This window comes from Pinus tabuliformis, chromosome 8, assembly GCF_031772625.1.
Source record: "Pinus tabuliformis cultivar Carrire ecotype Pingquan chromosome 8, CPIR1, whole genome shotgun sequence".
Lineage (NCBI taxonomy): Eukaryota > Viridiplantae > Streptophyta > Pinopsida > Pinales > Pinaceae > Pinus > Pinus tabuliformis.
Genome location: NC_142294.1, coordinates 1,839,022,269 through 1,839,094,357, shown reverse-complemented (window position 1 = coordinate 1,839,094,357; position 72,089 = coordinate 1,839,022,269). Strand labels below are relative to the sequence as shown.

General features: G+C 37.9%; 1 protein-coding gene and 1 long non-coding RNA gene across 2 annotated transcripts in view; one reads left to right on the top strand and one right to left on the bottom strand.

Moving 5' to 3' along the window:
• The first annotated feature begins 14,084 nt into the window (after positions 1–14,084).
• On the top strand, positions 14,085–47,165 carry LOC149243623 (uncharacterized). Its single transcript, XM_089371264.1, has 5 exons — positions 14,085–14,182; positions 14,266–14,470; positions 14,593–14,799; positions 43,689–45,612; positions 45,892–47,165. The coding sequence occupies exons 1-5, from the start codon at positions 14,085–14,087 to the stop codon at positions 47,163–47,165; spliced, it is 3,708 nt and encodes a 1,235-aa protein (XP_089227390.1).
• A 24,589-nt stretch (positions 47,166–71,754) lies between these two features.
• The window catches only part of LOC149243622 (uncharacterized), a 528-nt gene continuing 193 nt past the window's right edge, over positions 71,755–72,089 (bottom strand). Inside the window, exons 1-2 of the long non-coding RNA XR_016245795.1 lie at positions 72,053–72,089; positions 71,755–71,932 (exon numbers count right to left, since the gene is read on the bottom strand). The exon at positions 72,053–72,089 is cut by the window's right edge and continues 193 nt beyond it. This is a non-coding gene — a long non-coding RNA (uncharacterized LOC149243622). The remainder of the gene's footprint in view (positions 71,933–72,052) is intronic.

The window sequence follows — 72,089 nt, the reverse complement described above, 5'->3', positions numbered from 1 at the left end:
TATTTGTTCAAAAACGTATTTAAGACTACCATTATCTATTTTTACCATGAAGTTTCTTCCCATTATGTAAGGTCGCCATTGCTTTAGTGCATGTAGTATTACCAACATTTCCTTCTCATAAATAGGTTTGTGTAAATACTTTCATTTTATTAGTTGAATTTCAAAAGAAATGGGTCTTCCTTATTTCATTAAGACAATGCCAACTCCATTTCCTGAGGCATCACATTCCATAATAAAGGTTTTTTTTTAAGTCTAGCATTGCTAAGACCGGTGTTTGGCACATTGCATCTTTAAGATGTTAAAAGGCCTTAGTTTCTTTTGGAGTCCAATAAAATGCATCTTTCTTCAGTAATGTTGTTATAGGTGTTTTTGTTCTCCCATAATTCTTAACAAACTTTTGATAATACCTTGTCAACCCAAGAAATCTTCGAAGATGCTTTATAGTTGTGGGGATTTTCCATTCCTTAATGGCTTTAATATTGTTACGGTATACCCTAACACCCTCATAAGATACAATATGACCCAAATATTCCACCTCCTATAATCAAAAGAAACATTTGGAGGTTTTTTGCATATAATTGTTTCTCCTTCAATAGTTTGAGCACCTTGTCAACATTTTGAACATGATCCTTCCAAGACTTGTTGTATATTAGTATATCATCAAAAAATTCTAACATAAATTTTCTGAGGGTTTCAAAATGGAATTAATCAAACCTTGAAATGTGGAAGGTGCATTAGTAAGACCAAAAGTCATGACCAAAAATTCATAATGACCCTCATGAGTTCTAAATGTTGTTTTTGTAATGTCTTTAGTCTTCATTCTAATTTGATGATATCCTGAATGAAGATCCAACTTGGTTAATAAAATTTATCCATGTAATTCATCCACCAATTCATCAATGACGGGAATGGTAAATTTATCTATAATAGTGATCTTGTTGAGATCCCTATAATCCAAAAACATATTCCATGATCCATCTTTCTTGTGCACCAATACTACTAGAGAAGAGAAATAACTTTGACTAGTTTGAATTATACCATCTTCTAGCATTTTTATAACCATACATTCAATTTCACTCTTTTGGGCAGAGGGATATCTGTAAGGACTGATGTTTAGAGGAACACTTCCTGGAATCAAATGAATATAATGACGATGGTCAATAATAGGTGAGAGGCCTTTGTGAGTCTCAAATACCTTGGAATGATCATCCAATACTTTTTGGAGATCTGAAGAAATAGATGATTTCGATGTTTGAACTTGTAGAGAGAATAATTTTGCAATTACACCCCATTGTTGTTTCTTCATAATATTTGTCATGCCATTATAGTTTATTATCTTTCCTAGTTTCCCTGTGATACCCCTTAATTTAACTTCCTTTCCTTCCCAAACAAATTTCAAGAAAAGTTCTTTAAAACTAAAAGTTATCGTCCCCTAATATTATAACTATTGGGCTCTTAGTACAAGTTCAACACCAACCATTGGAATGGAAATCATTGGAATATTTGATGAGGCTCATCAATAGGTATATCATAAGGGTCATAATGCCATCCACTGGCTTTAAAACTATCTCTTTCTCACATTTATTTACAATTTTAGTTATTTCTGAATTCAAGCTTATGTGATCCATATTACATTATGAAGAGTCTTTTCAATAGAAATCACATAGGAGAAAAAAAATTCGACGCGTTTCGAACTAGCTAGTGTGGCTCAACATCAGGACTAGATGAAGATGCATATCATGTCATAGGCTTAAATAGAGGGCGATGTAGAGACCAAAATAACATATAACGACTAGTTTATGAAAATTAATATTTTAATAATGATTATTAAGATCAAATAATATTCCTATAACAACTAGTTTAAGGATAATAATATTATAATTTTCTTAAACTATTATAATATTATATAAAATTTAATTATAAATTATTATTCTTAAACTAGCCATTATATTAGCCATTATAGGAATATTATTTGATCTTAATAATAATTATTAAAATATTAATTTTTATAGACTAGCCATTATATGATATTTTGGTCTCTACATTACCCTCTATTTAAGCATGTGCCATGATCTGCATCTTCATCAGGTCCTGATGATGAACCACACTAGTTCGTTCAAAAAGTGTTGGAATAATTGTTTCCTATGTGATTTCTACCAAAAATACTCTTCTTAATTATTGTTATATGTTTCATAGTGAGAAGGGTGAAAGATGTTTTGCTCTCATGTGGCCTAATATGGTTTAAATGCAGGAATTGGAGTAATTTTGAGATAATTTCAATGTAGTAACTCGGAGTAGACAACAGGGAGAGATTATAGGAGGTTGTCCACCCCTTTAACTCCCTCAATCAGCCAAGATCACCAATTTATCTCTCATCAGATTGAGGTCATTGGTAGCCAAGTAGGAAAAGGTCATTGGTAGCCAAGCAAGTGCAGTTCAAGGAGATATAGTTCCACTTTTCTCAATTTTTGGTAGACAAATATACCTATTTTCTAGGGATTTGTTGGTAGTTACCCTTGTTTATAAATAAACATTCCAAAGAGCTCATTAGGATTTGAACTTTGTTTTAAGCTAAGAAGCTATTTAGCTCAAGAACTTGTTACTACTATTTTTGGCTTGTTAAGTGATGTATTTGACATTTCTGCAATGATAATGAGAAGTTTTCTATTGATCCATTGTTGAGTTAATTTTAGAGGGATGAGGCTCTTGGGTTTGGGCCAAACCCCAATAGCTTAGCTACCTCTTGTGTATTGGTATCCCTTTTTAGCTTAGAATGTTGGTTATTTTGGTACATTTTATTAGAATATAACTCCTCAAAAAGCCTGTGACTATTGCCTCTATCTCATATCTCTCATGGGAGCATGACTAGAGGAATCTATAATCACATCACAACAAAACTATGTTGATGATTTACTATTTCTGATTTCTTGGAAAAAGGTCTAGATTAGTTATATTGTTTTGCATATATTTGTTGTAGCTTAGAAGTTAATTCATTGCATAGATAAGAGTTGTTGGCATAATTTAGATAGTTTCTAAATTCAACTCATATTTTCCACCAGTGGTTATGATATTTTGTGAATGATTAGAGAGCATGTACATGTGATGTTGCAGGATTGTTGGATATGCAGGAAAGGGGCCTTTTCACCATCTCCATCTAGGACATCTCAACCCTCTTTTGATGAATCTTAAATATTGTTCTTGATCTCTATCTCTTAGGCCACCATGAGTAGCTCTCTTAGTCCAAAACTGACCTTCCTATCCATCTATCACAACCTTGAACCACCTTTCCATTCCTTTATCTCATTGTTCTTACCTTCCAAACCTTCTAGGAAGCCTTCCTGTAGCATTACAGGCTTTCCTATGGTGATACAGGGATCTTGTAGCGTTACAAGCTTGCCTGTGGTGATATAGGGGTCCTGTAGTAGCATCCTATAGCATGCCTGTAGCAGTCTGTTTTACCTTGTTTTTGACCTGTAATGGAAGTTTGGCTTAATTTAGAAGTAGCTTGATCCCCCAACTTGGACTCCATGATCAAAAGAAACACCTAGGCCATTCCAACCATCCATTTTCCCTTAGAACAAGAGAGAATATCATTAGTTTCTTTATCACGGATTTGGCACAAGTAGAACATTACTTTATATGCAAGTGTTAATTATATAGATGATGCATGAAATATTGAGTTATGAGTTAGTAGGATAATTTCTTGTTTACAAGTGAATTTGATAGCTAGATGGTTGATTTCAAATAGTGTAGTTTCCTTTCTGCATGTAGTATAGCTCTCGTGTTCTTTCATGAATTGATTCAGTAACATTTACAAGTTGGTAGCATATACAAGGTAAATTTGAAAAGAATTTACTTTTTCTACATTAGAGATAGCCTTTTAATTTTACTTTTAGTAGTTAATTTTCCCCTAATTAAGTAGAAGAATGGTCTTGGAGCCCTATTGATCAAATGACCTAGTTGAGGGTGGCATGAGTAGAATTCTGTCTACTGTGTATATAGCATTGTCAGCTCAAAGTTTGTACAAACCCTGGGTTGATAAATAGAGTTGAGGAGCCCCTGGGAGTTGCATCACTCTTGGTGCAATACTAGGGCTCACCACTTTTTGTCACCATCTTTGAGGAAGTTTATAGGTAGATGTTATTTCTGCCTAAGCATTGCTTTCTGTTTTGCATTCAATTTTGAAAAAATCACATAAAAGAAGAAAAAAAATATTTCATGCCTCGTAGGAATAGAGATACTCAAGGAAAATTATTACCAAACACCCCCACACCCTCAAACAGTCAACCTTCACTCTTCTTCAGTGACTGATAGCTTCCCTATTTCACTACAGAAGAGTTATAAGACCCCTTAGGTGAACAACATGAGATTTTTGAAGAACCTATTGGGGAAGAAAAAGAACCTATTTCAACTACCAAAACCATGGTTGAAAATAGGAATGAGGGGCTTTTCCATATCAGAGAGACTAATGGAGAGGCTAGAATGAAAAATATAAGCTCTATTGCCCTTCCTCACTTCCATGGCTTAATCTCTGAGGACCCTTATACTTTTATGTTTGAGTTTGTTGTTGCCTATAGGACCTATCACTATACCTTTGATGACCAGAAGATGAAGTTATTCCCATCTACCCTTAAGGATGTATACTTGCTATGGTTTATGGGTCTACTTGGGGATCACAACACTACCTGGGTTCAAATGAAAGAAGCCTTTAATAACAAATACAGGGACTATTGTAGGTCCAAAGAAATGAAAGAAGAAATATTTAGAATGACTCTTAGACCTGATGAATCCCTAGAGGACTATACGAAGATATTCCAGCTCAATTATAGGAAGGTCGGATGCACCCTTGTTCTTGAATCACTCCAGTTATTTCTTCTCTGAGGGATCAGGGAGGACATGCTACCCTCAAAATTTTGTATGGGGGATACATATCTTAATTATCCTATGAATACATCAAAATAGTGTTTAAGAACCACTCTAGGGATTCTAGGAAGAAAGTTAGGGCTAGTCAAGCTCTGGTCAGTTCCTCTCCCTCCACAACATCCATCAAGAATGAATTGGAAACATGGTGGAGGACTTTAAAAGTGAAATCTCACATACCTTTTCTTTGCAAATTGATACCATGCAGATCAAGAGGAGATAAGAGGAAGCATAGAGGGTGTTAGCTATTTTTTTCCCTAAATGAATTAGAAGGAATCCCATTAATTAATTTCCATTAAATGTCATAGAGTTCTGCATAGTCTATGAGGAAATCCATGCCATAGATAAATGTCCCTCCTTGTATAGATTAAAATTGTATACCAAGAGGTAGAAGGTGGGGCTGAGAAACTTTGTTTTATAAATCAAAGGAGGCCTCAATGACCTGAGCCATATGATGAGCCCCAAATTGGGTAACTTATTGGGTTCATTTTGCCTAATTATCCTTGTTCAAGTCCTTGTTCAATCCTCCATTTTTCATAGCTTATGCATTATTTTTTAGTATGTTTATGTCATTTGTACGAATAAGGGTGGTCACTCTTCCTAGGTGGCAAACACGTGCTTATTTCAGGTTTTTTGACACATGTTGGAGCAAAACCGAGCAATTATGGGCTAGAAGACAGCCAAGCTTGAGGTGAGGATTCATAGGGGGGTTGTTTATGACATTAAATAGCCCTTCCTCAGGATCTTCACCCCCAAAATCCAAGCTCATAGGCCACTAAAACCGGATCTTGAAGGCAGCCAAGCAGATTTTGGAAAAGGGATTGTCTGCTAACAGTTGGATAGCCAAGTCCCCTAGATTTAGGTGGCCTGCTAGGGCCGCCGTGGTGTATAAATGATAAGGCCTCAGCCTTCGTAAGGGACATTTGGAAACCATTGCATATTTTTACACTACAGTGCTGTCAGTTGTAGCTCGTTTTCTTGTAGCCATTTTGGCATAACTCTTGACTGATGGCTATTTTTTGATAATGATAAGCAGTCCTATTTCATATCAACTCTAAGTTTTCTATAGGAGTCGTAGCTCTCAGGGTTGGGCCCAACATGAGAGCCTAGGGCCTCCTTTATGTACTGTTATTTTTCCTTCAAGCATCGTTGTTTTCCATTTGTGCATTTTCAAACGTATTTCTGTTAGGCAGATTAAGTTGTGTGGATTAACTAGGTCACTGTTTATGAATAGAATGCTTCAGATTTTGAGAATAGATTGGTAGGATAATAATAGGAAAAAGGCTCCAAAATACGGTCAACAAAAACTTTTGGTTTCACCTCTCCCTTATTAGATCAGGGGCTGGAATTGAAGTAACTGTGTTGTCCCAAACAAAAACACTAGTTTTCTTTACCATGCAATCGCTAGTGTATTGTTTTCATTTGCAGAATGTGTTCAGATCAATGAAATGTTTCATTACATAGTTCATATACATGGTTCTCTTTCAAATAAAGCTGTTGTTTATTCACTTTATTGTTAGTTATATTAGATTATCTAGGACTTTGATTACTTGCAAGACTTTGTTGATTCAGTTAAATGTATACGGTGCAGAGCTTCTCTACCACTCTTTCATCCACCTAAGCTTCATCAGAGCCATCTGCTCCATTTGCTAGCTAATTTCCTCATCCCACATCTGTCCTCTTGCCCACGTAACCCTACCTTTTTGTCTAATCATTGTTTCAGCCTTCTTTGAGCCAATTTAGCCATCTACACCTTCTCACGACTCCATCCACCAGTCCCTGGGCCACTTCAGACCCCTATCCTACCTCCATATCCATTCATGCATCTTCCCTCACTCACCCATCCTCCAAAATCCAATTTTTAAACAGCATGTAGAAATTTCTGAACATCCTGTAGAAATTCCTGAACATCCTGTAGAACCCCTGCAGACTTCCTATAGAAGCTCACAAATGAGGTTTCTTGATAGCCAAACTTTGTGAAACTCTCTGGAAGGGTGTTAGGGACTCCTTAGACCCTCTCTGAACCTTCCTGACCTCTTCCAAGCATTTCTCCTCCTTGATCCACCCCTACATAGTCAAAGAACAGTGAAAGCATATGCATGATGAAACAGTGAAAGGGTTTGCTAGGGTTTGCATTTTCCTTTAGTTTTCCAATCTCTTTTCACAAATAGATTAGATTCCTTCGAGTTAGATTTCATCCAACAATTAAAAAGCTTCTTCTAAGAGCTCATAGAAGTTGGCTTAAGCTCCTAGCGGACTTGTGCCAGCTGACCAAGTGACAACTGCGGAAAGAGCTAGTACTTGTGCATACATCACCGTCGCTTCCAAGTTTGTTACGAACTACCGGGTTGACAAAAGTAAAGACGAGAGTCCCAGGAGTTGCATCATTATTGCTGCAATACTAGAGCCCACCATCTTTTTGGCGTCGTTGCCGGGGAAGCATCAGAGTATTTGTGATTACTGCTTTTCTTCTATTTCCACTACAACCTTCTACTAAGTAGTTTATTTCATTTCATTTCCGCAAAAGTAGAGTAGATATTTCCTACTTCCATAGATTAGCATTTCAATTCTGCAATTTCAATTCTGTAAGCGTAGATTAGCATTTCAATTCTGCAAGCATAGACTAGCATTTCATACCTACAATTTCATTTGAGCAAAATAGATTAGTCCTTTTCCGCTTTCATTTCAATTCCGCATTTTCATTTCAGCAAGATAGTTAGTTGCAGTTCAATCTATTTCAGTTTTTCAGGTACAAGCAGAAAAAAGAAAAAACAACCAAAAGTCCTTTCATGCCTCATAGGAACAGAGATAATACCGAAAAATTCCTACCCAACACCCCCACCACTTCACTAAGTCACCCTTCACTCTTCTTTGGTGGCAGTGATCCAGAAGAACCTATAGGTGAACCTCCTGAGATATACGAAGATCCTATAACAGAAGAAGAGCAAGAAAATATTCCTTGTGAGACTATGTCTGACAATATAAATGGTAGAGGCGATGATGAAAGAATAGAAGGTACCTTCCCCATCCGAGAGACTAACGTGGACATGAAAATGAAGAACATAAGTCCCTCAGCCTTACCTCCACTGAAGACCCTGATACCTTCCTGTTTGAGTTTGTTGTCCTTTGTTGAACTTATGACTATACAGAAGACGAGCAAAAATGAAACTTTTTCCCTCCACCCTCAAGGATGCAGCATTACGCTGGTTCATGGGGTTACCCGGAAATAGTATCACCACTTGGGCTCAGATGCAGCAAGCCTTTAACAACAAATACCGGGATTATTGTAGGTCAAAGGAAACCAAGGGGGAAATATTTCAGATGACCATGGGAAATAATGCGTCTCTAGAGGACTATGAGGAAAGATTCCAACTTAGCTATAAACGGGCCAGGTGCACACTTGACCCTGAATCTCTAAAGCTGGTTCTGCTCTGAGGAGTCCCTGGAGACCTTCTAGATACCCTTCACATGCTAGCTGGAGGAGATATTTACCAAATACCTTATGAGGATATAAAGACTGTGTTTAGAAACCACTCTATGGCAGCTCGGAAAAAAGGTAGGGGGAATCCACTTTCAGCTAGTACTACCTTCTCCAAGCATGAGTTTGCTAATCATCTAGAAGACCTCAAAAGTAAGGTGAGACAGATCATTGCCATGCAACTTGATACGTTCCGAATCCAGCAAGAGAAAGAGGAAGTTGAGAGGGCTTTGGCCATTTTCTGTCCCAGATGTATGAGCAAGCACCCTAAGAACGAGTGTCCATTACACTCAGTGGAGGTATGTTCCGTTTGTAAGGAGAACCACCCTACAAACCAATGCCCAACCTTTCCTGGATTCAAAGCCATGTACCAAGGGACTGAGGCACCCACTGAACCTCTCTACTTCCTCAACCAAAGGCGACTGCATGGACCTAGATCTTACCAACAGGGGATGCAAGGGACATCCCAATCTTATTATAGCCCCAACCAATCTGCTCACATGCCTTCTTGGGGTCCCCCTGCTCATCCTTTCTGGTCTGCACCTCCTCCGTGGTCTTATCTACCTCAATACCATTCTCAACCAACTACTCATTCATTTCACTCACATGTCTAGCCACAGCCTCAATGGAATGCACCTCAACCAGGGTGGAGGCCCAATACAACTCTCCTCCCACCATTCTGCCTCCACCACCGGCTCAACCACAACCATTACCTCCTTCTCCTCCAAGACAACCCCAGATGCCTTCCCAACCGAACCCGAACCCAAAAAACCGACAGGCCCAACAGGCATACACTCAGAAACAACATGTCCTACCTATGCTGTGGAGATCCAGGAGATCAACCTACGATTCAGAAAGACCTTTCCAGATCGCCAACCTCCTCCCTAGATGACGAGGAGGAGAAACAAGAAATTGAACCCAAAGCCATTCCACCCTTCCTTGAGCGACTAAAAGTAACCACACAACCAAACCTAGAGGAGATTGAACTTTTGGGGGAACTAAAATAGTTGTGTGTGAAAATACCCCTTCTCCAAGCCATCAAAGATGTACCGATATATAACAAATTGATTAAGGAGAAGTGTTTCAGGCACCTAGGCAGGAGAAAGAGAGATGCCTCGATGATCAATGTCATAGGACAACTGTTTGATCTAATGTTGGGGCAAGTAATCTGTCCAAAGTATTTGGACCCTGGGAGTCTTGTAGTTGATGTCCACATCAATGGCACCATTATCCCCCATACCTTAATTGATCTAGGGGCTGCCATTAATGTGATGACCAGGGACACCACGCTTAAACTCAACCTTCAAGGTTCCTTAAGGAAGACTTCGATAGTCCTGCAATTGGTAGATCGCTCCACCGTGACTCCCAAAGGAATTGTGGAGGATGTCTTGGTCTCAGTTGACTCTTGGGAGTATCCTGCAGACTTCTTAGTCCTTCAACCAAAGGAAAAGCTTACTGGATACCCCCTCATTTTGGGAAGGCCTTGGTTAGCCACTGCGGATGCTTACATCAGTTGTCGAGCTAGAAACATGACCATCAAAAATGGTCCTATGTCCAAGCAGCTAGTCCTATACCCTCCTGCCTAGCCCCTACTAGAACATGACTTACCGCTGTGGCTGGAAGAAGGAGATGAGGATGAGGTATACTCTGCACCCTTGTGCACCATAGAAACCACTAGGAGAGGTCCTCAAACCGAGGATGATTTGATTGAGACCTTGATTCGGAATCCACCTCCCAGTGCACTGTCCTTAGAGGAATTGGTGGAGGATACCCAAGCCAGCACCTTAGTGGACCTCTGTGTGACTGATCCATCCTCTCCCAGAATTAAGAATGTGGAGTTTGGCCCTGGAATAACTTTAAGGATTAGCTCCTCCCTATCTCCTTCCCAGGAGAAGGAGTTGTGTAGCTTACTGAACAAACATTTAGATGCTTTCGCTTGGAGCTATAAGGAGATGAAAGGATTCCATCCTTTGGTCTGTACCCATCACATCTACATTAAATAATATTCTAAACCAATGAGGCAATCTCAGAGGAGAATGAATCCAGCCCTTAAGGACATTGTCAAAGAAGAATTGCAAAAATTGTTGGATGCAGGATTCGTCTATCCTATCTCCAATATTGAGTGGGTCTCGCCCCTAGTGCTTGTGCCCAAGAAGAACAGGAAGTGGAGAATCTGTGTAGATTACCGAGAACTTAACAAAGCCACTAAGAATGACCATTTCACTTTGCCTTTCATAGATCAAGTGTTGGATGTACTGGCAGGGAAGAAGTTTTTCTCTTTCCTAGATGGGTTCAGCGGGTATAACTAGATCCAAATCAGCCCAGAAGACCAAGATAAAACCACCTTCACCTATCCTTGGGGTACCTTTGTCTATCGTATCCTTCCCTTTGGGCTATGCAATGCTCCTGCAACTTTCCAGACAACAGTACTGAGCATCTTCTCTGAGTTGGTCCGTGATTCGGTAGAAATCTACATGGATGACTTCACTCCTTATGGGTCCAACTTCCGAGAAGCATTGACCAATATGGGAAAAGTTTTAAGCAAGTGCATTGAGATGAACCTGTCCCTCAGCCCTGAAAAATGTGAATTCCTGATGACTGAAGGGACTGTGTTAGGTCAGACCATTTCTCGCCAAGGATTATAGGTGGATCCTAATAAAATTGCTATCATAAAAAATGTTCCACCTCAAAAGGTAAGATATGTTCGGAGTTTCTTAGGCTTAGCGGGATATTATAGAAGATTCATTAAAGACTTCAGTAAGCTATCCTCGCCATTGTTTGGCCTCTTAGGAAAAGATGTTGAGTTTAAATGGACTGACGACTGTCGGAGGGCTCTGAATAAGTTGAAGGATAAGTTAGTGTCCGCCCCACTTTTGAGAGGCCCAAACTGGGCCCTACCTTTCCACATCCACACTGATGCCTCGAACAAAGCCATAGGGGAAACCTTAGGACAAGTTGAGGAAAAAATTCCATATCCCATATACTTTGTCAGCAAAAACTTTTCCAAGGCAGAATTGAATTATACTGTAACTGAGAAGGAGTTCCTGGCCGTAGTCCATTCCCTAAACAAGTTCAGACACTACATCACTGGTTATCAAACATTTGTGCACACTGATCATGCTGCGATTAGATATTTAATGAATAATTTTGATGTCAATGCTCGTATTATTATATGGTTACTTTTGTTGCAGCAATTTGATTTGACAATTGTCGACAAGCCAGGTAAGGAAAATGTTGTTGTTGACTTCTTGTCTAGAGTGCACTTGCCTGCAGGTGAAGAAGGAACAGTGGATGACGAGATGCCAGATGAACATCTATTTGCTATCTCAGTACTCTCTCCATGGTTTGCTGATATAGCAAATTACTTCATCTCAGCACAGCTACCTCCGCATCTGTCCTCAAAAGAGAAGAGCAGAATTGTAAGGAAGAGTGCCCCGTTCACATGGATCGGGGGCAACTTGTTTAAGCTTGGTCTAGATCAGATCTTGAGACATTGTGTTAGGGAGGAGGAAGTCTTTGACATCCTCCTAACCTGTCACGATGGACCTTGTGGATGCCACTCTACAGCAAAAAGGATTGCCTTCAAAATTCTACAAGCATGCTATTATTTGCCTACTCTCCATGAGGATGTTAGAAGATATGTCAGCCAGTGTGATGGATGTCAGAGGACAGGGAAACTGACTCCAAGAGATGAAATGCCTCTCCAACCTAAAGTGACCTTTGAGCCATTTGAGAAGTGGGGCATGGATTTTGTGGGTCCTATCAACCCTCCTTCAAAGCAACGGTCTTACATCATTGTGTGCACCGACTATATGACAAAGTGGGCAGAAGCAAAGGCAATCAAAGCAGCAATAGAAGAAAAGGTGGCTGAGTTTCTGAGGGAAAATATCTTCTACAAGTTTGGCTACCCAAGAGAGTTAGTCACAGATCAAGGAAGCTAGTTCACCTCCAACCTGATTGAATATTTTCTCGCTCATCACAAGATCAAGCACAAGACTTCCACCCCCTATCACCCTCAAGCAAATGGGCAGGTGGAAGTCACTAATCGAGCATTAGAAGGGATTTTGACCAAGGTTGTGAGCAGCAGTAGAAAGGATTGGGCAGATTGCCTGGTTGAGGCCACCTGGGCCTACAACACCACTTGGAAGACCACAACCAGTTTCACACCATATGAGCTGGTCTACGGGAAGAAAGCTATGTTGTCCATAGAGTTCGAGTACAATACATTGAGGGTGGCAGCTCAGCTGGACCTAGATCTCAGCCATGCTCAACATGAGAGATTATTGTACCTGAATGGGTTAGATGAACAAAGAATGCAGGCCCTCCTCCACTCAGAAGTAGTTCAACTCCAGAGGAAGATATGGCATGACCACACCTTCATGAGAAGCAATTCCAACCGGGAGATTGGGCGCTGCTGTATGACTCAAGATACAAGGATTTCAAAGGGAAGCTGAGGACAAGATGGTAAGGACCATATATAGTGGAGAAATGTAATGACAATGGTTCCGTCCTTATCCAGACCATTGATGAAGAAGCCATCTCCATGCTCGTCAATGGGAATCGACTAAAGATCTACAGGAAACCTCTTTCGAGGCAAGAGTTCATCGAAACTGTGGAAAAACCAGTGTTGGTAATAGAGAAGGGTTCTGCCTCTGTTTTGGCCACACCCTGAGCATTATCATAAAAAAAAAAAGAAAAAAAAAACGAAAAAGAAAAAATAAAATAAAAAAGATCCTTTGGTGAAAACCTCTCTGAGGCGCCCAAGGTAGATGGTAGGGGTGGAAACCTCAATGAGGCGCCCCTGCTGTCTCTCTGAAAATGAATTTGAATAAAAAGACCCTTGGGTGAAAACCTCTATGAGGCGCCCAAGGCATATAGTAGGGGTGAAAACCTCATTGAGGCGCCCCTGCTGTCTCTTTAAAAAAAAAAAAAAAAGAGAGAGAGAAAAAGAAAAAGAGAAAGAAAAGGAAGGAATAAACAAAGAGAAAAAAAACAAGTTTAATCCCTGGAAATTGTTGCAGGTTGTAAGAACACAATGCAGAAAGGGGGCCTCCCAACACAAGGAAAAGGGTCCCTACCAAGTTACCAGGCATCCTCACATCCACTCCCTCCATGAACACTCATTTTTTTTAGGGTTCGGACACAATCTAGTCATGGTTCCACCTTCTACAGGAAGCTACAGGACTTTCTACAGGAAGTTCTGTATTTCTACCGGAAACATCCTGTAGAGCCTTTGGGCAGGCCAGAATCGATTATGGAGAGGGATTTGAAGCTTGAAGTCTGTTGAGGAGGCATGAAACCACTCTTTTCTTCCATCCTCCACTTGTTTCATCTCCTTTCACCACCATTGCCACCATCTGGTTGAATATACCTACACAGTCATACCAGAACCCTGTTTTCTCAGATAAAAAATTGTTTTTTTCAAGTGAAAAATAAAGCATGTAGAGGCCCGCACACTTTACCTGTCTCTTCAAGACCCTTCATCCGTGAACGCAACTTTGTTTGTTTCAACATGCACCCCAGGAGGAGAAACGGCTACAGGATGTCCTACAAGAATACTGTAGTAGCTGATCCGGCTGGAGCACATACCATGGAGACACCACCAGCTCACATCAAACGAATCCGGTGCATGCAGCATTCACCACCAGAGAGTCGGGTCTCAGGGTCTTGGAACTAGCATCAGCCAATGGAAGAGGAGCTCCAGCACTCGTGCACGAAGCAGCAGCAAGTAAATCCAGCATTCCTCATCCAGAAACCTGAAAAAAAATGTCCACGGTCGCACAGGTAAGTGCCTAACCTTATTCATCGAATTACATGAACTATACTCTAAAATTTGCATGACTGTGAGAATGGGTGGATTGAACAAGGTTGGTGGCCATTCAACTGGCCACCCACATCCATTCAGATGGCCTCGTAGGATCCGAATGGGCTTGGTTATTCCAAAAAGACGGGCAGTTGACATGTGGGAAGTGTCCAGTCGGGGAGAATCGGCAGTATGATAGAAATGGCAGCGGTGAATGCAGAGGGAAGGATTCGGCGGTCAAAGACACACCGAAGAATGATGGCTGTGACGTCGGCCAACGCATCGGCTTGGATAATTACCCCCGCGCCATGAATTCCGCAGCATTTCAAATTGGCCGGTCGAATAACTCACGGTAAACTGCTATCATTCACACTTGCAACTGTTTTTGCAGCTGAGTACGCATCCTCCTCCTCTGCAAGTTGTTAGCCCGAGCTTCTCGGTCTGTTCCATTGTCCTTCCGCAGCTTAGACTCATACAGAACCACCGTAACATCCTCCAGAAGCAGGGGAAAGCTTTCTACAGGAGGGTGCACTACAAGAAGCCCGCCATTACGAAGAAACTTGGACTATTCACGTCGAGGGTGGCAATTCCCAAAGAGGTAGGCCCGAACATACCTTTCCCATGCAAAATAGTTCAAAAGGTGGTGAATTCGACGTGCTGGGGTAGAGAAAAATTTAAAAGCAAGTCTGTCTGCGAATCCAAAAGCAGTTTACTTATCGTTGCATGAAATTGTCTTCGTGGTTTGTGTCCAAGATTTTCTCCATGATGTCCTGAGTTAAATTCTTCCTGTAGAGAAGTGAGACACTGTCAAGGCTAACCGGTGGAAAAACTGTGAATTTTATATGATTGTGTGTATGTGGAAACATAGCCCTGCACTTTGTTTAGAAAAATCCCGAGTCGTCCTTCTGTATATGAGCAGTCAGGTTTCAAAACAGAGGAATTGATACGAAGAGGCCTGCAAATACTGTTTTTAACGCTCTGAGAAGGAAACACACCTGGAATTCCCTTTCTACTCAAAGAGCAAGCAAAAACAAAGTCTTTTCCACCATGCCAGGAGGGTTTATCCAAAAGGAACCCTCGGACTCCAAGAAACTTCGAGAAACCCTTGAGGTGGTAGACTTATTTTCCCATGCACACTGGATGACATTCTGTGACAAACGTCAAGGTCACGATGATGAAATTACAGAAGAATTCCTAAGGTCCCTGAAGCCGAAATCAAAGACACTAGCCACTATCAACTTCAGAGGATTGACCCTAAGACTCACCCCACAGCTCATTAGCAGAGTCACTGATCTACCGATGGGGGTACCTTGGGATAAGGAGGAGAGAAAATTGGGTCAAAAGGCTAAAAAGGAGTTCTTCTTGCCAGGGGAACAATTTTCAGAGGACAAGAATGGGGTCCGAAGAAGTAGCCTACAGCCATTTTGGAGTGAAGTCAGCCTTCAATTTATGAAGTATATTACCTGTGAGGGGTGATTCAGCATCGTATATGGTTATCATTTCCGTTTGCTAACAGAACTCAGGCACCAAATGGATCTGCCCTCAGAACAAAAATTGAGCATCCCCTACTTCCTCCTGCAATCTTTGATTAAGTGTGCCACAAAGCTGAGGGAGGGGACACCAGACCAGCTGGCCCATCATGGGCTTATCAAGCTCCTCGTGGAAGATGCACTCCATACTTACACTGTCCCTCTCTCCTGGGAATTTTTTCGAAATATGTCTAAGGACGATGACATCTGAATTTTGGCCGAGGAGCTCACTTCCTCCAGTAGCGAAGAGAAGGAGCACACTAAGGCAGAAGAGGAAGCTAAAGGTCAAGAAACCCTAGGCAAACCACCAAAGAAAGAAAAAAAAGAGCCACGAGAAAAAGGCCAAGCTGTTGAGGCCAAAACAGTGGGTAGTAAAATAACACAAACACCTAGGGAGAAAAGACTGCAGAGCAGGGCAGAAAGGACCGAGAAAATCCAAGCCAGTGAAGCCACCCCTAAGGCAGCCTCAGCCAAGCTAAAGGAAAAAGTACCCTCAACCAAGCAGGCTAAAACAATGCCAACTGGTTCTACAGGAAGCTAGGAGGCCATTTCTACAGGAAGTCCAAAACCTGGTTCTACAGGAAGCCAGAAACCAACCACTATAGGCATTTCTACAGGAAGTCTGAAGAAAGGGCAACAGAAGGAGAAATCGATCGAGATTCTAGCTAGGGAGGCAGCAGCTGTGTTGGCCACCCTAAGCACCTCTCCCAAGTAGAAGGAAAAGCGAGAGAGGGAGACTCCCTTGTATTTTAAGGCAAGGAGGAGTGTGAGGATTAAGACTGGCAGACCCCAGCCTCCATCAAAAGAGCCAATCACAATTATAGATACCCCTACCACACCAAAGGAGAGGTCCCCCTCTAAGGAATCCATCACTTATGAGCAGGGAAGCCTGAAGACGTCCACCTGGAGGGAGAGAATGGAAAGGTTGGACACAAAAACCTCTCTACAGGATGCTGAAACTATTCTACAGGAAACATTGGCTAGACTGAAGGAGACCGAAGAAATGGAGGGTGAGGCAGCCAAATCACCACAGAAGGAAGAAGTGGTCGAGCACATTATGGAACCTAGCCCCCAGCCCAGCCTGGGCTCTTATTATAACTTCTTAGAGGTCGGGAAAATCATTCCTCAAAAATTCACAGTTCCACTTTTCCTAGCATTAGAGGAAGAAAGAGTACGGACCGACACTTGGATGAAGATCGCTAAATCCAAGGGGGTGGGAGACATAGGCCCTCTAGAGGAAAAGCTCAAGGAGACCCAAAGAGAGTTGGCAAGAGTACATGTGGAAAGCTCCCAACAAGCCAAGCTACGAGAAGAGAATGAGCTGCTTAGATAGTAGCTATAGCTACAAGGACAGAGGAAAGAAGAGTACACAGCAGCCAGGGGACCCCACAACATTGATATTCACCCACCAGCACCTAGCAACCAACTCTCAGGCTCTGTTAGAGTACATGGATCGGCAGGCTCAGGCCATAGCACACTTTGAGGATATGGAGCGACTATTGGGGGACAATTGTGTTCATGCTTGCACCCGTAGGTGGAACACATTTCCCCACAGCCTCAAAATCATGGAATTCCACACTCCAACTACAATGAGGGAGGCCTTGGCATGAGTGCCTCTCTACAAAAAGTCTATGCAGAACCTCCAGGCCAGCTAGATAGGCCTCAAGTTAAGTCCCCCTTTGCTTTTGGGATTGTTGGAAGGAGGCACAAAAGAAGAAGAGTATAAGCAGTGGGAAGAGGTTGTAAAGGAAGGCCAGATTCCATGATAGTGAAGAGGATACTACTTCAGAAGCCTGGGATGTGAGGGAGGCGATCAAAGAAATTAAGGACAAGGAGCTGGACTAGTTGCTCGAGGATGAGTAACCCTTTTAGCAGGGGGGTGATGATGAGCCCCAAATTGGGTAACTTATTGGGCTCATTTTGCCTAATTATCCTTGTTCAATTCCTTGTTCAATCCTCCATTTTTCATAGCTTATGCATTATTTTTGAGTATGTTTATGTCATTTGAAAGAATAAGGGTGGTCACTCTTCCTAGGTGGCTAACACGTGCTTATTTCAGGTTTTTTGACACACGTTGGAGCAAAACTAAGCAATCATGGACTAGAAGACAGCCAAGCTTGAGGTGAGGATTCATAGGGGGGTTTTCTATGACATTAAATAGTCCTTCCTCGGGATCTTCACCCCAAACTCCGAGGTCACAAGCCACCAAAACTGGATGTTGAAGGCAGCCAAGCAGATTTTGGAAAAGGGACTGTCTACTAACAGTTGGACAGCCAAGTCCCCCAGATTTAGGAGGCCTACTAGGGCCCTTGTGGTGTATAAATGGTAAGGCCTCAGCCTTCGTAAGGGACTTTTGGAAACCATTGCATATTTTTGCACTACAGTGCTGTCAGCTGTAGCTCGTTTCTTGTAGCCATTTTGGCATAACTCTTGACTGATGACTATTTTTTGATAATGATAAGCAATCCTATTTCATATCAACTCTGAGTTTTCTATAGGATTCGTATCTCTCAGGGTTGGGCCCAACCGGAGAGCCTAGGGCCTCCTTTATGTACTGTTATCTTTCTTTAATCATCGTTGTTTTCCTTTTGTGCATTTGCAAACGTATTTCTGTTAGGCAGATTAAGTTGTGTGGATTAAGTAGGTCACTGTTTATGAATAGAATGCTTCGGATTTTGAGAATAGATTGGTAGGATAATAACAAGAAAAAGGCTCCAAAATAGGGTCAACAACCACTTTTGGTTTCACCTCTCCCTTATTGGATCAGGGGCTGGAATTGAAGTAACCGTGTTGTCCCAAACAAAAACACTAGTTTGCTTTACCATGCAATCCTTAGTGTATTGTTTTCATTTGCAGAATGTGTTCATATCTCTAAAATGTTTCATTGCATAGTTGATATACATAGTTCTCTTTCAAATAAAGTTGTTGTTCATTCACTTTATTATTAGTTAGATTAGATTAGCTAGGACTTTGATTACTTGCAAGACTTTGTTGATTCAGTTGAATGTATACAATGCAGAGCATCTCTACCACTCTTTCATCCACCTAAGCTTCATCAGAGCCATCTGCTCCATTTCCTAGCTAAGTTCCTCATCCCACATCTGTCCTCTTGCCCACGTAACCCTACCTTTTTGTGCAATCATTGTTTCAGCCTTCTTTGAGCCAATTTAGCCATCTACACCTTCTCACGACTCCATCCACCAGTCCCTGGGTCACTTCAGACCCCTATCCTACCTCCATATCCATTCATGCATCTTCCCTCACTCACCCATCCTCCAAAATCCAATTTTTAAACATCCTGTAGAAATTTCTAAACATCCTGTAGAAATTCCTGAACATCGTGTAGAACCCCTGCAGACTTCTTGTAGAAGCTCACAAATGAGGTTTCTTGATAGCCAAACTTTGTGAAACTCTCTGGAAGGGTGTTAGGGACTCCTTAAACCCTCTCTAAACCTTCTTGACCTCTTCCAAGCATTTCTCCTCCTTGATCCACCCCTGCACAGTCAAAGAAAAGTCAAAGGATATGCATGATGAAACTGACGACTTAATCAAAAATACAAAAATATGTTTTCTTCGGATAGAGGTAGTGTAGACGCATGTATTTTACCTTCATATAAGTAATGGAATCTCTTTCAGTAGTTTTCATTCTCTCCTTTGCATCAGTAGGACTAGCTGGTAGAATTAGGGTTTGCTAGGGTTTGCATTTTCCTTCAGTTTTCCAATCTCTTTTCGCAAATAGATTAGCTTCCTTCAAGTTAGCTTTCATCCATCAATTAAAAAGATTCTTCTAAGAGCTCATATAAGTTGGCTTAAGCTCCTAGTGGGCTTGTGCCAGCTGACCAAGTGATAGCTGCGGCAAGAGCTAGTACTTGTGCATACAGTACCGTCGCTTCCAAGTTTGTTACAAACTACCGGGTTGATAAAAGTAAAGATGGGAGTCCCAGGAGTTGCAGCATTATTGCTGCAATACTGGAGCCCACCACCATACTAGCAAGGCATGCAAGGTGAACCTTATTCTAATTACCATCCAAACTATAATGCACCATTGCCACCTTGGTACTCTTCCACTCATCCATCATGGTCCACACCTTCTTATCCTTAGGCACCTCAATATCCTCCCAAACCTATCAATCAACCATTTCATACATATGCTTCTCCACATCCTCAGTGGAATAACCTATCACAAGGGTGGAGGCCTCAACTCAACCAATGTCCTTCTTTACTACCTCCACCTCGATTGGAACCAAAAATAACTCATCTTGCTCCACCAAAGCAACCTCATATGCCTGCTCAACCTAAACCAAAATTTAATAACAAGGAAGCATAATAAGTATACAGTGGAGAGACATCTTACCTTGCCTATGTTGTGGAGATTCAAGAAATCAACCTCCGGTCTAGAAGAGTTCTTCCAAATAACCAATCTCCATCTCCACCTGAGGAGCTTGAAGATGAAAAGGAAGAGAGTAACCCTCAAGAAAAATCACCTCCTTTTCCTGAGAGATTGATCCATCCTAACCAACACACATAAGAAGAAACTGAACTTCTAGGAGAATTGAAGAATCTATGTGTTAAAATACCCATCCTCCAAGATATTAAGGATGTTCCAATATACAATAAGCTTATCAAAGAGAAATGTTTCAAACACCATGGGAGGAGAAAAATTGACACCCCCACCATCAATTTTATTGGTCAATTATCTCATTTGATGTTGGGGAGAGTGATTTGTCCAAAATATCTAGACCCTGGAAATCCAATGGTAATGTGCACATTGATGGCATCATTGTCCCTCACACCCTAATTGATCTTGGGGTTGCCATCAATGTGATTACTAGAGAAACCATGCTGAAACTAAACCTCCAAGGATCCTTGAGAAGAACCACTACAATGCTACAACTTGAAGATAGATCCACAATGGGTCCTAAGGGAGTTGTTGAGGATTTAATGGTCTCTATTGACTTATGGGAGTATCCTACTAACTTCTTGGTTCCCTGGCCCAAAACCAAATTAAATTTTTATCCTCTCATCTTGAGAAGGCCATGGTTATCCACTGTTGATGCTTACATCAGTTGCAGGGCCAAAAACATGACGATTAAGAATGGGAATTTATCCAAATAGTTGGTATTGTACCCTCCTGCTCAGCCATCCATTGAGCTTTACTTACCCATATGGTTAGAAAAGGAGGAGCAAGATGAAGTGTATCATACAACTTCCCATCCAACCTGTACCCTAGATGTTATTATAGGAGGAGGGAAACCTGATGAAGATGGCCTCATTGACTAGATCCTCCAAACCAACCCCCCAATACCATGCCTCTTCTTGAGCTTGTAAAGGAATCTGAGGGTAATACTTGGATTGAATTATGCTTAGTTTACCCAAGTCATGCCCATGTCAAAGATGTAGAATTTTTTCCATCTAAAACCTTGAATATTAACCCCTCTCTCTCAGCCAACCAAGAAAAGGAGTTGTGCAACATGTTGAGAGAGCACTTAGATGCTTTTTCTTGGAACTATAAAGAAATGAAGGGGGTGCATCCTTCCATTTGTACTCATCACATCTACATCAAAGAAGGATGATAACCTATGTACCTACCTTAGAGGATAATGAACTCAACCGTTAACGACATACCAAAGGAAGAGTTGCAAAAATTGTGGCTGGAGGGTTCATATACCCCATCTCAGATAATGAGTGGGTGTCCCTTCTAGTTTTGGTCCCAAAGAAGAATGGGAAGTGGAGGATCTGTGTGGATTATAGATAATTCTACAAAGCCACCAATAAAGATCATTCCCTATACCTTTCATTGATCAAGTTTTAGATGGTATAGCAGGGAAGAAATTCTTCTCTCTCTTGGATGGATTCAGTGGTTACAATCAAATCTAGGTCAGCCCTAAGGATCAAGACAAAACTTATACATTCAGATGACCTTGGGGTACCTTTTCTTATAGGGTCCTTCCTCTCAGTTTATGTAATGCCCCTACCAAATTTCAAAGGGAACTTCTAAGCATGTTTACTGAGCTGGTCCATGACTTTGTAGATATCTACATGGATGGTTTTACTCCTTATGGGTGTGACTTCTTGGAGGCTTTCTCTAACCCCGGGAAAGTACTGGAGAATTCATTTGAAATTAACCTCTCACTTAGTCCTGAGAAGTGTGAATTCTTAATGAATGCTGGGATTTTCCTTTGCCCTTCAATATCTTAGGAGGGAATACAAGTGGACCAAAACAAAATTACCATCATAAAGAGGGTCCCTACTCCTCAAAAGAAGAGGGATGTTAGGAGTCTCTTGGGATTAGTTGGATAATATAGGAAGTTTATCAAGGAATTTAGAAAAGTGGCCTCACCATTGTTTAGATTGCTGACCAAGGACTCAAAATTCTGTTGGACATATAACTCCCAAGAGGGCCTTAAGATTTTGAAAGAGAAATTAACCACTGCACTCGTACTTAGGGGCCCAAATAACACTCTGCCTTTCCATATCCATGTTGATGCATCCGATAAATTTGTGGGGGAACCCTTCGGACAAATAGGTGGTAAGTTACCTTATGCTATTTACTTCATTAATAAAAAATTTGTCTAATGCTGAATTGAACTACATTATAACTGAGAAAGAACTCCTAGCCATTGTACACTCCTGTTGGGATGGGGTCCCCTGGGTCAGTTTTGGGGTTAAAATAACCCAAGTTTTCATGTATTTTTTGTAAATGATGTAAAGTCTCTATGATTTGTGGATGCAGATTGAGTAGATGGCTAGGAGTCAAAGGGGTTTTAGCCCCTTGTTTATGTAAATTTTGGGTCATCTTAGAGACACACCCATGGTCCGCAGACCATAGGATTGTATGTAAAAGGATAAAAATAGGTGTGCCTTAGAGAGTCTAAGGCATGATATAAGATAATGGTGGATGCAATGGGTCAATATAAGTGAAGTGTTAGTGCAAGGAAGTGGGTTAGATAGGAGAAGAAAGGATCTGTAGTTGAGTGCATAGAGGCCTAGGTAGAGTCTGCAGCTAAGTGCGCAGGGTAGTTTTGAGATTGTAAACCTAAACTGGAGATCAATAAAGAAGATTATTGAAGAATTTATGTGTATATCTTTTCATTTTTGTTTACGATACATGTTGTGGATGAATAATGTGTTTATGAACTATTGATCTAATGATGCATGATTCACTTGAATAAGTCTTAATAGATGAATGCAATACTTGTTAAGCATTTTCATGAAGACTGTGATGAATTCTATTATGTTTTCTAAATAACTTAAGTAGATCTATACGAACACTAATCTAGGATTTTTCTCTGATGCATGTAAGTGGATATATCAACTGATAGAGGTCCACAAAAGCCAATTGTAGTCCGTTGTGAAGGTCTAAAGATTGTTTGAATAGAGTTGCAGTATCGAGCCCTAGGGGCTTATAGTTCTGTGTGAAGTTAGATCTAGGGTGATAAAAGACATCAAATTGATCTCTGGATGAGAAAACTTGGTTCCAGCATCCCCCCATACTACTTTGAGTGAGACTGTAGCTTACGTTATGGAGGTTGTTGCCAAAAGGGCCAGTAGTGTAGGGTTTTGTTGGTTGGCACAACTAACTCTGAACTTGGGTTAGGACCCCCTAATCCAACAAATGGTTCTATTGCTAGGACTGGGATCTGCTTGAAGGAGATGTGTGATGTCGCATCACTAGAACCCAATGTAGAAAGAAATTGAAAAGTGTTTGGATAGAAAAATTCACGAATTCACGGGACATGAAAACAAAAAGTCGTGCCTATCAAAGGAGTAGTGGTTGGATAGATATTTGTATATAGAGATTCATGAAATTTTCTTCTGCACCTTCCTAATCAAATTATACGAGTTTTTGTCTAAGTAGGAAGATTGTTGGAAACGGGTCCCCTAGGGTCAATTTTGGGGTTAAAAGCCCAAGTTTTGGGGCAGAAAGCCCAATTTTTGTATAAGAAGTGTAAAGTCTCCCCATTTTGTGGTCACAGAGTGTGAAGATGTAAAGAGTCAACAAGGGCTTCCGCCGTTCTTTTATGTATCTTGTGTCGGCTTGGAGAGATGCACCCATGGTCTGTGGACCATGGGATTATATAAAAGGGAGAGTCTTAGAAGAGTCTAAGGCTGTTCAGTTCAATTTAGTTCAGTCTTGATATGTTTTGTTTCATTGATGAATGTAATGGGTATGTGAGAGCTAAGAGCGAAGAGTCTTAGCATAGGAAAGAGGCTCTGTAGCTGTGTGCATAGGGCGGTTACAGTCTGTAAAGAAGATCTCAAGCATAAAGAAAGAGAATTATTCTGGAATTATTTGTGTATGATCTATTTTATTTCTTCTATAAATGCATATGATTATGTTATGATGAATACTGGGTTTATTTTTTAATACTATATTGATGTGAGAATCCATATTTTTTGCTTTCTTATATGAATGCAAGTAAGAATATCTATTTATGTGAAGATCATCTTAATTCATGTTGAAGTTATCGAATACTTAAGCTAATCTGGGTCAAAACAGAAGTAAGGATAATTACAGAGGGACATAAGTGTCTGATCCGCCTGTCTAGGGTATGCGAAGGACAACCATAGACCTTCATAGAGGTCTAGAGGACAACTAAGACAAGTATATCGATAAGCCCTAAAAGGCATATCGGCCTGCGTGAAGGAAGGTTTAGGATATTAAATGACATCACTACCATATCTAGGTGTGGAAACTTGGTTCCTGCATCCCCCCATACTGCTTCGGGTGAGACTTTAGTCTGCTCTTCGTGGGTTGATGCTAAAAGGGCTAGTAGTATAGGGATTTGCTTTGCTAATGAATGTTGAACCTAGTTTAGGGCCCATCAAGCCAAAAAATGGTTCTGTTGCCAAGACCAGGATGTGCATAAAGAGAGGTGTGATGTCACATCATTAGAATCCAACTAATAAGGAGATCAAGGACTCGGTGGATAGAAAGATCCATGAATTCATAGCGCAAGATAACAGGAATCCGCAATTGACGAAAGAACAATAGTTGGATAGATATTTGTACACAGAGATACATGAAATCTTCTTCTAGTCCTTCCCAGCTGAATTATACGAGTGGATTGCGAAATTAGTAGATGACGAAGGAAGGTGGAGGCTTGACAGTCCAATAGTCTGCACCAGGGAGTTAGTGTGGAGATTAGAAGCCTTTGAAGATAAGATCACACATGTTCTCAATCATTGGCTCCATCATATCATAGAACGATTCATGACAGAGCTCGCAGTCAATACTTTAGTCAGTTACAATGAAGCAGAGTGCCACTTCTTCAAAGGAAAGTGAGGTAATTATTTAAGGTCTTTAAATACTTGGATTAAGATGCTCTTGTGTGAAAAGTGGGTTATGCAGCTACCTTTATTTTTGGAGCTACGTGAAGTGGAAATATCTTAAGGGATAAAGGGAAAACATGCCATGAATATAGCTCTCTAATTGGACCTCCTCTGAGTGACGATGAGGAAGCAGCATAGGCTTCTCCACAAAGCTATATTCAACTGATAAGACAAGGGTTCTCGTGAATACCCCATCCACCCACACCACTTCCATCTTCACCTCCACCACATACGCCTTCACCCACACCACCACCACTTCTGCCACCATCCAATATGGCAAATTCAGTAAGGTTTCCTATGTTCAAGGCGTCAGAAACTGAGGACCCAGACCAATTTTGGTTCAACATGAAGGCTATATGGGAACCTTAGGGTATTACAGATGATCAGATGAAGAAAGCAACACTCATTACTTCTTTGCAGGAACACGTGCTAACATGGTACATTGAGTACTACACTAATAACCCAATGGCTTCATTAGTAGATATTTAGACTGCGCTGAATAAGGAATTCAGCAGGCCCAAATCTGAAGCTCAATCAATTGTGGGATTGAAGGAGATCATGATGAAGCTTGGCAAGACACCTTGGGATCTGGACCAGAGGTTGAAGTGCACAATGCGCAAATCCAACATGAATCTTACAAATGGGCAGCACCGCGAATGGTTTGTGGCTTTGCTCTTGCCTCATCTAAGGGCTTCTTTGTCGCAACAAAAGATTGGAACCCAGGAAGAAGCCCTCGAGATTGCAATGAGATTACACGAGACACCGATGTAAGATGCTAATTTATGGGTTCAGTAGATTCACGTGCAATTGCAGAACGTGTGCCTAGAATTTTAGAGTCTGAATAGAGATAGAACATCTTAGCTAGAGGTGCACGAAGAAGTTTGGTGCCTGAAGTGAAAAAGTCAGGGGCATGACAAAAATCATTGTCGAGTCTTCGTGAATTATGTTGCAGTAGGGGGACCAATGCCTATGAGGCTGGAATCTCAAGCAGGGCCAAGAATAGGGCCTGTGCTATGGTGTGCTATCTGTTAGGTAGCTGGACAACATGCAACAGACAATTGCCATTTGCTATAGAAATTTTTACAGACACCGCAATAACTCTTCTGCAACTTCTGTTAATCGATAGGTCATGATGAGCATAATTGTTGTAATTATGAGTTAATGATGGATAGATCGCCCATATATAGGGTGTAGGCAGAAACTTGGCCTCTGGACCAAGGCCCTAGGGGAGCATGAGGTGAATATCAGGGGTGTGGACAAGGCTGAGGTGGAGGAGGGCGTGGTAGAGGTTAGGGAACCAAATTTAATATATTTGGAGTTCTGTAAAAAAACATTTTTCTATGTATTTTCGCATTTTCGTTAAATAAATGAAAAGTAAAGGGAATGCACCGATGCGATTAATCTGGACCCAAAAGGGTTAATAAATTCAAATGTATAACATTTCATGTCCGCAATAAAGCCATTTTGCGATATTTTCAATGTTTTAGTGGATTTTTCCAATACAAAGGGGAAACCACGGAACGGGAATTTATGACTTGCGATAAGCAATTACAAGTGGACCCGATGGAATATAGGGCAAAATTCATAATGTTTGAAGTCAAATAAATAGAGATTTGGTGGAGTTTTCCTGTGTTTTTTGTGTATCTCTCTGTGTAAACAGAGAATGCTATTTTTGGGGATTTCAATGGCCCGATGGTCCCTTATGTTGCAAAACAGGTGGCCACCTCCCTTGAAGATGTTATGCCATGATTGCTAACACTCAAAAGGGGATTCGAGCGGGCAGAGGCTGGGAGCCAAAGATCCCAAGAAGGGGAAATGAACAGACAATTCCAATTGGCTTTAAAGCCACAGACTGATAGAGACAGAGGGGGAAGTACTGAGATAGAGAGAAAAAAGAGAAAAAGAGTGAAAGAAAGAGTCTATGTATTCATAGAAGCTTGAGGAATTCAAGAAAAACTCATGTTGTTTGTATCTATTGTGTTGAGACTCATTTTGAGCTCATACTTTGTAAAACTTTGTTCTTGAAGACATAATAGAGAGGCCACCACTGAAGGCTGGACTAGGAGACGTAGCGCAAGAGTTTTGGGTGAAATCCATATTAAATTTGTTGTGTTATGTGTGTTGTCTATTATGTTTCTCTAACTCCTCAAAAGTAATCTAAGATCTTCATTTTCAGATCAATACACCAAATAGTCTAAGGTATAATTGTGACTTCTTATTGGGGAGATCCCCTTACATGTTGGCAGGTCCAGCACTGTCAATAGAGAGATATTTGGATATACACAGTTTGAAGATATCTTAACTCAAGTTAAAATGGTTTCATTTGAATCTTGTGTGAATAGAATAAAGTTGTTGTTTCATTATTCCTAAACATAGTTTCTCATTTTGACTTAGAAGTGTCACTAAATATAATTTACCTCATTGCATATTGTAGTGTGCTTTAAAGTTTACAAATATCGATTGATATGAAAATAATGTGTTAGTTTATACATTAGGGGAGTTTTGAGGTCTAAAATGGGCCTCCTAAGGAAATTATAAAACAATAGTGGAAACAATAAAATAAAATTAGATGACATCATCAAATTTTAGAGGGAAAATAGAAAAACTATTTTTTCAACTAGTATCTTCAACTTATCTCTCTATGCGTTTACTCAAATTTCGAGCAGAAACACTCGTTGGATGCATATTTTGATTCCTCATCTAAGGAGTACCCATGTTGCATACTTTTGATGGACCGTACTACATGAAAAGTGAGAAATACATGAAAATCGTGATTGCAATCATGTTTTTTCATGTATTTCTCATTTTTGTGTAGTAAGGTCCATCGAAAGTATGCAACATGGGTACTCTTTAGATGAGGAATTAATCTTTTCATTCAAAAAGTACTCCCACTTGAAATTTGAGTAAAACCTCAAGGAGATAAGTTAAAAATATGAGTTGAAAAGGTAGTTTTATTATTTTATTATTTATTAATCTTTTTACTTTTTTACTCCAAAAATGGTGAATCACCCCCCATGGTTAACATCATCATCTTGAATCCTATTGGTTCATATAAAGTTTAATCTGGTTGTAAATTATTCTTACGAGGCCCATTTTAGACCTCAGAAATCACCTAATGCCTTTAAATTAGAGTTGAAAAACCCCATGAGTCAATTAGACTCTCAGTGTTGATATTGACATTCTAGGTGAGACTATTCAGCCAACTGAATTATTTGAAAAATATTTGAGTTTTTTCAACATAACACCCAAGTCCAAAGAAAACATTAAATATTACACCTTCCCAAACAAATATGTGATTGAGTCGTATCCCCCTCTATGAGGGAGATGAATATCCTAAAAAACATTGGTTCACTTGTGAAAAATTTTGGGCAGTCATTGATGTTATAGACGAACACAAGAAAATGACCCAATTTGTAGCATCTCTTTAGAAAAGAGCCATGACATGGTTCATGAATTTAATAAAGAATGAGGCTAAAAGTAAGACATACATAAGAAATAGTTTCCTTTCCTCCTTTAAATCCCAAGATGATAAACATCTTGTAACACAAAAATTGAAAGAGATTAAATGAATACCATACAAATTAATAGGAGAATATGAAAAAATATTTAAGGATTTGTTATGTCAAATCCCATACAACATTGATGAAGCTTTGCTAGTTCGATGGTATGTTGTTGGGTTACTACAAAAAATATGAAGGCCATTAGGAATGCATGAAATTACATCATGCAAGGAAGCATTAAAAAATGCTCAATGCATTGAAATAGCTAATGATTGGTAGTTGACTTTTGTGTTGACTAATAAAATAATAGAAGAGAAAAATGGGTATTTTGAGTAGTCCCTACTAAGTTTGTCATTGCAAAAATTTGGTTTATTCTGCACCAAATGTAGAACTAAAATTTGGACTATTTTTATTAGGAAGCCCATCTTATTCAAATAGATATATACTATGAAATATGCCAATTTTCATAGAGTCATACTAGAAGAGAGTTCCAATTCAATTTAAGAGATGAGAAACCTAAGTGGTGTGTCATATGTGAAGACAAAACCCACATTAGGGGACTTTTGAGGTCTAAAATGGGCCTCCTAAGAAAAATGTACAACAAAAAAACACTTTATAAGAGCCAATATGATTCAAGATGATGATGTCAACCATGGGGGATGATTCACCATTTTTGGAGTAAAAAAGTAAAAATATTACAAATTAATAAAATAATAAAACTACTTTTTCAACTCATATTTTTAACTTATATCCCTAAGGTTTTACTCAAATTTTGAGCGAGAGTACTCGTTGGAGCAAAAGTTGATTCCTCATCCAAGGAGTACCCATGCTGCATACTTTCGATAGACCCTACTACACGAAAAATGAGAAATACATGAAAACATGTGATTGCAATCACATTTTTCATGTAGTAGGGCCCATAAAAAGTATGCAACATGGGTACTCCTTGGATGAGGAATCAAATTTTGCATCCAACGAGTGTTTCCACTCGAAATTTGAGTAAACCCTTAGGGAGATAAGTTGAAAATACAAGTTAAAAAAATAGTTTTTTCTTTTTTCCCTCTAAAATTTGATGATGTAATCTACTCTTATTTTATTATTTCCATTATTATTTTATAATTTTCATAGGAGGCCCATTTTAGACCTTAAAATCCCCCTAATGTTCCACATAGGAATACCAGTTTAATGTAAGAAACAAGATTGATTATCATACTACATATCATACATAGGTAGCTTATTAGTTTAAGGATCCAATAACACAACGAGGTAGAGAAAATGGTTCTCAAGGTAGAGGAGGATTTTGGTGGATGAAAAGGAAGATTTACTAGATGAGGTTGAGGCCATGGTTGAGGCAGAGGAAGAATATATTACTTCATGTGCTGGTAGGAAGACCATATTAGGCCTAGTTTCCCCCTGAATGATAAAACAAACTTGTGTTCTATAATATGTGCAGATGGGTGATCATTCTTTAGAATATTTCTCTAAAATAATAGAGAATATAATGAATAAAAGAGTTGTAAACCCAATCTATTGAAATCCGAAAGTATACATGTCACCTTTAATTTAGAAGAATGAGAAGAAAATAATTTAAGAACACAACCATTTTTTTGTAACACCCTCCTCCCACATCTATCAAAGCAACTTGCCAGCCAAGGTAAACATGAGACAAGAGGCCACTATGATATGATTCAACCTCCTAAGTTAAGTTAAGGAAGTGGAACCAACAAAAGCACACCATACAAATATTAATCATCATCTACAATACCCTTAGGAACCAATCCAATACTTTAGACAACTTGCCTTGGGGTCCCACTAATATTTTGGACAACTTAAGCCTCATTCACTCCCATGCTATAGGCATGAGTGTGACCAGAAACCTAAAGTTTCTCTCATAGGCTTGCCTTCCAATGACTAAAGACAAAAATTGTCAGTATTATGCCAATAACTCCAAGATTTTAACCACTTTTACAAGCCCAGAGCCCAGGTCACTACCCAGAATTGAACCATCCCTTCAAATCAGTAAGATAACATGGAAATGACAATACGAAAAAAAATACTTGTTTAAGACCTTGAATGGACCCCTACTAGCCATGGCAGGTATTTCCTCAAACATATCAAAAATATGTAGTCTACAGGTGTAAATAACAATTCTGAGCAAAAGGGTCTCATACTTAGCTGTGAATAGCTAAGAACCATTTATACCTCAATACATAAACTTCCATCCCATCTATTAGGCCATAGATACATTGATCATTCAATTACAAGTAAAAACATGATGAAATCCATACATGGTTTCTGTCATAAAACACTTACATAACCAGCATAATAGCAGGAGAGATACTCATGAAAGTACATCCATATAGACCACATATAATCCATCAAAATTCTCATAGAAATACAAGGAGAAATAACCTTTCATTAATAATGCAAAATCCAAACCTAGGATGGTACTTCCATGTTCCACCCAACCATAGAACGGCTAAGACAAATCTCTCTTCATCCATTCACCCCTATTCCATATTCCAAGCATGAATATGGGATCTCATAGAACACATCAATCAAACCTCATCGAGGGATTCTAAAGACCATCCACCTCAATCCATCAAACAATGATTTCGTCACCTGATCGAACATCACCAAAACCATCATTAGATTGGTCTCCATCCAAGCCTTCTAGCGCTTCCATAGAATTCCTTCCAACCAAGGTTTCTAGGACTAGTAACTCAACCCACAGCTTATACAAGGCTTCTTAAGTGTTTCTCCAACTAGGGATTCCAAGACTAGTAACTCAACCCATGAAGGTGATGAGGCTCATAATTAGGTAAATATATGGACCTTAATACACCTCCAAGCTTACTTAAATCATCTCTTATCATAATTTCTTACATGTTTTAATTATATTTTTCTTAATGAGATGAGTAAAAGTAAGATGTTATGTCTAGTGGTCTAATGTGCATTAATTGCAGGATTTTGGGAGAAAATTATGGAAATTATGGCTAATTAAGATGCAAAACTCAACTGAGACAAGAAGGGGAGATTATAGGAGATTGATATTCCCCACTAAATCCTCACTCATTTGAATATTGTTCAATACAATCACTCATGAATACTCTAACTCACATATAGAATTTCCTCCAGTCAAAGAAGACGTTCATATTGAAACTTCCTCTTCACCTCACTCACTTGTGTGTCATGCCATTCACAAAGCACACACATGCGTTAGAGATACTCCATGTGCTCTTACTTCTTCATCCGATGAGTTATCTCCTCAATTGATACAAGGTAGCAAGGTTGCCCATGATGAAGTTGAAAACAGTTTAAACAGAGAGTGTACTTCTGATTCCCAATCATCTCTTCATTGCATGAACACAAATCTTCAAGTCAATTTGTTGAAGCTGAAAATCTAGTGAAACCTGTGATAGAGATGGCTTCCATCCTTAGATAAATTTTGAAATTAGCAATAGCAGCCATCTTCAAGCCATGCATGATCTGGTTCAAACTTCAAAATATGATTATGCAATTCTAGAAATTTATGGGATGTGCAGAGGAGTTGAGGCACTTCAATGTTCTTTGATGGTTATGTTAGGACCTTGTGAGTCTTGTAAGCCTGTAGAACCCAATTATATCTTTTTTCTCATGCACAATCCATCTATCTGCATGGTTGCACTCGATGTGAATTCACGTGTAAAAAATGTTTGGTATTCTAGATGTGATCTCTCAAATTTTCAAAATTTCACTTATGGCTGAATTCACAAATCTGTCACAACACATCTATCTTCATGCACATATCTTGCATCAAACTCAAGGTGGGAATGTTTTTCCCTCATGAAATCATGGAATTATGAAGTTGATAATCTCAAATACTGTCTTTTCCCGCAATCATACTTATCGGATTTTCTGTCTCATGATCATCTCCTTAGTCTCCTTGTGAACCTTGTACTTCAAATATGCTCACTCAGCACACCAATAATCCCCCTGTGTGATGAAAAATGCACAAGCTTTCACGTGAGTCAAGTTCCTTTCATTTCACCATGCCCCAACTGGTTTCACACATTCACAATGTTGGCATCCCTTTTACATTCCTGTGATGACCATGATGCCTGTGCAATTTTTCACTAGTTGTAGGTGGGTGGTCTATCATGTCTAGCTCATGACAAACTTGGTTCCATTGATCAAAGTGTTTGCAAGATTGTTCAAATGAGTTTGTCTTTGTTCATTTCAAACTGGGAATCTAATATTTTAACATACTCATCTAATCATTTCCCCATCTTTGGTGATTGTCATGCAACTTATCATTTTCCCAACAATACATTCAATGGCAGTTCATGCTCTCTGATCTTCATTGTTTAGCATCTTTATCCTCAGATTTATGTCAAGCTGGTGAGGCACTTCAATCTATCTTGATGGTTATGGAAGGTCCTCACTCTCTTGGCATCACTGATGAGAATGATCAATTTTATTTTTCTGTACAAGATTCCCATCTTCATCCCATATCTCAAATTAGAAAGCCATATTTTCATAGGTCATGAGATCTTCCAAATAACCATTATGAATTTCATGATCCAATCGCTCAATGGCTGGAACAATCTTACTTGGCGAGCCATATTGCAGGGAACAAGCTTCAATCCTTCCTCGTGCTCACTAAGAAGCTCATTGTAGATGAGCACACACTTGGAAGAGGCTTCCGAGGATTGTTGAATAATAGTATCCACCAAAAAGGTAACCATGTGTATTGGGTGGTCGTGACACATTTTTTCCCCACAAGCAAGACCTTCCTTTTTGTGTGCAAGATTTTCAAGCTTTTGTATTTTCTGTTGCACATTGATTTTTTACCTATTTTAACCGCTTGTATCTTTATGGTTGCAAGTTGGGAATGACTATGGTGGCTTCACTGGAAATTTCATGTCATGTAATCATGATTGTTTAGCATAGGAATAGGTGTAGTGTTTGCTTCCTTGTTTTGCCTTGATTTTTGGTTTGCATGTTTGTTTGCTTGCTTGCTTGGTGTGTTTGCCTACTTGCTTGGTTAGTTTTTTTTCTCGCTTGCTTTTCTTACTTATCTTTCTTTCCCTTTGCTTCTTCTTTTTTCTTTATTGTTTTCTTTGCTTGTTTGTACCCATAGGTTAGCCTCACATGAAATCATGTTTGGCTCTCTAGACAATTCGGGAAAATATAAGAGGACTTGTACAACTACCCAAATTTTGTTATCTATTGTCCTCTCTCTTTATGAAGAGATTTTTGTCTTCAGTCGATGATACCCTGATGGAAAATATGTTTTGTTTAGAGTGAGTCATGGTGAAAACACAACACTTGCACTTTAACTAGTACCTCCTACTCTAATTGGACCTTATTTTGGGTTAAACCTTGTCAACTTAGTCCAGTAGAATAAGATGAAGGGGAAAACCTTAAAAAGTGTGTCAGAGGTATATATAAATACTTCTTTGAAGGGACAACCTCTTCCGCTCTCAATAAGTTAGGATCCCTATTCCGCCTCTGAAATAAATAAGTGCCTATGCACAGTTCTTTGAAAAAAAAAGAATGTGAAAATAAAAAAATAAACAAGGCGAAAGAAGAGAAAGGCTTCTTGCACAGAGAGGTGATGCAAGTAACTCCATTAAGGTACTAACCAAGCTCGCTAGATGGTGGACAGACCCTTGTTTTTATTCACATGCGTTTCTTCCTTGGTAGGGACTATTCCCTCTCATCAAGAGGCTCACTTTACTTCCCCATTTTAGATAGTAAGAGAACCCGGACATAGAGTTCCATTACGAACTCACCAGGAATAATCACCTCGCTTTCTTGAAGTTGCAAGCATAACACCCTCATGTGCTGAACAACAAGAGTTAAGAAAATATCTAAGATAATGGCAACTGGGCCATCATAATGGATGGGACTCTTAGACCAAATGGTGTGAGATCTAGTCGGGACTTCATACCAGGGAGATCCCCTTTTTTGGCGGGTCCAACACGATGAATAGGGACATAGGCCACAGGGACACAAGGGTGTCATGGATTTACAGGGCCTAATTTCTTACAAAGTTAACCAATGTTTACTAGAATGACTCTTTCTAGGTTTGACTAGTAAATAGCTTGGATTATTGGGGCAAATTTATAAACATATTGTTGATTTGTAAATCTTCGTAAAGAATTATATCCCCTAAAGAAGAGTTGTTGGGTTTTATCAGAAGGTTTGGTTCCTAGGGTAAAAATATTGTATCTATTATGCATGGTTGTATTTCTATTTTTCCTACACTTATTGTTTCTACTACATTTACTATTGATATTTTCTATGTATAATTTCTCAATGATATAAGTGTCCTTATATAAATTGATTGAATATCATTAGGTAGTAATTAACATATTATAAAATTGCTTTTAACTACTCACCTTGTAGAAAATTCAACACCTCCTTTGATAGATTTTCTCCTGTCAACTTCAACTCATTATCCAAGAGTTTGATATAGGAACCATTAATACCTTGGAACTTGTAGACCTTAGTGGCAAGATTCCTCACAGTCAATAATGATATTACCACATTAGCTCCTCATCAATTGAATCCATAATTGTTTGACATCATCATATTTATTCACACTCCATGGGTTCCACTAGATACCTTGGGGTCCATTTTCATCATTGGTGGGTCTGTTTGCATCTATTAATGTTATACCTGATTGACCGACAATCAGATGGTTTCTACCATACTTGACACTAGTTCATTCATTTGCATGTTGTATATTTGTAACATCGGGGTTTAGTAGAATACCTCAAGATAGGGACATAGCACTCTTGTATGGTACCCTTCCCATTTTCTTTTGTATTTATGTATCGGTTTATGTACTTTTAGGGCTACCTTATGGCACTCCTCTTCTATGTGTCCATTGTCCTACTAATGTTTATTGTGACATAGATCCACATTATATTTTCTAGTGGTTATGACCTTTTAGTTTGTCATATGGATCCACTATGTATGTCTTGTGGCTATGTACTAGCAATTTATGTCATGTATATGCAGTGTATGCTTCACAAACATGTTTAGTTTCTATTTATGTTGAGCATGGCCTGCCTCAATGATGATCATCATATGATTAAGACTTTAGTATCAATATGACTTTGATCCTATCCTTTGGTATTGGATCCTTCCTCTCATTTTCCCAAATTTATTTGTAATACATTTAAGCCATTTGTTTCTCTTATAACCTCATGCATTAGGGGGCATCTATGATATCCCATTATTGATAGAAACCCTAATCCTATCTTCCAACTTGCCAACCAAAATGTAGAATTATTCCTACTTGAATGTACATTTTTAGTAGCCCATCACTCCTACAAACTTGTCATCCTGAGAACCATCGCTCCCCTATTGTGGGATAGCTTGACACTTAAGTACCCTGCCTACCTTTGGCATGGGAGTCATGGAGGTGATTCTTCTAGAATAGGATAATATCGAGGAGATGAGCTTGGTCACATGGTCTTCACTCAGTGAACCTCTGACATAGCACACGCATTCATGGAATACTAAATAATACCCCTAATTTGACTCAATATTGGAAAATACCTCTAAAAATCACATTATTTGACCCCTTCCCAATACAAACCTAATACACCTTCCCAATTTAAGAAACCCCTACTTTCTCTAAATATTGTAAGTATCATTTTTTTCATTAACACTTTTTTATACCCCTTTATATATTTTAATTAACTTTGAACTCCATTTTTTATACCTGCCAATGTAAAACCCCTTTACCCCCTATTATATGTTCAATATATTAGGTGATTTTTTCCTCAAAAATATATCTCACAATATGAATGCACGTGGTATGGTATTTCTCCTCCAGTGAAGCCCTCACGAGCTTGACCCACTTATTCATGAGTTGGATGAGGGTAAATTATTTTGGAAGTTTCCTAACTTCTTATGGCCCTAGCTTTCTAGACATATCCTACTAAGTTTGGAAAAATCCCATATAGAGAGTGTTGGAAATTTGGCATTGCCTCGATGGCTAGTGGTAGGGAGTGAGTGTGTTAGCAATGATGACAACATTCATGCTAAGAGATGTGATGGATATTTGGCATGGTCTGAATGGCTAGTGGTAGCAATTGTGTTGGAATTGATGTAAACTAGATGAGCATTGAGGCTAGTGGTAGGATATGATGCTAGAATTAATGTGTTTGATATGTCAATCTCAATGGGAGTCCCATAGTTGTTGCAGTCTCTTATAGGGAATCATGATAGTAGTAGGTTTATTGGAGAAGCCATAAAATGATGACTATGATGGCCAAGAGGCCCAATCTTTGGAGGAATTTCTCAATCAGGAATCTTGCTCAAATTCTCATGGAAATGTCATACACGGAAATTTCGTGGTAAGATCTTTCCAACTATATTTTGAAGTCCACAAATGGCATCCTAGTTCAAAAGTTGTTAATTGTCAAAGGACCTTGAAGTCATTTGGAGCAGTTCCCGGAACCCCGAAAGCTTATTTTAAAAAGGCCACAGGATTATAGTGAGTTAGTGAATAGGGAAGCCCAAAACCTCAAATGGTTGGAAAATCGGAAGCTTGAAATATTATTTAAAAAAGCTACAGGATTACAGTGAGCTGGGGAAGCGGGAAGCTCGAAACCCTAGAAACTGAGAATCCCAAAATGTCAGAGCCTAGAGGTTTATTTAAAAGGTGTTAAGGGATTGTAGTAAGTCGGGGTCATGTGAACAAATCCCAGAAGGTCGAAATCCTGGAGGAGCGAAAGACTGGAGGGTCAGAATCCCGAAAGGTTGAAACCTTGTAGCTTATTATTAAAATAATTACTTAAGAGTGTCGAGATTGATGGCTTCATGATTTAGAGTTGGAAGTAGGTCACATGAACATTCAACTATTTACAAAGGGGATCACATGCAAAACCAAGGATCGAGGTACCCTTTCTCTCTCCTCCGACAAGACAGGTGGAAACATATTATTGGTTAGAGATGACATCAACATTACATAACCTTGGACATGTGGCATGAAGTTATGGTGTTTTCATGTACCCAAAAGGCCCATATATGGGTGAGACATGGACCTCTCACACGTAGACACGTGGCATGGATAACATCATCATGTCATCACCCTAGTAGAGGGAATTCCCCGAAGTTCAAATACCATGTAACTATTCGTTAATTGAATTTCTTAAAGGTTGCGATCATTAGGGATCATTAATTGATAGGACAACATTTAATTTTTTTTTTACCAACATTTGACATTTCGTCAAAAGTCGAAACACACACAAAAAACTTTTCTTTTGGTGATTTCCTATGCTATTGGTAATGAAGGGTCGTCGAACATTAATAAAGTAATAACACCGCGGGAAAACATTTAAAGGGGCCTAGGAAAAATTCAAAGGAAATGGACCAAGGGAAGGTGCTAAGACCAGCTGGGTGATGGCCAGAACCCCGCAAGCCTGTAAGATATTAATGAGTTACAATTAAAAGAAGTTACAGGGACGCAGGCATAAGGGATCCAAATGAGGCAACATATGAATATGAAATGGGGCCATTTGAACATGTTTTGTGATGGTTTTGCAATGTAGTTGCATGTTATTGCAACCATGAACCTATGAGGCACATGCAAGGTGTGATGAGTTGAAAACTATGTGACAAGATCCCTCTTCAATTGGATTTTATGCCAAATTGGTTATTCACCACATTTGGATTGAGCAAGTGTTGGGCACATGATCAAAATCAAGGATGAGTCGGAAAATTTGGATATAATTTCTCCATATTTGGCATCTATTCCATAACTATCCATAGCCATAACTGGATAAGAATAAGTTGGGGATAGCCAAGTAAATGCACCTAGAAAGGTTAGGGTCACTGGAGTAATGGCAACTGCAAGAGAGTGATACAGAGAGGACTATGATTTGCAGAGGCAACAGTTGAATCCAGAACAAATATGTTAGAGCTTCGTTTCACACTGAGGAGAATTTAGGTGGAAATATTCCCCAGTGGAGAAGCTCTAATTGTGTGTTTCAAAAGTCCATTCCGAGTGATTAATGTGGTTACAGTGGCCTCGCAGATTGATATAACAACAGTATGGAATGCCATGCAAAAGTATTCTTTTGGGAAGTATAAATGAAGAAGAAAGCCTCGGGGATATGAGATTTGATCGCAGAAAGAACAGAGGCATGCTAGAGTACATTTTAAGCACTACGATACAATTAATAAGCATGGGGAGCCTTGCTAAAGCGTGTAGGTTGACTGAGAATTTATTCTCAGTATGGGAGTCACTCAGGTGGCCATTCTCTACATTAATTATAATGCAACTACAATTGTTGAATGTAGAAAATGCTTAGGAGCCCATGCTTAATGTTTAATGTTGCTGCAGTGACTGTGTATTCATATGCAACATTAGGATGAAGAGGCATGCAGAGAGTACACTTCTAGGATGAATGAAGAAAACATAGACAACATCGTTCCTTGTACAACGGAGAAACAAAACCCAAGATTTCCATTGATAAAGGAGGTGGGGAGGGAATAATTGTCACCAAAGAGGTATGTAGAGAGCTATGTGTGAGCACTTCTAAGAAGAGGCTGAGTGTTCCTATGTTGTAGACAAGAAGCTGAGAGTGCCTATGTAGAGAATAGGTCGAGAGTTCCTATGAAGAGGAAAGAAGCCAAGAGTGCCTATGTAGAGGAAAGAGGTCGAAAGTGCCTAAGAAAAATAAAAAGACTGAGAGAAAATATACTTGTGTGTGTGTATGCTACTGCACATTGAGCTGAGTGCACAAAGTATTGTGCATTATTGGATGTTCTTGAGAAGCATAGTGGGTTGTTGCAGAGTGAGCATATGACATAGTACAACATGGGATGATAGAGGAAAGGCTGCAGAGGAGAACAAAGTTGATATCAGGCAGAGAAACTACTATCTATAGAGGACGTTAGTTCCTTATTGAGTGTGGGTTGGAGCCTGCTTATAGGAAGTTGGTGCTTTCATCTCTAGTGTGTGTCTAAAGACAAATTGGGGATTGGTGCCTCCTCTCAATTGGTGCTTGCATAAATCCAATCAGCTCCAAGTTGCTACTTACACTAAATATGTGAATTTAGTGCTTCAAATGGTGCCTCTAGTAAGCTAATCACGTGTGTGCAAAATAATGGAGTTGGTGCTTCCTACTAGTGGGTGCTATCAAATAATCAAAGGGAGTTGGTGCTTCCTATTAGTGGGTGCTAGCAAACCATCAAAGGTAGTTGATGCTTCGTGTAAGTGGTGGCTCACAAACATAGATGTAATAGAGTAGGTGCTATTATTACATCATAATAACAAATAAGCTTTGGTGTTTTCTCTCCCGGAAGGGTTTCCACATTAAAATATTTGTGTCCAATGTGTATGCTGCTCTTGGTGCATGTGTTCATGTGTTGATTTATTTTCTTGCACTTGTTGATTGCTCTCATCTATATTCCAAACTATGATGTATTTATGCTATTTTTATTAATGAAAGCATTTGCAAGTTCTCTCTCACATATTTCATGTCATTTTATCTTTATGTGGTTTTGATTATTTCTTGTACAGAATAACCTACTCTCAACACAGGGAAAAAAATATCTACTTTAGTTGTTCTTGTGTGTAGGTAATTAGATCAAGGAGCTAGGAGTGGGATCTTCAAGCTGAAGCAACATCTCCAAAGTTTTTGGTAGGATTTACAATATTCACTGATCTACAAGGGTTTAATATATGCAACTTCTATCTCAATTGATGAGATGAATAGTATGTACTTTGTCACACATTGTCTCACTGATCTAAGGGAAATATCAATAGATAAATAACTCCTTACCTTCTAAAGATATTTATTGGTAACATTGAATTTTCTATAGGTTCACCGAAATGTCTCACAACACTAAAAATTGAAATTAAATAAAAACGTTTTTTTCCTTTCATGAAACACATCTTTAAGGATCAACTAAAAAGTTTGTAGAGCATGTACACATTTTTCATGTATTTTCAAAATTTTTGGTGTGGGTATACTAAAAAATATGTAGAGTGGATATTGTTTGGATGTAGAATTTAATTCTATACCCAAGGAGTGCTTTCCCTTGACATTAAAGTAAATGTAGAAGGAAAATTAAAATAAAATCTGTAGCCAATTTAGGACCTATCACCACATTATTTTTTTAAAATGGTTTAAGAAAAGGGAAATATGAAATATCTTATGTGGGATCCAGCTTGAAGAATGAATCCATGATGAAAATGAAATTAACTCAAAGAGATTACAAAAAAACACACATAAAAACCAGACACAAAATATGGGCAGAAAAAGGCTTCATCCTCATGGCTTCCTCAGGTATTCTCTCTCATTTTTTTTCATTCATTAAAATAATTGAATATAGTGTTACAAATAAATAGATGAGAGATAGTGTTCTCAAGATAGTGCGTGCTATCTTAGACACTTTTGGTTGAGATAATTTCTCCTTTGGTTGAGATAATTTCTCACGAGACATACACCAATATAGGAGTTACCTAAACTAACTCCTATCTTAGAGGAACAACCCAAGAGTTAGGCACAAATTCTTAACATAGAATATTTAATTTATTTATTTATTTTGCATTTATTATTGTTTTGTGAGAGAGGCTAACATTACCCCCCTCAATGATAAATGCAAAATAAGAACGAGGAACCATCTTCCAAGTTCTCATGTTGATCCTCAAAAACATTGCCTTAAAAAACCGCCAAAACTGGATGCTGAAAAAAAACTCAAATCTGAAGAGAACATGAATCCCCTGCATGCCTAATTCATCTCTGAATGTTGCTTGACAACTCCATCACGTGCCAATCCGCAAAAGGATCCAACTGTCCTTTGTTTGAAAACAGCATCTGGTGTCCACTGACACAATTTGATGAACGCCCACTAGCTGAAGATGTCGAAAAACAACTCAATGTTGTTTTTGCTATAATGAAAGCTGCTCACTACTGCTTTGGCTGTCGATCGCCCACTGGCGAATTTGTTGATGCTCACTGTTGATGATAAATGCCCACTGGCTGATGAAGATGCCCACTGGCTGCTTCATTGTTGTTGTCAAGACTTTCACTCTCACAACCACTTGTCAATTTCATTGACATTTCCCCCCCTTTTTCAGCTGAAAGGAGAGGCAATCTTCTCCGAAATATATTTGAACTCCCCGCCTTCACGTGTAGGAGAGTTTCATTGTTGTACTCCCTCGTTCAACTACATGAGAGTACCATCATCGGTTCACTGCTAGCTGCACTATGTGTGATTGTAGTCGGTTGTAGAATTGAGACAATCTTTTGACTGTGGATGACCATTCCCAAGGATCGATCCATTCATAATGTATCTTCAATCTGGCTAATTTTTGTTTGTTGCTACATTTTTCTGAGGAATGATTGGGCTTGCCACAATGGCAACAAGGATGGAGATCAAAACAGTATCTTCCATATGACCGGTTCTTTGACAATGAGAACATTTCGGTTGGACAGTAACTTCAGGTTGCATGCAGTTCTGTTTGTCTGCAATTTTCTCAGAACCTTCTGAGGTGTGTTGTGCAAGAAATCCTGCACTGATGAACTTAATTGGCTTGGAATAATCTGGGATATGTAAGTTGGTGTCATTAGAGACATATCCTAAGCCTCGTCTATTCTTGTTATTTTGAATTTCTTCCCAGGGCTTGATGATGGGTTTGGAAGAAATTTGAATTTGATCATGAACAACTTCGACACTTGAAGTTGTTTGGATGAGTGATTTGGAATCAACATCTTTATCTTCATCTGTATGGTTGAATGACTTGGAAGAACCACTCTTTTGTTGCAACTCATCTCTTTGTAGTTGCGACTCTAGTTGAAGAAACTCAATGGTTTCATGTGTTTGTTGTAGATGCCGTGAAAGATGAGCAAGAGTTTCTTTGCTGATGTGTACCATGTCTTCATCATTGGAGATGATCAAACTGTGAAGAATGTGTAACAACTGAATATGTTGCGCCATCTGAGCTTGCTTACTTGAAATCAGGCTCTCTTGTCATAGATGTCGTTTCACTTGATTTTGTGACTTGCATGACAGGCTTGCATGCTATGGGACTTGAATGGCATGCTCGCTTGATTTGTTGCTTATTTCACTTATTGGGAACACTTGCTAGAGTTGTAGAACTTTCTTGCTTAAACTTTGGAATTCACGCTCGCTTGATGATCGCTTGATGACGATCGTGTTTGTGTGAATGCTCAGTTGCCTTATTTGATGACTTCACGCTCAAACAATGTAAACTTTGAAACGGGAACTGATATTGTTACCCGTTTCGTAGAGATAGCAAAAAAATGACCCGATTTTCAAAAGTGGTGATGTAGAATACACATGTTTTTTTTAGAACATGGTTTTTGGAACTTTAATTTTTTTTCATGTTCAAGGATGAAATCAAGTTTTAGAATGGTAATGATTTTCATGCTCATTTTAAAAAGTGAGTATTCTGCATCACACCCTTTTTTTAAAAGAACTATTTTTTGACTTTAAATTTTCTAGTGTGTGAAATGTAAATAATTATTTCGTAACCCTTTTTTTAAAAGACCTATTTTTTGACTTCAAATTTTCTAACGTATGAAATGTAAATAATTATCTCGTAAATTTAATAATTTTGGAAGTGATCTTCTTCTTCATATTTTCTAGTTTTTATTTTTTTTATTTTTATTTTTGTAGTGGGGCTTTTATTGATTTGCATATTTAAAGAAGAAGGTCGATATTTTACATTTTCGATATTCTACATATTTATACATCATTAATTAAATTTTCAATCCACATGAAATAATTGTCTCTAAAAAACAAATATAAAAATATATATAAAAAAATACAAAAACAAAAAATAAAAAATGTTAAAATAAAATTATATCATAAACCATTAAGGAATTTGGAAAAAAAAAACAACTATATATATATATATATATATATATATATATATATATATAATATATATATATATATTATATATATATATATATTTTATTTCTCAATATTTACTTAATTATATATATATTAACAAAAACTAGGAAAAAAAAATAGAAACAAACTAGTTTAAAGAAAAAAATAGAAAAATAACTAAAAAAAATTAAAAAAACTAGTGAAATTAATATATTTAAAAAAAAAAAAAAAATGTATATGGACCTTGTCAGGGAAGGGTCCCTTTTTGGAATGATTTCTTGTCTAAAGAGCTTTTGCTTAACAAAAATCTGATAATTGGGGGTGATTTAAACTTCTCTCTGGGGATGGCTGAAGCTTGGGGACCCTCTGCGAGGGAAGACCCTTTGACAGACTTTTTCTCAAAGGCTCTCCAGAATGCAAAATTGATTGATGTCAACATTATAAAGGCAAAGCCGACCTGGAGGAACAGAAGAACGGGAGAGGGGAGAATTGCAAAGAGATTGGATCGCTTCCTCATCAATGAAACACTGGCTGCATATATCCCTTTGTTCAGGCAATGGGTGGGGGACGGGGGAAACTCGGATCATTTTCCAATTTTCCTTGAATTCTCAAAGCCCCCTGCAAAACCGGCCACTCCTTTCAAATTCAATGCTTCTTGGCTTCAGGAGGAGTCTTATCAACAACTTTTCAGGAGTACTTGGAGACATCTGGGTCCAAATTCTCTGGTCAACAAAGGAGGTCATTTTATGGAGAATCTGAAAAGGCTTAAGAGAGCAACCATTGAATGGGCTTCTGAAAGGAGAAGAAAACAAAACGAGGAGTTGGTAAAAATCGAGGAGGCTCTCAGTCTGCTGGAAGATCCTGAAGCGGATGCCTATGTCTCTCAGGAATCGAAAGAGAAAATTTTGGCTTTAGAAAGGAGTAGAGCAAAGATATTGTTGGATAAAGAAGAGGAGTGGAGGCTGAAAAGTAGGGCCATTTGGCTGAAAGCTGGGGATGAAAATACAAAAAAATTTCATAATTACGCAAAAGGCCGGAAAAATGCAAACACCATTTGGAAGATGAAAGACCCCGAAGGAAGGGAGGTGTCCTCTTTTGAAGCGATCTCTTCTTTGGGGAAGAATCATTTTCAATCTCTCTTTACTGACCCTGGGGGGATCTCTTTAGCCGAAATTATCAGAACAGCTCAAGCTTTTCCTAGATTTGTGGAAGAGGAGGATGCAAAATTGCTATATAGGGAAGTGGATAAGGAGGAAGTAGAGCGTATTATAAAGGCAATGCCAAAAGACAAAAGCACGGGGCCGGATGGCTGGACTATAGAGCTCTTCTCCCATTTTTTTGATCTTATTGGTGATGAGCTTACTGAGGTGGTGGAGGAATCCAGAAAGAAAGGTGAAATATTCAGTTCATTCAACTCTACTTTTATAGCACTCATTCCAAAAACTGAGAATCCTGTCTCTTTTGAAGATTTCAGGCCTATCTCCCTGTGCAATACAATCTATAAGATAATAGCAAAGATCATTGCGGTGCGACTGAAGCCTATTCTATCTGAGTGTATCTCAAGCGAGCAGTTTGGGTTTCTGGAAGGTCGGAAAATTCACGAAGCAATAGGTGTAGCCCAGGAAACCATCCACAGCATCAGGCAAGCAAAGAAGAAAGGGGTTGTCTTAAAAATTGATCTATCCAAAGCCTATGATAGGATTAGCTGGTCGTACCTTAGATTATTAATGACTCATCTTGGATTTAAATTGGAGTTTATAAACTACATAATGGGGTGCATTTCTAATGTTAGTTTTGCTGTGCTGATAAATGGGGCCGCTTCTCATTTCTTCAAAGGCCAACGAGGCCTAAGACAAGGATGTCCCCTTTCTCCTCTGCTCTTCCTCCTGGCAGCTGAGGGGCTCAGTAGACTGATCTTAAAAGCAAAGCATTCAGGCTTGTTCACAGGTTTGGAGGTTGCTGTAAACCTGTTCATTTCTCATCTTCTTTTTGTTGACGATATTTTGTTATTTTTAAATGGGAACTTAAACGAAGTCAAAGTTCTTAAATATATCATTGACCTGTTTCTGAAAGCTACAGGCCTTCAAATTAATCCCAGAAAGTCTCATTTTATTATGGAGGGTTTCACCAGGCAAGAGGAAACTGCAATTACATCCATCTTGCCTTTTGAAACCTGTCAGATGGACCTGCCTTTCAAGTACCTGGGGTTTTGGTTAAAGTCGTCCTCATACCGAAAACAAGATTGGCACTGGTTAGTGGCAAAAATTGAATAGAGGATATCGCACTGGAGTTTCAAGTGGTTATCAAGAGCTGGTAGATTGACACTGGTCAATTCAGTCCTTCAAGCCATTCCTGTCTTTTGGGCAGCGCTGACTTGGATCCCCAAAGGGATTATTCATAAAATTAAGCAGATTTGTAGCAGATTCTTGTGGTGAGGCTCAAAGGAAAATGCAGTGCTTCCCTGGGTTGCTTGGGACAAGATTGCTAGACCAAAAGAATGGGGAGGCTGGGGAGTGAAACAACTTGTGGACTTTTGCCAATCCTTGGCGGCAAAATCAGGCTGGCGAATTGTAGTAGCAGAGAACCTTTGGACCAGGGTTGTCAAAAGGAAATATATTGATCCAATTCCCCTTGAAGAATGGATCAGAAGTCCAAACAAAAAAGGGAGAAACTGTTCGGTCATCTGGAAGGCAACCACTGAAGCTTTTAAAATCATAGAACAAGGACTAGCATGGCAAGTGGGGAACGGTGAATGTTTGCGGATTGGTAAGGACCCTTGGGTAGGGTGTAATGAGCGGTTTGCTTTATCTCCTGGTCTGATTGAGCATCTTGATACAAAAGGAATTAAACATCTACATCAGATAGCAAACATGGGCTTGTCGTCCATTTGGGGGCAGGGCTGGAAATCAGCAGAAGAATTGGACTTGGATCTCCTTTGGAGAGATGAATGGCAAGGATTCATACAGGAACTTAATCGCTCAAATGTCAGGATAAAGGATTCTCCAGACTCTCTGGTTTGGGCACATGCAGAAACAGGTCGATATTCCCCAAAGGCTGGCTATGATTTTCTGATGAAAAGAAAGGGGTGGGAGCCCCCGGTTTGGTGGGCGAAGCCACTCTTCAAGTTAAAATGCCCCAAAAAAGCCAGAATCTTTCTTTGGTGCGCTTTAAAAAACAAAATTCCCACGTGGGATATTCTTCAAGCTCGCTTCCAGCTGGGGCCGAGTAGATGCCCTCTTTGCAAAACTGACTCTGAATCTGTCTCGCACCTTTTTGTGAGCTGTCCTTTCACTAAATCAATTTGGGAGGAAACAAAAAGACTTCTGAATTTTTCAGGGAATTGGGAAGGGGTGAATTTATCTGCTGCATGGGAATATTGGTGGACTCACTATCCTGAGAAAAACATGAGAAATCTCCCTCCTATTGTCTGTTGGGGTATTTGGCTAGCCCGCAATGGTTGCATCTTTAATGAAAAGGTCACCCCAGTGAATGTCATTGCTTTACAAGCCTCAGCCATATTAGCTAGCTTACCTGAACCGGAGGGCTCACAATCTACAAACCAGCGAGCGGATGTCGTTATCAGAGAGGGCATCCCCTGGGCTTTCTTTGACGGGGCAGCTCAAAACAATATCATGGGAGCCGGAATTATAATCCATCTAAGTCCCTCGCATTCCTTAAAAGCCTCAGTAGGCCTTGGGTCGGGTTCAAACAATTTCGCTGAATTATGAGCTTTAAAATTGCTCCTCTGCTGGCTCATCCATAGGAATATCCTCACAGTTCAGATTTTTGGAGACTCGGCAAATGTGGTTAACTGGGTTAATGAGAAATTTATTTGCAGAAATTATATGCTGTTGCCTCTGTTAGAAGAAGTCCAAAGATTAAAGTCACAGTTTAATTTTTTCTCCATTGCTCATATTTACAGGGATAAAAATGAAGAAGCGGACAGGTATTCTAAAGCAGGTCTACAGCAGACTCTCGGAGCTTGGAGGATAACGGAGCAAGTTCAGGATCAGATCCGTGTGTCGGATCTTCCCCCATACTCTTAGTCTCTATCTTTCTTTTTTCTTCATCTGTATGAACTTGTATGAAATACTCCTGGTGCAGGAGAGACAGTTTGTATTTTTGTTTTTCTTTTGATATATGTATTGGGCTGTTTTCCTGTAAAAAAGGAGGCCCAGATACTATGGTGACAGGATTTGAAACTTCAAATTTTTGATTGGGCTGTTACAAGCCGTGAACAGGAGAGCTCTCAAAGTCTCTTGTTTAAAAGTTATGGTAAAAACGATATCACTGAGGAGATTTAAACATCTCTATGGCACAAGAAAACTCAGCTGAATGTTTACACATTCATTTTTGTAGCTTTTTTATTCCTCGATTAATAGAAAAGCGCGGTATTTTTTCCTCGGAAAAAAATATTTAAAGAAAAACAAAAAATGTAAAAAAAAAAATCTAGCAAACCATAAAGAATTTGGAAAAAAGAAACAAAATTAATATATATCTATATATATATATAATAAGTAGAAATAGAGAAATTAAAAAAAAACATTAGAAAAAACTAGGAAAAAAATAAAAATAAAAATAAAAATAAAAACAAACTAGTTTTAAAAAAAAAAATTAGAAAATTAACCAAAAAAATAAAAAAAACTAGTAAAATTAATATTAAAAAAACAAAAATTAAATTAAATTATAAAAAAATAAACAAAAAAGAGGTTATTTTTTACTAAAAAAAACAAAAATACAATTATCTTTTATTAAATATACCTATTTTATTTAAAACTAAATAAATAATTTTTTTTTTAAACAATCTTGTCTTTTATTAAAAAAAAAAAAAAAAAAATTAAACAATTTTTATTATTATCATTTTTTAATTTAAAAATTCAAAATATTAAAACTACATTTTATATTTTCAAAAAAAAAAAAAATTAAACCTACATTTTATGTTAAAAAAAAAAATTAAATTTACATTTTTTTTTAAATCATCTTTTTTTAATTAAAAAAAAATTATAATGTTTTTTTAAACAATATGTTATTTATGTCAAAATATAAATCATAAAAAAAAAAAAAAAAAAAAAAATTAAAACCAGTTTTAATTTTTTAATTTAAAATTTTAAAAATTAATAATTTTTTTTAAATTAATATATTAAAAAAATTAATTATAATTATGTGTTGTATAAAAAAATTAAAAAATATTATTAAATTTTTTTTATTTTTTATTTATTAAAACAAAATTTTTAAAACATATTAAAATTTTTTAATTATTATTAACGTTTTATTTAAAAAATAATTAAAACCAGCCCTGGGCCCGACCGGGTGGAGGAGGAGGCCGGGGAGGGCGGAGGGGGCGAGGGAGGGGGCGGGGCAAGGGAGGGGAGGGCGGAGGGGGCAGGGGTGGCTTTTAAAATTTTTAATATGTTTTTAATATATTAATTTAAAAAAAAAAATATTAATTTTTTAAATTATAAATTAAAAAATTAAAATTTGTTTTAAAAAAATTAAATTTTTTTTATGATTTATATTTTAAAATAAATAAAATATTGTTTTGAAACAAAGTTATAAAAAAAACTAAAATTTAATTTTGATTAAAATATTTTAATAATTTTTTTTTATTAATTTTGTTTTTATTAATTTTTTTAATAAATTAAAATTTAATAATTTTTATTGCTACTGTTTAATGAATTTTTTCTTTCAAATTAAAAAAAAAATTACATTTAAAAAAAAAATTATCTTTAATTTTTTTGTTTGTTTTTAAATAAACAATGAAAATTTAATAAAAAAATTTATTTATTTATTTATTCTGAAATCAAAAAGACTTTTTTTTGTAAGTTAAAATGTTCTTTCATTTTTTTTATTTTTTTTATTGAAAAATACCTATATTTTTAAAATCTTGATATTTTTTTAGTTTTTTTTTTTTAATAATTTGAGCTTATTTTTGTCTTTTTATTTTTTTATACATGTTTTTAATATTAATTTTACTAGTTTTTAATTATTTTTTTTGTTAATTTTCTATTTTTGTTTAATCTAGTTTGTTTTTTTTTTTGGGCTAGTTTTTGTTAATGATTTTTTTAATCTTTATATTTTTACTTACTTCAATTTATATATATAATTTTTTTATTTTTTTTATTTTTATTTTTAAATTCTTTTATGATTAAACAATTTTTTTTTTTAATATTTTTTATTTATATTTTGTCTCATATATATGTATTTTTACATTTATTTTTTAAGTAATCATCATTTTAATCTTAATTTCACTAATTTTTATTTTTTATTTCTGGTTAGTTTTTTTTTTTTTGTAAATCTAGTTGGTTTTTAATTTGAATTTTTTTTTAGTTTTTTGTTAATGTTTTTTTTTTATTTTTCTATTGTTACCTATTTAATTTTATAGTTTTTTAAATGTGTTTTTTCTTTTTTTCCCAAATTTTTTTATGGTTTACATATTTGTTTTTTCCCCAATTTTTTTTAGATATGTTTTTTTTACTATTTATTTGTTTATAATTTGTAATTTTTTTCTAGTTTTTTAATTCTTATTTTTACATTTTACATTTTTATGATTGATTTTATTTTTGATGTTTGATTTTTTTTGTTTTGTGTTTTTTATTTTATGTTTTGTTTTTAGTATATATTTTTATTTATGTTTTGTTATTTTTATTTTTTTATTTTTTTGTTTTGTGTTTTTTCATTGTTTTAATTTTAATTTTAATTTTTGTTTTTATTTTTATTTTTATTTTTTGAAATTTTAATGTTTTTCAGGGTCAATTTCAACTTGCTTGATTGGTGTTAGAGTTGAACTTGTTTGGGTGCTTTGATGATCTTCACTCTAGCTCGCTTGAAATTTTGAACTTTGTACCGTTTTGACACAAATTGCTTGAATGAATACTCAAGCTCGCTTGCAGGAGATGTGAACTTGTTGTTTGTTTCATTTGGAGTTAAAACTCATGGACTCACTTGATTGTTATTTAAAGGAAGGGTGTTCGAAAATTCACCCAAAAAATCTTACAATGATTTCAACGATTCACTACAATGAATTCAATTTGACTCAATTCAAGAGTTGGGTGTCAGTTTCAACCGAGAATGCACCCTTACAGTTCAATGTAATTTGAGTTTGATTACAAGTTCAATAATGTTGATGTAGACTGAAACGTTGAAGTTTACAGATTCATTAACTTGATTGTAGTGATGTAGACATTGCTTTGAAATGCTAGAGTCTCCAGATTCATGAACTTGATTGTATTGAGTGAATTTGATTGTTGAAGTAGAATGTTGATGTTGAAAACTTTGATTATTTGTTGTAGTGACGCAAATGCATGTGTTGAGCTTAATTATCCTTCCTTGCAGCTATTTCATTACACGTGTTGTGCTTGCTTGCATTGAACTTTATGTGTGTTAAATGAGATAATTTATGTGTCAAAACTAGACACAAATCATAAGCAACAACATGAAGCCATAAAAACACTCGCCATCACAGATACACATGGTGTACCTAAGATCCCCTTATTCAATTTTGGGTGGATCTTGGACACAATCACCACAAATAATATGTCTTTATTGAGTATTGAGATCATCAACCTTTCATCTTTTACAACATTGCCATGGAAGCTTTCTCAAACAATGAGAATTTGACACTCACAAATTTTGAAAAAAATGCGTTCAAAAACCTAACTCAACCTCCTACATCAATGAACTTTGCTTTGAAAATCTATCACTTCAAAGATTTCGAAAATTAAAACAGCCTTTCTCATCTCTCATCATATTCACCATTAATTCTCTCTTAGTCCCAAATATTATTCTCCACTAACTCTAACCCATTAAAGTTCATGAAACATTGAGTGTTTAAACTTCATTGTCACCCCACTCATTCTCTCACATTCCACTCACTTATCACTCAAAATAAAAAACACACCTTATCACTCCAATAATTTCTTTCAAACTCCCATTGAATAGAATTTTATGAAATTCTTTTAAAAAGGTGAATTAAAATGTGAATGGAGTCACTTTAAAAATGAGCGTATCTCCTTTAAAAATTTCAAAGCGAACTTTTTCTTTTTAAAAAAAATGTATTTTGAGAAGTCACGTAAGACAGCGTACGCTGTAGTCCAGCTTGCATCGTACCTTGCAAAGACAGATCGAGCTACATGCCACGCACAGTTTGCCAGCAATTTTTTTTTTTTTTTTAAAGTTCCACAGCTTCATTCCTTCATCTTGTTCGTCATAGTTCCACGGTGCAATAAAATTATTTCATTTTTATATGCTGCAATGCAGCATACTCGTTGCTTGTGATTCAATGATTGCTGAAATTGTTAATCTGCATCCCCTGTGTAAAAGGTTTATTCACATTCCATGTAACAATCAAATGGAGCAGCAATTTCACTCCTTGGCAGCAGGTAAACAAACAAAACAGATTCAAGACATCACAGCAATCACATCAGAATGAGATATACTGAGATCCATCGCTACTTTTGAATTCATTGCCTGCATATTTTGAGTACAGCACAATGTTTCCTGGAGAAATGTTAAGTGCCTTCCTGTTTCCTTCTTCATCATACATACCCGGTCGTACAGCAATCACCGTTCGAGTGGAAAGTTTTTCCTTAGCAGTCTCTGTCAACAGTATACCTCCAATTGTTCTTTCCTCGGCTTTTGTTACCTTGATCAAACACGGTCATTCAATGGCTTGAGGTCCTTTATGTCATCTATCTCAAGAAGGCCAACAATTTCATCCTCTTTAAGAAGAAGATGATCAACTCCATTAAACTAGAGCTCTGTACCTGCATACTTCGAATAAGTAATTTTGGCTCCAAGCTGAACGCTGGGTTCAACCTGAGTTTGGCTAAAATTTTTTCCCTCGCCCACAGCTACGACCTCAACACCCTGGGGCTTGTCTTGGGTAGTATCAGGCAATATAATTCCACCTCGACTTTTCTCTTCAACGGCCTGAATCTTTACGAGCACTCTATCACCTAGTGGCTTGATTGTAGTGAACGTTGGGGCCACAGTTGTGGCCGCTTTAACAACCAAATTTCTTCTGAATGGTTGTTGGCGAATGGCGACGCTGCACGGAGATCTGGAGGAAGAGGCATTGATGGAAGAACTTAAGCCTTCAAACGACAATAATCCTACACGATAGGTGGGCGTACAACCCAGCTCTGATACCACATAATGAAAATGAAATTAACTCAAAGAGATTATAGAAAAACACACATAAAAACCATACACAAAATATGGGCGGAAAAAGGCTTCAGCCTCATGTCTTCCTCAGGTATTCTCTCTCATTTTTTTTCATTCATTAAAATAATTGAATATAGTGTTACAAATAAATAGATGAGAGATAGTGTTCTCAAGATAGTGCATGCTATCTTAGACACTTTTGGTTGAGATAATTTCTCCTTTGGTTGAGATAATTTCTCACCAGACATACACCAATATAGGAGTTACCTAAAATAACTCCTATCTTAGAGGAACAACCCAAGAGTTAGGCACAAATTCTTAACTTAGAATATTTAATTAATTAATTTATTTTGGATTTATTATTGTTTTGTGAGAGAGGCTAACACATAACTCCATATTTTCAAAATGGATCTTCATTCAATCAATATAGAGAGGAAAAAGACTAATTGTCAAGTAGTTACAAAGATGAAGAGAATATTACAAAGGGAGAAAATTACGCTTATAAGAGGGCTTGCTTCTTGGGATTTTTTCTAAAGAGTGGTTTTCATTTCCAAAGGATTTTGTGAATACTTGAGAGCCACCATTGTCTAAGTATGTTAAGGTATGTAGATCATGTAAATAATTTTGTTTCTTAATAAGCTTTCTTAATAATTATTTGTTGGAATCAAGATAATGGTTTATGATTACCATAGCCAAATGGATAAGGAAACTTTTCTAAAAATGGGATTCTTGGCAATTCATAAGGGTTCACCATCCTGTTAGAAAATTATATATTGCACAGCAATGGAACACATAAAATATTGCAGAAATATAAACACAAAAGATGCATAAAACAAGAGAGACACAAATATACGTGGTTCACCCAGTTTGGGCTACGTCCACACCAAACAACCAATACTTCATTTCTATTATCTCGCAAAATGAAGAGACACAACCTACAACAGATCCGTTGTAATATCCTTTGTTTTCTCTCATAGTCTCACCTCTCTGTTTCTCGCTCAGAGAATATACATCTATTACATAGCCTCAAATACAATGCTCTCATACAAAGAGAGGGGTTGCCTTCTAGGGAAAAAAACCCTCAACTAAAAATAAGTTCTACCGTCAGATCATCCGCTTAATGAACGACCCAGATTGACTAGAAACTACTATACTTTTACAAGGCAATTTTACATCTATTTTTAGCTTCGAGGGCACTGCCCCTGAAACCCCCGCCGGGGGACCGCTGGCCCACGGACCCCCCAGCCGGGGGGGATCGGCCCCTCCGAAACCCCGCTGGGGGAACAATTCCACCTTCTGTGGAGGGGTGTACAAACTTCCTAGGGTATACATCCAGCTCAAACAAAGACCTCTAAACAATCATGCTCCACACCTAACAATCTCCCACTTGGAGAAGGATTGTAGCAACTCCATCGCTGCTTCATTTGCTGGACAATGACTCCTCTTTGGACCTGCCTATTTCTCATCTTCATTGTCATCCTTGAAGACCAATTGAAATTGAGCATATTCTCTGTTTCTCCCTGGTTGCAACTTATGTTAGCATATCTACAGGATTCTGGCTAGTGTGTATCTTTTCCAGCTTCAACTCTCCATCTTCCAACACTGATTGTATGAAATGGTACTTGAGCTGTATGTGTTTAGTCCTGGAATGAAATGCTAATTTCTTTCCAAGATGAATGGCACTTTGGCTATCACTTTATAATGTGCCCATATCATACTCCTTACCCAATTCACCCATAAACCTTTGTAACCAAATCATTTCTTTACTAGCCTCTGTAGCATCAACATACTCTGCTTCTGTTGTTGAAAGTGCAACAACACTTTGTATTTTTGAAACCCAACTGACAGTTGTTCCACCTATAGTAAATACATATCCTGTAGTGATCCTCCTGTTATCTCCTACACCTGCCATGTCGGCATTAACATATCCCTCTAGAGAAATGTTTGAACCACCAAAGCATAATGCTTGATTTGTGGTACCTTTCAAATATCTGAGAATCCATTTCACTGCCATCCAATGTTCCTTTCGTGGATTGTTCATGTACCTACTTACAACTCCCACTGCATGTGCAATATCAAGCCCTGTGCAGACCATTGCATACATTAAGCTTCCAACTGCTAATGCATATGAAACTTTAGACATATAATCCATATCTTCTTGGGTCTTTGGGAACATTTCCTTACTAAGTTTGAAATGGCTAGCAAAAGGTGTACTAACTAGTTTTGCATTGTGCATATTAAATATTTTCAGCACCTTTTGTATGTACTCATTCTGAGACAATGTTAATTTGTGAGTTTTCCTGTCTCTAGTTATTCTCATACCAAGGATTTGTTTTGCAACTCCCAAATCCTTCATTGCAAATGGATTTGCCAATTTTCTTTTGAGCACATTTATTTCCTGCATGTTAGACCCTCCAACAAGCATTTCATCTACATACAATAACAATATAATATAGCTGCCATCATTTTGCTTTTTCAGATAAACACAATTATGAGAGTGGCATCTAGTATAACCTTGTTCAGACATAAACTTGTCAAATTTTAGATACCACTGCCTTGAGCTTGTTTCAAGCCATACAAGCTCTTCTTCAACCTACACACTAGTTTTGTTAAGTTATGGTATGTTCTATGCTTATAATAGTTTACTTCTTTTTCTTATTATATTCCATCGATTAGCAATCACATGTACATAAAGTAAAGTGTAGATAGAACATTAAACGATCAACAGAAAACAAGCCAAGACAAGAGACACAAGACGTGGCAGCTAGCCACGGACAAACCCCACAATGTGTGGGGAAACCCTTTGATCAAATCTTCTTTTATCTTCAATAATTCAGCAGAGAGAAATAGTACAATAAATCTGATTCATATCAGTAGTAGCAAACCCTAGATTAGTAGCATCAGCATTAGCGGCTTCATTATCAAACTAGGGCAGACCATATCTCACAAACCGACAGTCGGATTGACTTCATTCCACCACCAAAAGTTTCGGCTTCCAGAGGAGGTTCAGATGAACCTACAGCGCAGTTCAGATGAGGAGATCTTCTAGGCCACGCAAGTCAATCTTTACTTCTGCAGTTGCAGCTTCAGTTTTAGCAGTTTCCGGCTTCAAACTAGGGCAGTCGATATCTTGCAAACCGTTCGTCAGATTGACTTCATTCCACCACCAAAAGTTGCAGCTTTCAAAGGAGGTTCAGATGAACCTACAGCGCAGTTCCAAAGAGGAGATCTTCTAGGCCACACAAGTCAATCTTTACTTCTGCAGTTGCAGCTTCAAATTCAACAGCTTCCGGCTTCACATGTGTGTGAGAGAGAGACCCATTTCAGCGTAGTAGAGAAGAGACTCATATCTGCGCAGTAGAGAGAGAGAGAGATGTGATGAGATGAGTGATTCTAAATGAGGAAAAGTCCTCTTATTTTTATACACAATGTTGGTGGGTGAATAGATGCGACTGTTGGGCTTCTAAGCCTACATGAGTTGTAGGTCGGCTTGATAATAATTCCATAATCAAAATAAATTCATATCTCCATGAATACTTATCGGAATTGGATGATCTTTATATCAATCCTACACCTCTCAACGAGAGGAATCTAATAAAAATATTATTAGCCGTGAATAAAATGAAGTTTTTCCCTGGTTACCAATTTTAACACTCCCTCTCAACCATGGAGAACTTCATCTGCAATCTGTCTATCGGTCGTTACTATTCATCCATCAAATGCACTGCCTTGTACAGCCTGAACCTTGCCCTACTCTGCTCTATTTTGCCTGTTCTGCTTTGTCTTGTTTTGCCCTGCACTGATCTGTACTGTTTTGTTCTGTTATGCTATGCTCTTGCATTGTTCTGTTCTACTCTGCTTTTGTCTGAATTATGAAGAAAAAGAAATGATCGAGGATGTATCATACTGACTCAAAGTCAGTCTCAGAGTATGTACCACTGGTCCGAGACCAGTCTCAACTAACCCAAAATCAGCGTCATAGTGACTACAACTCCAATGGTCCCAGACCAATATCATCCTCCACTGACTCAAAGTCAGTCTCAAAGTATGTACCACTAATCCCAGACCAGTCTCAACCAACCCGAAGTCAGCGTCATAGTATGGTACCACTCCTACCACTGGTCCAAGACCAGTATCATTGATCCCAGATCAATGGAGGTCATCCTAGCGTAGGGAGTACAGTAGTTACAACGATGCGTCCATCGATACTACTATGGTCCCTAACTTCATTTCCCTGCTCATTGATCAGATGAGAGGTACTTCCCATGAGTCCCAGACTGCATGGGTAGGATGCCTCGACAGGAGAACTAATCAATCCTGTCCTCACAGGAGAACAAATCAATCCTGCTACAATCGCCATGGAGAACACATCAATCCAGGCCTCACAAGAGAACTAATCATCCTGCTACACAGGAGAGCGAATCATCCTGTTCCACAAGAGAGCGAATCATCTTGTCCCACAAGAGAGCGAATCATCTTGTTCCAGTGTGCACCACTAGGGGAGGGTGAGTCACCCTGTGGTCGTATGTTGCTCCAGTAATAACCGCAAGCCCTCAGAGCTCCCAGAGCTCAATGTATGCAACATGCAGGACCCTTGTACAAGGGTTTCTTACCGACTCCAAGTCGTTTGGGAAAATCACAGATTAGATCTTTCCTTGGGGCTTTGACAAGGTGTATCAACTTGTACATCATCTTAATGCGATGGAGCCTCCTTGCTCATCGACTTACCATATCCAAGATGATGTCTATCTGCTGGAGAAATCGACGAATACGGGATTCCTCAATAATCGAATCCCACCTCTGGTTGTTATAGAGAATCACAGTGGTATCCAATGTAAATCCAAACAGCTCAGTGAAGAGCTTTCGCAACCAGACTACCTCACACGAGGTTATGCTAGCAACAATATATCCTGCTTCGGCGGTGCTCAAAGCCACCGACTTCTGCTTCCTGCTCATCCAGGATATCGAAGTAGATCCCAAGGTGAAACAACACCCGGAAGTGCTCTTACGGTCCACCACACTGCCTGCCCAATCAACACCAGTATATCCAAGTAGTCTCACATCTCCGGCAGTGTATCTTAATCCATGAGAGATTGTGTCCTGAAGACATCTCAGAAGATTCCTGGCATCAATCCAGTGAGGCTCAACCAAATATGAGCTCACAATGCTAACTGCAAAAAATATGTTCGGACAGAGGTTCACCAAGAAAATCAATGCGAATGAGTTTATGAAACTCAGAGGCATTTCCCAAATCTGGTCCGATATCACTACCATATAACTTCTAAAATTTAAGATCCTCGAGGTAGTCACAGGCTTGCAGTCCATCATACCAAATCTTTCCAATATCTTTACCACATATTTCCCTTGAGATAGAAAAATTTCCCTTGGCTTCTGCCATACTTCAAGTCCTAGGAAGTAGTGCATCAGTCCTAGGTCTTTCATTTCAAATTCAGAGGCCAGCTCCCTCTTACATTTGTGAATGAGAGGGCCTGCACCTGTTAGAAAGAGGTCATCCACATACAATACCAATATGAGAGACTTGTCATCTTCAACCTTAAAGTAAAGGTTAGGATCGGCTTCACTCCTAGTGAATCCCAGCTTCATCAAGTAGCTATCGATCCTCTCATACCATGCTCGGGGTGCTTGCTTCAGCCCATAGAGAGATTTCTTCAACTTGCATACATGAGATCTTCGATCATAAATCTCAAATCCTTTGGGTTGCTCCACGTAGACCTCTTCTTTTATCGAGCCATGCAAGAACGCAGTCTTGACATCCATCTGATGTAGGTTCCATCCTTGTGAAGCGGAAAGGGCTATGATTGAGCAGATGGTCGTATATCTGGCAACAGGTGCAAATATCTCATCATAGTCTATACCTTCCTTTTGGGAGAAACCTCGAGAAACAAAATGAGCCTTATACTTTTCCGTGCTTCCATCTGCTGCATGCTTTATCTTGTAAAGCCATTTTGAAGTAACAATTGTCTTGTCCAGGGTCTAGGAACTACTTCCGAGACATCATTCTCCATAATAGACTCATATTCTACGGTCATAGCATCCTTCCATACTTGATGCTTGACGGCTTCTGAGAATGACGAAGGCTCATTTTGTATGATCGTGCTCATGATGGTCAGGTATCCTTGATACCTATTAAGTTTCTTACTTTGACGGAAGGTTCCTTAGGGTGGAGCATGTCCTTTAGCATCATCAAGTATCCCCCTAAGCCATGAAGGCCTCTTCCTAGAAGAGGAAGGCTCATGTGGATGAGAATCTATCAGATCCATGGGTTCTTCTACATCAGGCATTGATTCATCATCCTTTTCTTTCGGTTCCCTGGTGTTGGCTTCTTGAGAGCTCCTCAAAGTGAAAAGATTGTTCACCTTGCGGTGAACTTTTCTTTAGGAGTCTTGGAACCCAATGCTTGATGAGGGCATCAATTTTGTACATATACGACGGTGATTGTAGTTTCAACCCATAGAAACATCAGAAGTCTTTGATCATGTATCATGGCCGAGACAGCTTCCATCATCGCGCGGTTCTTTTTTCCCACCACACCATTCTGCTCAGGAGTATGTGGTGTAGTAGTCTCCCTCTTAATGCCAACCTCAGGTATGCCTGAGTGAACCAATTGTAATATATCAGAGGTCTTGCTTTGGCTTGAGGGGAATGGTCCCCTTTTGAGCTTTCCTTCAGCACATCCTGGACATACACCTTCATTCTCTATTCAGAATTCGGGCATCCATATCACCATTTGTCTTACACCGAGTATAGCTTTATAATGAAGGGGGGTAAACCTCTAATGCCAAAGTTCGGACTGAAGAGATGTTTCATAAGACATGACACCTAGCAGACTTCCATCAACCTGATATAATGAATCAACACTAAACCCAAGAGTAAAGGCATCTTTAACATTATTTTTCCATAGACATACCTTGCCATCACTGAAGGTTACCTTGTAGCCTTTGTCTTCCGTTCCCGAGATGGACACTAGGTTCTTTTTGAGGTCAGGTGCATTTAATACATCCTGGAATTTCTGGCCTTCTTGAATGCTTGTCCTCTTCCTTGATTCCCAGCTCCCCTCTTACCTTTGCTGTTGAATTTGTCATTCCTTTGATTGCCATCAGAGGGATTTTGATCATCGTCCTAGAGTGAGTCCTTTCTATCAGGGCACTCCCTTGCATAGTGACTTGCTTTATCGCAAATGTAACATTGTCAATTTCTTCTACCCTTAGGTCCAGCCTTTCCTTTTGATTTAGTCCCGAAATTATTTCTTTTCTTTGCATGAAAAGAAAAGGCAGCATGAGGACCTTTAGGCATGGGCATTTCTTACACTTCTTCCCATGTTTCTTCTTGAATGCGCCTAGCCATTAATTCCTGGAAACCAAGAATTACATTATAGTTCAGAAGAGTAATCCTAAACACATACCATTCAGATGGTAATCCTTCAAGAGTTGTGAGTGCCATTTCTCTGTCAGTAATAGTTTCCCCAATAGATAGGAGATCGTTCTTAATCTCGGTGATTCTTAAGAAGTATGCTTGCATATTTTCATCTTTATCCTTCTTGATTTCCCTCAGCTTATTTCTAAGAAACAAAACTTGATTTGCATCATTAACTTTAAATAAACTCACGAGTCTGTCATAGATTTCCTTGGAGGTGTCTAGATCAGAGATGTAGGCCACCAAGCGCTTGTAGATAGAGTCCCGGATGATCTTCTTTGTTTTTACTTCTCCATTTTTCCATTTGTTCCATGCAGCAGCAGATGCATTTGATGAAGGCTCAACAATATTGCCTCTTACATGGTCCAGCACTCCTTGATCTTCAAGGGTTAGATCGATAGACATCTTTCATCCGTGATAGTCAGCTTTCTCATGGAGCATGTCTTCGGCAGGAAAGAGTGTTGAGGACCCCATAGTTCTTTTAGGATAGCCTTGCCAATCTTCTCTTCAATGATTGCTCTTGCTCTTGCTTGGGTTTTGTCTTCACCTCAGCTCTGATACCATGTTAAGTTATGGTATGTTCTATGCTTATAACAGTTTATTTCTTTTTCTTATTATATTCCATCGATTAGCAATCACATGTACATAAAGTAAAGTGCAGATAGAACATTAAACGATCGACAGAAAACAAGCCAAGACAAGAGACACAAGATGTGGCGGCTAGCCAGTGGCAAACCCCACAATGTGTGGGGAAACCCTTTGATCAAATCTTCTTTTATATTCAATAATTCAGCAGAGAGAAATAGTACAATAAATCTGATTCATATCAGCAGTAGAAAACCCTAGATCAATAGCATCACCATTAGCGGCTTCATTATCAAACTAGGGCAGACCATATCTCACAAACCGACACTTGGATTGACTTCATTCCACCACCAAACGTTGCGGCTTCCAGAGGAGGTTCAGATGAACCTACAACACAGTTCAGATGAGGAGATATTTTAGGCCACTCAAGTCAATCTTTACTTCTGCAATTGCAGCTTCAGTTTCAGCAGTTTCCAGATTCAAACTAGGGCAGTCGATATCTTGCAAACCGTTCATCGGATTGACTTCATTCCACCACCAAAAGTTGCGGCTTTCAAAGGAGGTTCAGACGAACCTACAGCGCAGTTCCAAAGAGGAGATCGTCTAGGCCACACAAGTCAATCTTTACTTCTGCAGTTGCAGCTTCAAATTCAACAGCTTCCGGCTTCACATGTGTGAGAGAGAGAGACCCATTTCAGCGCAGTAGAGAAGAGACTCATATCTGCTTAGTAGAGAGAGAGAGATGTGATGAGATGAGTGAGTCTAAATGAGGAAAAGTCCTCTTATATTTATACACAACGTTGGTGGGTGAATAGATGCGACTGTTGGGCTTCTGAGCCTACATGAGTTGTAGGTCGGCTTGATAATAATTCCATAATAAAAAAAAATTCATATCTCCATGAATACTTATCGGAATTAGATGATCTTTATATCAATCCTACACCTCTCGACGAGAGGAATCTAATAAAAATATTATTAGCCATGAATAAGATGAATTTTTTCCCTGGTTGCCAATTTTAACAAATTTCTCCTTCCTTTTTACCTCATATCCTTATCGCTGCTGCATATATATCTCTTCCTCCAAATCCCCATGGAGAAAGGTTTTCTTTACATCTAACTGCTCAAGATGCAAATTTTCAACTACTACTAGGCTTAAAATAGTTCTGATTGAAGTCATTTTAACAATAGGATAAAATATTTCATCAAAATCAATACCTTTCTTCTATGCAAACCCCTTCACCAAGTCTAGCTTTGTACCTTTGTTGTCCTCCGTCTTCTTCCTTCATCCTATAAACCCATTTATTCTTCAATGTAGTTTTTCCTACAGGCAACTTGACTAAGTCCCAAGTCTGGTTATGCATTAAGGAGTCCATCTCTTCTTCCATGGCTACCTCCCACTTCTTTGTGCTTTCAACCTGCACTGCTTCTTCATAACATTGAAGTTCACCAAAATCAATCAACAATAAATAATATAATCAAGGAGAGTATTGTTTAGGGGGTATGCTTATTCTGGTAGATCTTCTAACGCCACTTTTAGGTGTTTGGGGTGCTTGTCGCTATTGTGGTGGTTTTTGTTGCTGTGGTTGTTGATTATTATTATTTTCAGGCACCTTTACTTTTTCAGTGATTTCATCAAGAACTACATATTCTTTGTTTTCTTTTTGTTGTTTCTTTTCTTGCAACTGATTCTTATACAAGACCTTTTCATTGAATATTACATCTCTCCTCGTAATGATTTTGTGATTTTCATAATCATATAAGCGATAACCAAAATCATTAACACCATATCCAATAAAGGTACATTTCTTTGACTTTGCCTCAAGCTTTGTTTTATTTTCTTTATTAATATGGACAAAGGCTTCACAACCAAAAGGCTTTAAAAAAGAGTAGTTTACCTTTTTACCTGTCCATGCTCCCTCTGGAACACCACCATCCAAAGAACTTGAAGGCCCCTTGTTTATTAGATAAACACCACCATCCAAAGAACTTGAAGGCCCCTTGTTTATTAGTTTCCATTCTGCCGTTTTACAAGAACCTTACCCACTCCAACAATTTTACAGGGTTTATCATCACCTAAACGAACTTGTCCAAAATCTCCTTGAACATAGTCATGAAAGTATTTCTTATCAGGTGTGGCATGGAATGAGGCCCCTGAATCTACCACCCACGAATCAGTAATATTTTCAAAAGAAAGAATCAAAGCATCTTGTAACACCTCACGTGTCACATTTTCTTCATGATCGTTTTCTTGCTGTGCATCTCCTTCTTTTCCTTTCCGAGATCTACAGTCTTTCTTTAGGTGTCCTTTCTTTCCACATTTCTAGCACACTGTCCCCGATCTGGATTTGGATCAGCCTTTCCTTGATTTACTGCGATATTCTGAGCTCTTTCCTCTTTCCATTTTTCTTCCCCTAGACTCTGCACTCAAAGCATTACCCAATGTCTCACCGGAGCTTTTCCGTCGCATTTCCTCGCTAAGGATAGCACCGACAACATCATCAAACTTTAAAGTACTAGATCTAGAAAGAGAGTTACTAATGGCCATTACTAAACCATTCCAACTTCTGGCAATGAGCACAAGAATAATAGAGCTCTAACTTCATCATCAAAGTTTAGCCCTACAGAACATAACTCACTTGTAACAGTATTAAAATCATTTGAATGTTCTGCAACAGTTCCGCCTTCCAACATCTTCATATCAAATAACCATTTCATAAGAAATACCTTGTTTGAGGCCGAGGGTTTTTCATATAGTTTCTCCAACGCCTTAATCAAACCCTCTCTCGTTGTTTCCTTCGAAATGTTGAAGGCAAACGACGTTGCAAGGCACAACCGTACTATTTCGAGTGCCTTTCTATCAAGAAGGTTCCATTCTTCATCTATCATACCCGTCAGCATCTTTGTTTTTCCACCCAATGGTAGGTACAAATCTTTCTGATACAAATGATCTTCCATCTGCATCTTCCACAGCGAGAAGTTTTGGCGATTAAATCTCTCAACCCTAAACTTACCATGTTCTATTATTGCTCCCACTCACACTAGGAACCCTTCTTTCCTATGAGTTTATCAACCAAATAGACCTTTGGCTCCAATACTAGTTGTTAGAAAATTATATATTACGGAGCAATGGAACACATAAAATATTGTAGAAATATAAACAAAGAAAATGCATAAAACAAGAGAGACACAGATATACGTGGTTCACCCAGTTTGGGTTACGTCCACCCCGAACAGCCAGTCCTTCCTTTCTATTATCTAGCGAAATGAAGAGACACAACCTACAACAGATCTGTTGTAATATCCTCTGTTTTCTCTCACAGTCTCACCTCTTTGTTTCTCGCTCAGAGAATACACATCTATTACACAACCTCAAATACAATGCCCTCATACAAAGAGAGGGGTTGCTTTCTAGGGCATAAAACCCTAAACTAAACATAAGTTCTACCGTGAGATCATCTGCCTAATGAATGGCCCAGATTGACTGTAAATTACTATACTTTTACAGTGCACAAGTCACCCCCCCCCCCTCACCCTCCCACGTGGAGGGGTGTACAAACTTCCTACAAAGACCTCTGAACAATCATGCTCCACACCCAACACATCCAGCTAACAATTGGAGCTTCATGTTGATCAATAATCATTAATCAAATAAAAGATCAAATATTTATCCTTTGAATGAGCTAGATGAGTTTAAAAATCATTCAACATGTAATTCTTCATTACAAGGCTAATCAAGATGGTTTCTCCTTTACCATTTTATCATTTATCATTTATTATCTTTTCATTTTCCATTATTTTTATGAACTTTCCACTTTTTATTTTCATCTCTTTTACCATTTCTATAATTGTTCATTTTCATTTCCAATTAGTTATTTTTCCTACATTTATTTTCCATATTCTTAAAAAACCTAATTTATTCTCCATATTTCTAGAATCATCCACATTTTGAAAGAGGGGTACCACATCTATAAAAATGAAGATGGAATATTCCCTGGGAGGAATATTCACCCATTTCTAACCATACATATTCACAACACTCACATTTCATGGAACCTTTATTAGTAATAATTATTTAGAAGTTGTTAACAACATCAATATAGTAGAGTGTGTTTTGGGCTACCTATCAATGAATACATTTATGGTGTTGTAATTATCAATTATGATAATGATTTTGTGATGTTTGATGTATCCAATTAATTTAATTATTTAGAGAGTTGAAATAGTAGTCAAGGTATTTAAGGTCATCTACATTTCCTTCCATGGATAAAGCTATAAAACCCTAAAGTAGAAATTAGTTTAGTTTTTGCTCCTTACATTTATTTCTAAGAATTCCCAACTTAATTATAACAGAAACTATTAAGTAGCTCTTTATAATTTCAATGCAAGCTAACTTGTGAATATTTAGGGGTGTAGAGGAAGGAGAGTGATTAGTTCTTATGCCTTTTTGGCCATGGCAATGTTTAGTATTTAAATATAACAAACTTGAAAGAAATTTAATTAAGTTAGGAATGATGCCATGCAAGCAAAATAATCTTCTATATGAGTGAGTCATCTTGTGAGGCTAAATCTATCAAATTGTTTGATATCCACATTTAGGAGTCAATGTGATGTAAGAGTCATAGGGTGCTAGACACATCAGTGAGGTGAGGCCCGATGGGTTTGGATAATTTAGATGCATTGCATTGATATCAATAACCATTGTATTGATTGAACATTGATAATAATTAGGATAACTAATGTAAGATAAAGTAAAATTTAGTGAGCTCTCTATTGACCAAAGCAAAGCTTAGATAAGAGGGAGTCACAGATTTAATATTGCAACTCTTACGTTTAACTCATTGCTTCTAGTGGCCCATAAAAATGGAGATGCTGGTTACGAGAAAGTGAGATACCAAAATTATCAATATTACTTTTAAATTACATTATAACAGTTACTTCAACACGAAAAACATATTATCAACACGAAAAACATATTATTCTTCAAGCTGAAGCAACATCTCTAAAGTTTTTGGTAGGATTTACAATATTCAATGATCTACAAGGGTTTAAGATATGGAACTTCTATCTCAATTGATGAGATGAATAGTATGTACTTTGTCACACATTGTCTCACTGATCTAAGGGAAATATCAATAGATAAATAACTCCTTACCTTCTAAAGATATTTATTGGTAACATTGAACATTCTATAGGTTCACCGAAATGTCTCACAACACTAAAAATTGAAATTAAATGAAAACGTTTTTTTTCTTTCATGAAACACATCTTCAAGGATCACCTAAAAAGTGTGTAGAGCGTGTACACATTTTTCATGTATTTTCAAAATTTTTGGTGTGGGTATACTAAAAAATATGTAGAGTGGATATTGTTTGGATGTAGAATTTCATTCTGCACCAAAGGAGTGCTTTCACTTGACATTAAAGTACATGTACAAGGAAAATTAAAATAAAATCTGTAGCCAATTTAGGACCTATCACCACATTATTTTTTGAAAATGGTTTAAGAAAAGGGAAATATGAAATATCTTATGTGGGATCCAGCTTAAAGAATGAATCCATAACTCCATATTTTCAAAATGGATCTTCATTCAATCAATACAGAGAGGAAAAATACTAATTGTCAAGTAGTTACAAAGATGAAGAGAATATTACAAAGGGAGAAAATTACGCTTATAAGAGGGCTTGCTTCTTGGGATTTTTTCTAAAGAGTGGTTTTCATTTCCAAAGGATTTTGTGAATACTTGAGAGCCACCATTCTCTAAGTATGTTAAGGTATGTAGATCATGTAAATAATTTTGTTTCTTAATAAGCTTTCTTAATAATTATTTGTTGGAATCAAGATAATGGTTTATGATTACCATAGCCAAATGGATAAGGAAACTTTTCTAAAAATGGGATTCTTGGCAATTCATAAGGGTTCACCATCCTGTTAGAAAATTATATATTGCACAGCAATGGAACACATAAAATATTGCAGAAATATAAACACAAAAGATGCATAAAACAAGAGAGACACAAATATACGTGGTTCACCCAGTTTGGGCTACGTCCACACCAAACAACCAATCCTTCATTTCTATTATCCCGCAAAATGAAGAGACACATCCGTTGTAATATCCTTTGTTTTCTCTCATAGTCTCACCTCTCTGTTTCTCGCTCAGACAATATACATCTATTACATAGCCTCAAATACAATGCCCTCATACAAAGAGAGGGGTTGCCTTCTAGGGAAAAAACCCCCGCACCCTCCCACATGGAGGGGTGTACAAACTTCCTACAAAGACCTCTGAACAATCATGCTCCACACCCAACACATCGAGCTAACAATTGGAGCTTCATGTTGATCAAAAGTCATTAATGAAATAAAAGATCAAATATTTATCCTTTGAATGAGCTAGATGAGTTTAAAAATCATTCAACATGTAATTCTTCATTACAAGGCTAATCAAGATGGTTTCTCCTTTACCATTTTATCATTTATCATTTATTATCTTTTCATTTTCCATTATTTTTATGAACTTTCCACTTTTTATTTTCATCTCTTTTACCATTTTACCATTTCTATAATTGTTCATTTTCATTTCCAATTAGTTCTTTTTCCTACATTTATTTTCCATATTCTTAAAAAACCTAATTTATTCTCCATATTTCTAGAATCATCCACATTTTGAAAGAGGAGTACCACATCTATAAAAATGAAGATGGAATATTCCCTAGGAGGAATATTCACCCATTTCTAACCATACATTTTCACAACACTCGCATTTCATGGAACCTTTATTAGTAATAATTATTTAGAAGTTGTTAACAACATCAATATAGTAGAGTGTGTTTTGGGCTACCTATCAATGAATACATTTATGGTGTTGTAATTATCAATTATGATAATGATTTTGTGATGTTTGATGTATCCAATTAATTTAGTTATTTAGAGAGTTGAAATAGTAGTCAAGGTATTTAAGGTCATCTACATTTCCTTCCATGGATAAAGCTATAAAACCCTAAAGTAGAAATTAGTTTAGTTTTTGCTCCTTACATTTATTTCTAAGAATTCCCAACTTAATTATAACAGAAACTATTAAGTAGCTCTTTATAATTTCAATGCAAGCTAACTTGTGAATATTTAGGGGTGTAGAGGAAGGAGAGTGATTAGTTCTTATGCCTTTTTGACCATGGCAATGTTTAGTATTTAAATATAACAAACTTGAAAGAAATTTAATTAAGTTAGGAATGATGCCATGCAAGCAAAATAATCTTCTATATGAGCGAGTCATCTTGTGAGGCTAGATCTATCAAATTGTTTGATATCCACTTTTAGGAGTCAATGTGATGTAAGAGTCATAGGGTGCTAGACAAATCAGTGAGGTGAGGCCCAATGGGTTTGGATAATTTAGATGCATTGCATTGATATCAATAACCATTGTATTGATTGAACATTGATAATAACTAGGATAACTAATCCAAGATAAAGTAAAATTTAGTGAGCTCTGTATTGACCAAAGCAAAGCTTAAATAAGAAGGAGTGACAGATTTTATATTGCAACTCCTACGTTTAACTCATTGCTTCTAGTGGCCCATAAAAATGGAGATGCCCAAAGTGATTGCGAGAATGTGAGATACCAAAATTATCAATATTGCTTTTAAATTACATTATAACAGTTACTTCCATGAAGAGAACAATACCATGATAATCAACACAATAAACATATTATCAACACGAAAAACATATTATTCATTACTCGTGTCGACAAGTGTCCACGTAAAATATAAAAACCACAAATAAATATCGTCAGATAAAAACACAATATCCATCCATCAGTGAAAATTTGAACTATACAACGGAAAATCGAATTCAGCAGAGTCTCGCTGAATTTCTATATCTACTACACTGCAAACTCTGCATACTACAAACAAAAATCTAAGTAAATGAGTGGCCTACGGAAAGTCCTACATTTAAACAAAGTCATACAATTGACTCAGTGTCTTCCTTTATTCTTTTTACCCTTTCTCTTGGATCTTTTGTTTTTCTTCCCCTGGTTGGTACCATTGTTGTTAGCTGTGCTGTTACTGCCCACATTAACCACAGTACTCTGACTCTTGTGATGCTCCTCACACTGAGAATCTTGAGTAGGGATGTTAGTCTCCTCTTCTTGCTTCTTCCTGTTCTCACTTGGGCTGTGACTGGTCTCAATAATCATAGCACTCCTAGTATCCTGATTCTCTCCACACTCATACTCTCGAGCATTGCTTCGATAAGTGGCTTTTGCCTCTTTCTTGTTGCTGTCAGTCTCTAATTCTTCATTTTTGTTATTATTTGGGCTGTGACTGGTTACCCTAATCACAGTGCTCTCAATCTCTTGATTCTCTACACAGCAAGATTCTGTTCTGCTATTGTGATCAGTATCATCTTCTTTTGTGTTGTTCTGATCAGTATCATCATCTGCTATTGTGTTGTTGTGAACAGTATCATCTTCTTCTAGCTTTTTGCTGTCAATCTCCTCTTCTTCCTTCTTGTTACTTGGGCTGTGGCTGGTCACACAGATCACAGTGCTCTCTGTCTCTTGATTCTCTCTCCTGTCAGTTTCTAGGGCACTGTTGTCATAATTCTCTTCTTGTATCTCGTTCTTGTTACTTGAGCTGTGACAGTTCCAAATAATCACATTGCTCTCAATCACGTTGGGGTTATCGGTATCTTCTTCTTCTCGTTTATAGCCATCAGTCTCTTCTTCGTGCTTCTTCCTGTTGTTACATAAGCTGTGACTGGTCAGAGTAAACACATTGCTCTCAGCCTGCTGCAACCCTACAAACTCAGCTACTCTCAGGTTGTTGTGATCAGTATCTTCTTCTTCTCGCTTATTGGTGTCAATTTCTTCTTCTTGCTTATTGCTGTTCTCACTTGATCTGTCACTGGTCACAATAATAACAGTGCTCTCCGTCTCCTGAATCTCTCCATACTCAGATTCTTGCAAATTGTTGTGATCAATCTCTTTTTCTTCCCCTTGCTTATTGCAGTCATTCTTTTCTTCTTCCTTCTGACTTGTGTTCTCTGTCTCCTCATTCTCTCCACAATTAGATTCCTGGGGGTGGTTGTGTTGACTCTTTCTTTCTTCTGCCGCAATTCTGTCAGTCCCTTCTTGCTTCTTGTTATCACTTGAGATGTGACTGGTCACAGTAATCACAGTGCTCATCTTTTGCTGATTCTCACTCAACTCAGCTTCAAGCCTGTTGTTGTGATCATTATCAGTCTCTTCTTCATTCTTATTGTTGTCAGTCTCCTTTTCTTGGGTATCATTCTTGTTGCTTAAGCTGTGACTGGTCAAACTAATCACATTGTTCTCAGTCTCCTGAGTCTCTCCACCTTCAGGTTCTCTTGGGTTCTTGTGATCCGTTTCTTCGTCTTCTTGCTTATTGTTGTCACCCTCTTCTTCTTGAATGCTGTTTTCGTTACTGCATGCGCTGCAGCTAGTCGTCGTGGCTCCCTCTTCTTCATTTTGCTGTTGCTGTTTCTCATATACACCCTGATATTGTTCCTCAAAAATTTTTGGTGGTGATGGTGGCCTTCTTATCACTACATCCACTGGTCTTTGTCTTCGCAATGCAATTTCGTCCAGCAATGAGGTTGTCGAAACGTAATCCTTAAATATATCTAGAATTTCTTCGCCCTTCTCCTTTTCGACCTGCAAATCATTATTTCATAGTCAGTAACTTTTCTTGATACCCTAGGGTTTAGGGTTTATCGTGATAGTGAGAGTTGTCAGATTTGAATTTGGGATTTGCCCACGTGCCAATTGCTATATGGGGCAATTGGAACTAGAAGCACTGGATATAGCAACAAACCTCTGTATTTTCTCCAAGCTTTTCCTTAATGCCAAAACTATTTTCTTCCACCTAGGTGTTTCGAGCTTGAGCAGTTACAATGATTATCACTGCAGCAGACGAAAACGGTTATTCCAAAAATGCGACCCAATATCAGAAAGAGACAATATTGCTCTAAAAATAAATCCCCAGAAATTACTGGACCTGCAATGCTCTGGCTTTAACCCAAAATTTCTGTATTGATAAGTATCTCGTTCACTGCAATAAGACCACCCAAGCCCGAATGGGAATAGCTCTGAGCTTCAGAAGCTGATATCGAACTTTCGCGGGTCAACTTCTCAACAATCATCTATTCAAATTCTTTATTTATAACCATGTTACTATAAATTGAAAATCATTTAAAGAATATATTTTGTGTCGGCCTTGCAATATTAAAATTAAATGTCAAAACTCTGAGTAAAATTCGGGTAGCAATGTTTTCTTTGTCCCTGTCTGGTGGTCCTATGTTACCTTTTAAATTGAAAATTAACTAGCATTTGCACCTAGTGTTGCAAAAGAAACGCCGTAAGGCATAGTGTGTGGAAGAATATTGAAACGTGAATAGGCTTTTGCGGGCTTTTTTGGAAGCAAGGGTCGATGAATTTGAGCTTTTATTTGAGGGAGCGATGCCGAAAACCGTTGAAATGGAATGCAAGCAGCCATAAATATGCATTGAACCTGTTTAGAGACCTTTGTTTGTTGTTGGAAAAAACTGTGGAGTTAAAGGTGAAGATAAATGAATGAGTCCATGTGAACAACAACCGGGCAACCATATTGATTTGGAAAGGGCTATTTAAGAAATCATTATTCAAATGGGAAATTAAATTAATATGCGAACAACAACCGAGCAACCATATTGATTTGGAAAGGGCTATTTAAGAAACCATTACTGAAATTGAAAATTAAATTAATATGAAGATGTATTGAAAACATGTATTATAATCATTAAAGTCAAATGATTTTGTAAACAAAATATGTTAAAACCCATTGACAATGAAATAGTTGTGAGGAAATAAACTATCAAAATGGCATTGATGTCGAAACATCCCTTTTTTTATGTTTGAAACGGGAAACACAAATAGTTGGGAGGACATGAACTATCAAAATGGTATTTGATGTTGAAACATCCTTTTTTAAGTGTGAAATGGAAAATACAAATATTGTATTGTAACATCCTTTTTAAAGTTTGAAATGGAAAATACAAAGTGTGTTGTAACATCATTTTTAAAGATTGAAATGGAAAACACAAATAGTTGAGAGGAAACAAACAATGAAAACGGTATTCGATCTTGAAACATCTTTTTTCAAGTTTGAAATGGAAAATACAAACAGTGAATTGTAACAAAAGAGGTTCGAGAAGGAATATAATAGTCTAAAGAACATTGTGCTTGTCATTCCATATTTGAAGTTGTATGAAAACATGGTGGAGGCAGCGAAGGCCTGAAGAAGCAGCAATGGACCTGCAAAATTTATATTTTGTTAGAATTAGTAATATGTAAACCAGTTGCAGAAATTTATTAGTAATACTCTGCAGGTGAGTTGTGTTAAAATGAATCTGGAATGAATGGTAATGAAGTTACCTTTGCTATGGGGATCCATATATTGTTAGTGGAAGAT

Coding starts and splice junctions, on each gene's coding strand:
- LOC149243623 (XM_089371264.1), top strand. CDS start 14,085: ATGGAAGAGGAGCTCCAGCACTCGTGCACGAAGCAGCAGCAAGTAAAT. Junction 14,471..14,592: donor CGAAGAATGATGGCTGTGAC/GTCGGCCAACGC, acceptor CTGTTTTTGCAG/CTGAGTACGCATCCTCCTCC. Junction 45,613..45,891: donor CATCTTGCCTTTTGAAACCT/GTCAGATGGACC, acceptor AGGAAAATGCAG/TGCTTCCCTGGGTTGCTTGG.